Source organism: Hyalella azteca, unplaced genomic scaffold (assembly GCF_000764305.2).
Source record: "Hyalella azteca isolate HAZT.00-mixed unplaced genomic scaffold, Hazt_2.0.2 contig2337, whole genome shotgun sequence".
Taxonomy (NCBI): Eukaryota; Metazoa; Arthropoda; class Malacostraca; order Amphipoda; family Hyalellidae; genus Hyalella; species Hyalella azteca.
This window is the reverse complement of record NW_025932616.1, coordinates 51,714-123,802: the sequence shown is the minus strand read 5'-3', so window position 1 is coordinate 123,802 and position 72,089 is coordinate 51,714. Positions and strand designations below refer to the sequence as shown.

Genomic DNA, 72,089 nt, shown 5'->3' with positions numbered 1-72,089 from the left:
GTTCCCCTTATCTATATTGAACGAAGCAGATTTTTAAAAACAACTGGAGTTTACGTATTCGCGTTTATGTAGCCATAAACTTTTAGGTAAAGTCTTCGCCATAGTTGAGCATCTGCTCCTCGTTCATGTAAATTCTGTTAAGAAAATTAGCACGAAATTTATTCAGCAGAACTTGGAACCCAAAGCGGTGAGAAAACCGTCAAATTCCGAATAAATAATATTTCACGTACCGTAAGTAACCATAGTTAACCATTTTCCATGAACATGCTGCAAAATCCCATCAATGTCAACAATCACGGCAAATACAAGCAGCCCTTGCACCCTAAATAACTATTTTTCGTTACACAGACAATCCCTTATCAGCAACAGTGTAATACCCTTTAAAGTTTCGCCATCATCTTCATAAAACCGACCATTTTCATGCAGATTGAACCAAGAACTTCAAACATAAATCTTTATCCTTTTCACAAGCAATAACTTGAAGGAAATCCCGCCAGTTTCTGAGCAACAACAATCATTTCCGACCCCTGACACAATCATTGCCCGACACCGTGGCAATCATTGCTCCGTATTCCAGAGATCGCGCGCCCCAGATTGGAATTGCTGGGAATGCTCCTGGAATCAGAATATGAACCAGCTTGGAATGCTTCTACTGGACGATGATAGTGAAGAATAATGGTAGCTGGTTATTGTTAAGTAGGATAATGGCGAGATCATAAGATCATAGATCATATCTATGATCTCATCGGCGAGATCATAGATCATGTTAAGTCGGATAACGGCGTTAAGTATAACGGCGAGATCATTTAAGAAACAAATTATATAAATGTTGTATTTCTTTCAAATCAGTAGCGTCTAGTTTGTAAGAATGCTTTGCTTAATAATTAATGCTTTCATCAAATAAGATATCTCCTCACTGATGATAAACTATACACGAGATCATCTTATTGAAATAGTGTTAAATTATCTTCTCAAAATGGAAATACTCTTGGTGACTCTTGGTGCTGAAGAAAAGTGTACTGTAAATATTTCAGTAATATATATTAAATTGTTCGTTTTATTAACAGGTAAACCTGATCTGTTTGTGTTCTCTTATACGATTATCTATCCCCATGAATATAATTAAATTATGTCTATTTTATGCTCTTTTTAATTTTACACCAAATCAAATGAATAAACCTCTGGTTTTATTTCAGAATAATAAATTAGAGATTTGCATGTAGTAACTTAGGCTCGTGCCATTTTCGTATTAAATTTACTTATTGCACTACAATTTATTTATCGCACTACAATTTATTTATTGCAATACAATTATTTTATTGATGTACAATTTATTTACTGCAGTAAAATTTATTTATTGCCTTACAATTTATTTATTGCGGTAAAAAAAACGCAGACATAATCCTAGCGCTGTATCAAGTATGGAAGGTGAAAACACGAAAAACTGCAAATCGATTGAAGGTTTTTAGATTCTTTTCTTCAGAGGTATATTTTTCTGAAGACAGAGGAGGCATTCAATACGAGAAGCTCTCAGACACAAGTGAAAAGAATCTCATTTAAAAGAACCAGTTTTACTAAAGAATATCTTAGCAATATCTTTTCATTTTAATCTTTCCCGGCGGTGAATGTTACTATAATAATAATTATTTCAATAGGTATACTTGGCAATAATTTTTAGAAGGAAGGAACTTTTTTTCAAGACATGAGCCTCCAAAAAAGACGCTTCCTCAGGCCTAATGAGTTGTTTGCAAGACAAACATCGCGAGTGGCAAAATCGATTAGCTTTCCTGGGTCTTGCAGACACAAGTGCGGCAAGTAAAGGGTCTTACAGCAGCTGGGCGTGTGGTCTGCTGGTGAGAGTGTGTGGTCTGCTGGTGAGAGTGTGTGGTCTGCTGGTGAGGGCGTGAGGTCTGCTGGAGGACTTTGATTCTTTATGGTAAAACTTTAGATTCTTCTTTTTAGAAAATTCTGATTTCAGAGAAAATGAACAGAATAATATAGCCAAACATTAACAAAACGAGGTACCTACTATCTATCTTCAAGAAAATTTTTAATGTACTCAATTGAAATTTTAATGATGATTCCTGTGAATACATTTTAATTTAAAAATAAATTAATAATAAATAATAATAATTTATCCTGTTTTTCAGCAAAAAACACAAGACTAATCTCCAAATGTATATTTAGCGATCATAATTGGAGAAACGCAAGCGATGAAACACCCGCTGTAAAGAAGCGAGTTCGGGGTAGAATGCGAGAGGAAGAGGCAGTTTTGGGGTCAAAAACTAAGCCCTATTTTTGCGCACTCAAATCGTGCAAACGTAGACAATCAGGGCGTGTAAACAAGAGCAGCGAGAGAAACAACAGCCAAACAACGGCCGCTCTTATGAGCGAGGGAAGAGTCTGGCATGCCCGAGGCTGTTATTCACTTCACCTAATTACCAACTGCTGTTATTCACTGCATCTAATTACCAACTGCTGATATTCACCTTACCCAATTACTCTCTGCTATTATTCACCTTACCCAATTACTCTCTGCTGTTATTTACTTCACCAAATTACCAACTCCTGTTATTTATTTCACCTAATTAACAACTGCTGTTATTCATTCCACCCAATTAGGAACTGCTGTTTTTCATTTCACTCAATTAAGAACTGCTGTTATTCATTTCACTCAATTACCTACTGCTGTTATTTACTTCACCCAATTATTCTCTGCTGTTATTCACTTCACCCAATTAACAACTGCTGTTATTCATTTCACTTAATTACCAATTGCTGTTATTCGTTTCACCCAATTAACAACTGCTGTTATTCACTTCAACAATAACGAACTGCTGTTATTCTCTTTACCCAATTACCAACTGCTGTTATTTACTTCACCTAGTTACCCATAGCTGTTATTAACTTCACCCACTATTTAGGTACGAAATATTACGGATCTCCGTCTTTCAGCGAAAAAAATGAAGAAGTGGACGACTGAATAAATGTTTTGCGAACTTAAAGGCAGAAAAATGCTCAGAAATCAATCTTAATATTCCGTCTTTGCAAACTAATTTTTGAAGAGTATAATGTAAAGAATGTTTTATTTATTTTTAAATAATTTGTATAATTCAGAATTTTAGTTGCCGTGCTTCGTTTTCCCGCGATGTTTGCATGGATTCTATAAATAATTAAATTAATTAAATTAAAAATTGTTATTAATTGTTAAATTAATATTCTATAATTATTTTAAAAAATCTGCTGGTAGCGTTACCGGCGTTCCATTGGGAAATAATCTGTATTTAATAAGTTTCAAATTAGCTATTTCAAGCACTAGGACTGAATATCGTCACTGAAAGTTGAATTGCCCGTGGCTGTCCTGCGGAATTTTCGGTCCAAATGAGCAATTCCCTGGAACTTTCCTAACCGCGCGAGGCGTGTGATGAGATTCCTGCGCCTCACCCTGCGCCTCACCCTTCACCTCACCCTGCGCCTCACCCTGCGCCTTACCCTGTGCCTCACCCTGTGCCTCACCCTGTGCCTCANCCACCCACCATAACCCACCACCCACCATAACCCACCACCCACCATAACCCACCACCCACCATAACCCACCTCCCACCATAACCCACCCACCATAACCCACCACCTGTAGAAATGTAATAAGCGCCCGTAATTTACCAACCTGTTCTTATGATCCGACCTTCTTGAACGACAAACTTATTCTACGTTGTAACGTACCTTTTGAATAAATTCACTCTGAATCTGTCCACTGCCCAGTGAGCACCTGGTATCATTTCCTTCCAACCTCATGAGGTCGCAGTCGCCCCAGCACGCTTAGACTAGCATTCAATTATACATGAAATATTTAAGGCCGATAATGTCCGCCCATACATGAAATATTTAACGCCGAATATGTCCGTCTATACATTAAATATTGTCGGCTGACAATGTCCGTTCATACACTGAATATTTTAGGCCTGCAATGTCCGCCCATACATTAAATATTTTAGGCTGACAATGTCCGTTCATACACGGAATATTTTAGGCCGGCAATGTCCGTTCATACATGAAATATTTTAGGCCAGCATTGCAGAAACAACTTAAGCATCGACGGCTTATTAAAATATTTACTAGCAATGTATCGTTGTTTCAACGTAAACTTTACGTAAACATGCTTGCCCACTTAATTGCACCTGAAAGTAAATCGTACTAATTACGCATGACGCAGATAAGCATCAATCCTGTAAGAACAGCAGACCGATATACCATCAATGATATAAATAATGCATAGTAGAATAATAAAAGTAGAGTGTGATGTGTGTCCGTAATTATTGCCGTGCAACACCTCATAATATTGTGGCATGTGGCAAGCAGGAGGCAAGAGGCAGGCAGGAGGCAGGCAGGAGGCAGGCAGGAGGCATTAAAGAGGTCGTGCCTGGAGTCGCCTTCAGGTGCTGTGCTTCACGAAATACGGAAGCACCAGAAGCGGCAGCCTCAGAATTTCTGAGCGGCCACATAAGTCCGATGGTGATCGTAAGTCCTGCGGTGATCTTAAGTCCTATATATGGTGATCGTAAGTCCTGCGAAGATTGCAAGTCCTGCGGTGATCGTAAGTCCTGCGGAGATTGTAAGTCCTGCGGTGATCGTAAGTCCTGCGGTGATCGTAAGTCTTGGGGCGATCGTAGTAAGTCCTGCAATGATTGTGAGTAATGCGGTGATCATAAGTCCTGCGGAGATCGTAAGTCCTGCGGTGATTGTAAGTCCTGTGGTGATCGTATGTCCTGCAAGGATTGTAAGTCCTGCGGTGATTGTAAGTCCTGCGGTGACCGTAAGTCCTGCGGTGGTCGTAAGTCCTGCGGTGATTATAAGTCCTGTTGTGATCGTAAGTCCTGCGGTGATAGTAAGTCCTGTGGTGATTGTAAGTCCTGTGATGATCGTAAGTCCTACAATGATCGTAAGTCCTGCGGTGATTGTAAGTCCTGCGGAGATCGTAAGTCCTGCGGTGATTGTAAATCCTGCGGTGATCGTAAGTCCTGCGGAGATCGTAAGTCCTGCGGTGATCGTAAGTCCTGCGGAGATTGTAAGTCCTGCGGTGATCGTATGTCCTGCGGAGATTGTAAGTCCTGCGGTGATTGTAAATATTGCGATTAAGGCTTCACAGCATCGCGACTAAAGTTCGTGGGAAGCTCCAAAGACTGTATAATTCGAAGAAAAATTATCGACCATATTTTTGCGTAATATATTTCAAATATCAAGAACATAAAAGCAGCAGGCTTCAGAGCAGGACTAGACGAGCGAGATAAACTAATATAATAATAATATTTTAATGAATCGATTAGTTTACAAACTGAGCTTTAAAAAGTGTGTACTTAATAAATGTATTACGCTAATTAAATAATTTTATGCAAATAAAATATCAAATATGTATTTCATTAATGCATACTCGTAGAATTGACTGATTAGTTCAATTTGGGATTCATAAAATAACATGCACGTAATGAATGTATAGCATTGTATACGTTTAATGATTATCGTTCTGTGGATTGCCAATTGAGTGAAATTTTTAAGAAGTTATAGCACAAGAGTTTCGGCAGAAATTCCTACACGGGAACGAATTTTTGAATTCTTCAAAGTGTATCAGTATCAACCCCGGGAAAATTCGCTAAATTCGACGGGTCTTAGCTGAGTAAATGATTGACGAGCTCCGATCGAGAGCCGTGCAGCTTTTTCAAAAGAAAAGAATATTTGCAATGGAAAAGAAAAATCCTTCTCCTCCTCCTGGTACAGAAGTTCGTTAGGAAAAGTTTCTTGTTGAGAGGCCGCACTCAAGTTGGCCGAGAGAGCTTTCAGGCTCCCAGCGCAACCCAGTGCATGGGACGATAGCTGGTCGAGGGATGAAGAGAGGGATGAAAAATGGGATAAATGGGTGACCAGATGGGACCGAAGGATGAAGATATGGAAACACGGAAGGAAGAGATGGGACTGAAGGATGAAGAGATGAGACCGAAGAATGGAAAGATGGGACTGAAGGATGAAGAGATGGAAGCAAGGGATGAAGAGATGGAGAAATGGAAGCAAGGGATGAAGAGATGGGACCGAAGGATATAGAGATGGGAACAACGGTTGAAAAGACCGAAAAAAAAATGTGAAGAGATCGTCTTGATTTATGGAATATAGACCAGAACATCGGAAGAGACGCAAGGTGATCAACAGTAACGTATGTCAGAAGGGAAGCATGACTTCAATAAATGAATTGTGATCAAGTTGCGGCATCAGGCAACAAGCGATCGCTCAACGCTTACAAATTTACTTTAAATGCCAAAAAATCAGAATATGACATCAAACACACGACGTACGGCACTAAACACGACATCAAACACACAACGTACGGCACTAAACACGACATCAAACACACGACGTACGGCACTAAACACGACATCAAACACACGACGTACGGCACCAAACAAACACGACATCCATCACACGACGTACAGCACTAAACACGACATCAAACACACGACGTACGGCACTAAACACATCAAACACTACGTACGTCACCTAACACGACATCAAACACACGTTGCACGTCACCTAACACGACATCAAACACACGACGAACGGCATCAAGAAAAGGCATCAAACAATACGTCTGCCTCGAACATGACACAACACTAGAAACCCCGGAATATCAAAAATTATCAACGACATCATTTTTCTTTTGTGTGACGAAACGGGACATCAAAAGCGAAGCAAAAAAGTGAAAAATAAAAGCGACCTATAGAACGAAACAAGACATTGAGAAGAGAAGCCGTTCATCTGATGAAATATAATGTAGAAGACGAGAAGTGACAGCAATAACAAATAACAAATACATAATTTTGCGACATATCTCAGAAATAATGAATTGAGTGCAGTCTCGACATTGGAAATAAAACATGTCAGATGAAATACGTACGTCCAGAATAAATAGTTGTCAGATGATTTATTAGGACGCTGAAATACCTGGATGCTGACATCTACAAATGCTGACGTCTGCGGATGCTGAAATATGCGTATGCTGACATCCGCTGATGCTGAAATATGCGTATGCTAACATCCGCTTATGCTGAAATATGCGCATGCTGACGTCCACGGACGCTGAAATATGCGTATGCTGACGTCCGCGGACGCTCAAATATGCGTATGCTGACATCCGCTGATGCTGAAATATGCGTATGCTGACATCCGCTTATGCTGAAATATGCGCATGCTGACGTCCACGGACGCTGAAATATGCGTATGCTGACATCCGCTGATGCTGAAATATGCGCATGCTGACATCCGCTGATGCTGAAATATGCGTATGCTGACGTCCACGGACGCTGAAATATGCGTATGCTGACATCCGCTGATGCTGAAATATGCGTATGCTGACATCCGCGGATAAATATGCGTATGCTGACATCCGCTGATGCTGATATATGCGTATGCTGACATCCGCTGATGCTGAAATATGCGTATGCTGACATAGGCAACGAATATGAGGCGACAGCCAGGCCGTCGATCAGTATCACCGCATCTAAAGAGACTTAATATTAAAGATGAGCGCCGAATACCGACTCAACATTCAACTGCTCAAACAATGCTAACATTTCTCTCTATCTAACGGACGCTCTTTTTCATCTCACCGTAGTACGGTTAATTGAGATTAAGTACTATGATTTGTTGCTTATTTTGATGAATTGGTCGAACCAGAGTCGGGCTAATAATGGTTGAATAAGGCCGCTTCAGAAATTTTGCCAGAAAATAGGTCTTTTCCTTAATATTCAAAGTTGTACTGCAGCCAAAAGCTACAGGAACATGCCTAGAAAATTGGAATGGTTCACTGAAAGATAATCAAAACGCTGCTAGAAATCCTTTTATTTAGGGTATGTAGTTTTTTGCAGAAACTACATGCATTTGGCATTCATGATTTACTGTCACCAAAAAATATTCGGATTTCCATTTAGGACCGAGGATTTCTACAGAGAAATTGTAAATATCGTCAATGGTATGGAGTAGCTGCTACATGTCGAAATCAACTGAGTCAACTGAATAATTGAAGAAATTAAATTCAACAAGATTATCATGCGGTAGAAAGTTATATCATTTTCGCTTTAGAGTAGAACGCGTATCACTTATTCACATACTTATTTTTAATTTGAAAAAGTCATCTTGGCACGAGGCTTACATAATAATTATTGATATCTCTTGAAATGTAGATCAGTATTTATTGAACAAAAGCGTATTTAGCAAAAAAAATTATTTAAACAGAACTAGCGGATAAAATCCGGCCGTTAATATGTTTCTAGGGATTTTAGACCAGTTTTAAATGAGATAAAGAGTTGACACTGGAGGGAAGATGAAGAGGTCTTTAACGCTCATCACACTGGTGCAAATGCCAGATAATTATTGTGATAAAATTAACGAACGAGAACTATGTTATAACATTGTGATTAACTCAAAAATGAGGAACCAGGGGCTATACTTTCAAAACTCGCTAAGTAAACGTAAGTACTTACGCTCTTTTTTTTTGGTCTATGATTGGTGGATTTGGCTTGAAAGGCCGTCAATGATTGGCTGATGTACTTAGGATCTCTTAACTTTTTTTGAAACTATAGGCCCAGGGCCATACTTTCAAAATTCGCTAAGTGAACGTAGGTACTTACGCTCTATTTTCTTGTCTATGATTGGTGGATACTTTCAAAGCTCGCTATGTGAACGTAAGTACTTACGCTCTATTTTCTTGTCTATGATTGGTGGATTTTGCTCGAAAGGCCGTCAATGATTGGCTGATGTACTTACGACCTCTTAACTTTTTTTGAAACTATTGGCGGTATATTCAGTGTTCTGGGTGACTTGTGAGTGAAGTGACTAGTGGTAGTCTTGATGGGTGACTTGTGAGTGAAGTGACTAGTGGTAGTCTTGATGGTGACTTGTGAGTGAAGTGACTAGTGGTAGTCTTGACGGGTGACTTGTGAGTGAAGTGACTAGTGGTAGTCATGATGGGTGACTTGTGAGTGAAATGAGTAGTCGTAGTATTGCTAGGTGACTAGTGAGTTAAGTGACTAGTGGTAGTTGCTGGGTGACCTGTGAGTGAAGTGACTAGTGTGAGTCTTGCTGGGTGACTTGCGAGTGACGTAAATGTTGTTTAATCCGGCTGAAGTTTTAATGAAATTACTGAATATTCTTCGGAGTTTAAAAATTCAATATTTCTTTTACATCAAGCTATATGATGTGAAGAAAAGCGAAATTTTTATTTACGAGTGTAGGTATACGCTGTATTCATCCCCAGGTTTTTAAAGTCACTTCGATGCATTCTAATCCTGTATTCATGTGCAGTATTTACATGTGTCCAAGATAATCCATTACGGGATTCATTAGTGTCTACGATGTATCCATCCTCTGGATTTATGTGTATACAATTTATTCACACCCATGATTTATTAGTGTCTACGATGTATCCATCCTCTGGATTTATATGTGTATACAATTTATTCACACCCATGATTTATTAGTGTCTATGATGTATTCATCTCCTGGATTTACAAGTGTCTACGTTTTATTCATCCCTCGGATTTATAAGTGCCTTCTATTTATTCAACCCCTGGATTTAGAAGTGTCTAAGATTCATTCATGCTCACGATATTACAGAAATGCCAAACTTTTGCACAGATTGACGGACGGAAAAATGTCCTTAGCCCGAAGTTTTTCCTCGACTGCAACCGAGGTTCCCTGCAGCGAAGACAATTTTTCTCAACTGCCCATTCTTAAAGGTGCCATCTTGATCTCTAATTTGTTTTCAAACTACTCTGAACAAATTGTCAAATGTCAAGCAAGATATAAAAGAACCTCAGGAAATCCCGAGAAGGAGATTTCTGAGCGACGGCTCCAAGTTCTGATTGAATTCTTTTGAGCTGCCGACTTCACTGGCATCGAATTTGGGTTCGTTGAATGAGCAAGGAGAGGACAGTCGGCAATATTGACTCTTACGTTGCTTCTACACACGAAAGAATTTACGTTGATGGCGTAGGTCATTAAATTTAAAAATAACCCGCTGCACAAGTCTGTCTTTTTATAGGAGGCAATTTTGTCGTGTTTTTTTTTTTTGTAGGGAAATGTTCGAATGAAGTTTAAGTAGTTAGGCTAAAATACGCTTCAATGAACCCTAAATTGTATCTCGTTTTGAGAACTTCAAATATAATCTAGTCACCGTCGAATTTATATCATTCATTGATTCCAAATCTTGAACAGTTTGTTTATACAAGTTCTTCATTGCTAACATTCGAAAGTAAGAAGAAAATTTAATAGCCATTACCTACAAAATTCTTTCCAAATGTAACAGCGACTCAAGTGAATGTGTTGTACATGAGCCGGTATGTGTACTTTAAGCCGGTACGTGTACGTAGGTCGGTACATGAAAGCCCGAACGTGTATTTATACCACTGCGTGCACTTAGGCCGCTATGTGTACTTAGGTCGGTACGTGTACATAGGCCGCTACGCTACGTGTACTTAAGCGAGTTTTGCTAAATGCCAGCAGGGCCCATACTTTCAAAAAAAGTTAAGAGATCGTAAGTTCATCAGCCAATCATTGACGGCCTTTCAAGCCAAATCTACCAATCATAGACAAGAAAATAGAGCGTAAGTACTTACGTTCACTTAGCGAGTTTTGAAAGTATGGCCTGGCAGGTCGTCAAGGATCAACGGCTTAGTGACGGTTGCGGCTCACCCAGGGGGCCTTGGTGAAGGGCGCTGCTGCCACCTAAGTTTGCAGCTCAGCAAGAGATGCATTAAAGCTCTACATAAACATCACTTGGGTCGTGGAAGAGCAAGAATGATGTGCAGGCAAAAGTTTTCTTTAATGGAACTCATGATGGCTAAATTACGCAAAAAAGTCCTCTAGCAGTGATGCAAATTTTAGAAAGTTTGGAGAAAAATTAAGCGATAGTTAGTACTGACTGAATAGGATGAAAGCCCAGGAACGCAGACTATAAACCTAATTAGGTTGAATACCTAAACACGCTGAAATTGTATTGTGGTTGAAAAAAAACTTTCGTCTGCTAGTAAATTATGACCAGAAATTTAATTGAATTCTAAAATGCTGCCAAGAAATTCGAAGCATCCTTGATATAAAAAAATTTCATACAGTGGCAGCTGGAGCGAATATACGGGCTAACTACATGATAATAAAATTTGATACACATAGAGATCATCAGACATGATGAAATAATTTTTAACAGTTTGTTACCTTCAATATGATATGAATCTGAAGGTAACAAAATTATCATGTACAATGAACTGCCACGGAGAACATCCCTGTAACGTTAACGGGAGATATGATTGCTTGGATTAAAGTTGAGGTATAGAGTCAAAATGTAATAAAAAAGTTATATAAATCGTGATAGACATAAATGATCCTGATTGAATTATACAATTCTGTACAAAAATTGTGCAAAAAATTAGAACTAAGTAGTAACCAATATGAGAGTGCATTCAAGAATGTTGAAGCTGCTTAATCATTCAAATATATTGACATATGCGAAATAAAGATCATGTATTAATAGTATTCTTATGACAAATTTATGATGATTAACATATGAGAAGGTTTAGATTTTGATGACATAGTATATTAGACTTCAGATCACAAATCGCAATTTTCTCGCAAATGTCGTGTCGAAAGGATCGCAAATTTGTCGACACGACGATAAACTTCAAACTTTAAGCCCTAAACTTGACAATCTTTTCATTAAAAAACGAAAAGCGGAATGTGAGAGGCACCGAAAACTTCGTCTTGCGTGGGAGTCCCTACAGCTGAAATCGAATCAAGCTTTTCAATGTGAAAATTGGAGCAGACATGGGCTGGCCAACCATCTGACGCCTTTCAACCCAACTGTTATTGTTAAACAAGATTTAAGTGCGGACCTTTGGGATAGAGCCCGTCTTGAAATTCTGCTATCTGCCCACCGCCAGAGGTATCCTCTATCCTGGAGGATTAACTGTTTTGGGCGTCCCACTTCCTGAAAAAATACACTTCGTTCCTGTGCTCCTAGAAGTGTGTTCCTGTGTTCCTGTGCTCCCGGCCAAAGCGAGAATAAAAAACTAAACTTTCAGTTCTTGCACAGATTGATAAAGAACGTCATGAAAAGTGAAAGTAAAAATGATTGTTGCAAACTAAAAATTTTTTGAGAGACGGTGGAATTTAAACTACTCGATCCTTTGCAGATCTAGGCATTCTCAACTTTAATTTTTAGAAATTATAGAGAAGCAGTTAATTCTCCACTAAATCCACTGTGTTTCTTCATTAAATCCACTAAATACAAAAGTAGGAGCAGTTGGCTTTACAATAAACCCAGCTTTTGAAATAAGGACCATCGAAATGTGGATCATTCACTGAATGTTTTCACTGAATTCAGTCCATAGGATAAATGCAGCAGCAAGCGAGTGCAGCTGCAAGCTCTGTATCAGCTAGCCAGCTTGAGTTAGCCCAGAGCACGTAGCTCTGCTATGGCCTGACCTTCCTTTATTAGATGGCAATTTGATTCACTCGGCCCGCTACTCCAGGGAATCAAAGAGCAGTTCCCACTTTTGTTTCTTGCTGTTCTGTCCAAACCTTCTGGCAGCTTCCCCGCTCCGCTCCTGGAAACTCGTCTTTATTTTTCTTAAGGAATTCTACCCTAAAATTTCATTAATGGATGTTATAAGTCGGGGCACCGTGACTGCAAACACACTCAAGTTTCATTAGGTTAGGCAGCAGAAGCTGTCCTAACAAGAGTTCGTTGGGAAGGCTTCTAGAAGGTCTTGTTCTAATAGGCCTTAGGAGGCCTAAACGTTAGGCCTCACGAATATCTCTAAGATTTTTAATAGCATACCAGCAGCTTGGCTGCTTCTAGGCCTGTTTGGTGCCATTTGAAGTTGGTTGCCTACTGGATAGAAATGAGTTTCTAAGTGAGTTTTTAAGTGCTTTTAGGTGCACATGAGTGCCATGATGAATTGGAGCTCTCATCGGCTCTCTCATCTGAGAAAATTTTATTATATCTTCAGCGAACACAAAGATCTTGAGATCCTCCATTCAATAATATTGTTAACGATACAGAGCGAATTTAAGTGCCTTTAAAAGATTTTATGCGAGCTTAAATTTTTAGTCGGTAACAGATAGCGCCTATTGCCGGATAAAATTAATGTGCTTACAAATAAGTCTTCTAATTTTATTAACTATTTTAAAAAAATTATAAATAGCTGTTAATCCACTTAATTTCTACAATTTAATTCTTAAAATTGATAAAAAAAACTATTCCCGGTCACTGTTGACAACATGCCAAATCCTTTACTATTCACGCCCAGGCATCCACGATCACACTTCCATATCACGACGGCGATCCAGCAACAAAAATTAGGTGTGTTTTGCGGCGCGTTATTTTTTGGAAACTTCACCTGCGAGATTGTATCTCGGAGAATTTTGAGAAGCCTCCTCCAGTGCTCGTGAGATGACGATAAGAGCCTCATTAGCGAGACTTTTTTGTCCCATCCAAGTCCACTAATTGCGTTACAGATGACGTCCATCGGGACGGCTGTACTCTCAAAACTCTACGCAATCTTGCTCGCCCCGAATCGCGACGTTTAAAGAGCTATTGTTCTCGCTTATGGTCGATTGGTTTTGAATTTGTACTTGTTTATTTGGGGTAATTGTATTTACATGTAATGAAATATTTTTGTAAGCAGCTTTATTAGATAAATCGATCAATTTTGAATGGTTTTTGGTAACATTATTAGAATAAATTGTCGTTGTTTGATAAGTTTTCTTAGAACAAATTTTTAAATTTACGGGGAAATTTCTACATTAATAGTTGTACTTGCTATTTAGTGCCACATCTGCTTCTATCTTTATTTATTTATTGAAGAAAAGTGGTTACCCCGATGGCTCGAGGAAAAGCTCCACATTGAATTAAAATCTCAAGCCAGACTGACATGTTATTCATTGAACGTTTTGACATAATTGATAAAATCCCAGCATATTCTGCTAATCCCTCGCCTTGCTCTCAAATTATAACCAAACTTATCTTTTTGCCATAAATTTCTTACACGTGTTTAAATTACGGTAATCCTATGCCCTCACATTAGACTGGCGTGCCGTTGTATTGGACCGTGTAAATTAACCTCGACAATAACATATGTTACAACATAATTACTCAACATAACGCATTAAATATATAATAAATTTTAGGTGTATATGCTCATGAATTATTCATTAAATTTGACTCAAATATCAATGCACCTTTGTGCTTCTTTGGCTCATTCTGACTCACTTTGACTCATAATAAAAAAGTAAATCAGTGCTAAGTCTGCTCTCTGCTGGTGCTGTTGGTGAGCAAGTGTGTTTTACAACATTTAATTTTACAATATTTAATAACTTTACATAAGTTTACTCAGCTAGATCTTTACCTTATTGTATGGGTCATGTTTTCATTAACTTATCACTGTCAATATAACTTGTCATTGGTGACCAAATGCTATATTTTCGATAAAATGTAGTTACTTCTGCCCCTGCCATTGATTATTATCACGTTCAGTTACGTTTCCTGATCATCGTTCTCACATCATTCTTCCATCCAATACCAGTTCTTCGCCATTATCTCAATACCATTCAATAACATTCAACATTCCATTCACTAACACTCCACCCCTCGCCTGCCATCACTCACTCCATTCAATAACACTCCATTCAATAACACTCCATTCAATAACACACCATTCAATAACACTCCATTCAATAACACTCCATTCAATAACACTCCATTCAATAACACTCCATTCAATAACACTCCAATCAATAACACTCCATTCAATAACACTCCATTCAGTAACACTCCATTCAGTAACACTCCATTCAATAACACTCCATTCAATAACACTCCATTCAATAACACTCCATTCAATAACACTCCACTCAATAACACTCCATTCAATAACACTCCACTCAATAACTCTCCATTCAATAACACTCCATTCAATAACACTCCACTCAATAACTCTCCATTCAATAACACTCCATTCAATAACACTCCAATAACACTCCACTATACCGTCTCAGGTGGTATTGATTACAGGCAAAAGAAGTTCGGTAGCATGGCTGCCCTGGTAAAGGTGTGCAGTCTTGCCCTTTGTGCGCGTGACAATACATTTCCGAAGCAGCAACTTTAATTTCTGCGAGGGACAGAAGCACAATCCTTTGTCATTTACAAAAGCCGATGCCTCTCTTCCTCTGCGCCAAAACAGAGTCTTTATTTTACTACAATCATTGTATATGTTTTAGTAATATTAGACTTGCAGGGACATACATTCACACGCTTTCGTGTCACTCGAAAGTGGCGATGACAAAGGAAAACAATATTTCTGATCTGCCTGAATTGTTTTCATGATTTTCGAGGCCATGGCCTGTCTATACGACTCATTGAATAATATTAATTTAATATTATATTTTAGTAAAATGAATCTCGCTCGAAAAAGTCCCTTCCAGTTGTAAACATAAAATAACCTGAATAGTTTTGGAACGGTTGTAAGGTCGAATTCAGTTTTCATTTCGATATTTTTATTTGAGTTTGATATTTGTTACTTCGCTTAAAGTTTTGAATGCCAGATGATCGAAAAGTCATGAAAAAACCAATCCCTCACCAATTCTTATTCGGATCACAAAAAGTCATCCGAATTAGAAGTAATCCCTTTCCAAGTTTCGAAGAAAATTCCTGTTCTCCTCTTCGCTAACTGAATGAAAGTCAAATACAAAATTAAAACTTGCACATTTCTGTAGAGGAAATAAAAGTCTCCAGAAGATAAAATTCAATACAAATCAAATCAAGAGATCTTTGATTGCGAATTCAGGAGCTTTGGAAATATTGGATACGATTTTTCTTAGTGCATTTTTGTCTTTTCGAGAAGAAGCAATCATTCAATCTCGAGAGCGATGAGCCCAAAATTTTGTTTCGGTGGTGGAAGTTTTTTCTCTCCGTGTCTCCCCTGGCGGTGGGAACGGAGTTATTGGAAATGCTTTGGACTTGAGGAAATTTGTTCAATTAATTGTAAAAATAGGGTCACTAGATTTCATTTGCGATGCTTCTAAATTGTAAAGTTTTCAGTTTGAAGCCTCACATTAAATTAGAATAATGCACAGGAATAACGTTTGTCGCGGCTTTCAAATTAACTGATCTGTTTAGTTCGAAACAATTTATTAATTATAATCACATAAATTATGATTTAAAAAAACGTGAACACGCAGTATGAGATAATTTACAATTACATTACGAGTTTAGAGATAGATTTCTTAATTCAGTCAAACTCGGCGGAATTGAGCTTGATCAAAACGAATATGCACGGCAGAAAGCTAATTATTGGTCTCCACCAGTCTAGAAAATAACCTGAATAGTTTTTGAACGGTGGTAAGGTCGAATTCAGTTTTCATTTCGATATTTTTATTCAAATTTAATATATGTTACTTCGCTTAAAGTTTTGAATGCCAGATGATCAAAAGGTCATGAAAAAACAATCCCTCAATGATTGACAGCTGGATAGTGATTAGCTGAGACAATGACTCATGTGAGGTTAATGCTTTAAGTGATATAAATAATGTTAGAAATTGTTAAGTGATATAAATAATGTTATAATGCGTTAAGTGGTATAAATAATGATGCATCAAGTGATATAAATAATGTTAGAATGTGCCGGTGATTGCCCTTCAGTGTGTCTAATTTTTGTATAAAAAAATTGTCTAGCATAAATTAAGCGAGGGATCAAAAATTACCACAAAATAACGACACAATTTAAGAATAAAACGATAGGATAAAAAATAAAAATGATCACACAAAACCAAAGTGATTAAACTATACGAGCAATTTGCACTCTCTGTATAAATTAGAATTAAAACTGAGTGAAATACCATCACATATTTGAAAAACTGGCAATATATCGTTGAAAATGTTAAGTAGTTGCACCCCAATCAATCTTTGCCAAATGAAATAAGATTTCAATACGCTAAATGATATCATTTGTTAAATAATATTTTGATAATAAAATATCAACAAATGAAACTATCTTACTCAGTTAAAATCATTCACACTAGAAACGATGATAACTTTTAGTTTATAATAAAGCGGGAAGCAGGAAGATTTAAATATTCCGTAAATAAACAAACAATAGTCATCAATAAAGTATGGAATCCTATACACAAATAAATGTTTGTTTCAATATTAGTCAACTGAATTACCAAAAATTACCTTTGAAATCGGAGTGGTGAACATATTTTACCAAAGTACGCTAAAAGAAATTGTCGTGTTCTCGCTTTCTGAGGCCATCACATGAAAAACATTGACCTGCACAACTGAGCTTACTTTGATTTATGAGGGACAAAATGTATATTAATGCAAATTTTTTACAAAATTGCCGATTAAAATCCTAAATTTTGTGGCTGCGGGAGAGGCAGATCGAAAAAATGGCAAATTAGTCGGCTTAGCGGCAATGGAAACCCAGGTGAGCTAACACAGGCTGCTCTTGATGCTGTTAACACAGGCTGCTCTTGATGCTTTTCATGTTTATAAAGATTTAGATTCTCTTTATGCTCTTAAATATCAATTGTGCTTTTTGTTTTAATAATATTCTTTCTGATATTTCTGCTTTCGAGTCTCTTGTTGCATTAAATCATGCACTTCATGCCTATAGAGATCTCTTGGTATTATTAAGAGTGATGGTTCTTAAAGAGTAACAATCGATGATAACCAGAGCGATAACTCTTTTTAAAGAAGAAGAGCACCGGCATTACAAAAGCCTCTTCTCGAGTCCGGCAGAAAATTTTCACTCATAAATATGAAATATTTCAACTAGCTTTGCTGCGACTGTTAATTCACGATAAGTGTACGAATAATGTTTAGAGTTGTGAGTATATGGGTACAGACGGTTGAGTAACGGGAGTAGGCGGGTGAGTAAAGAGCCTAGACGAGTGAGTAACGAGCCTACACGGTTGAGTAACGAGCCTAGCCGGGTGAGTAAAGAGCCTAGACAGGTGAGTAACGAGTCTAGACGGGTGAGTAACGAGTCTAGACGGGCGATTAGCGAGTCTAGACGGGTGAGTAACGAGCCTAGACAGGTGAGTAACGAGTCTAGACGGGTGAGTAACGAGCCTAGACGGATGAGTAGTGAGCATAGACGGGAGAGTAACGAGCGTAGACGGGTGAGTAGTGAGCATAGACGGGCGAGTAGCGAGCCTAGACGGGTGAGTAACGAGTCTAGACGGGTGAGTAACGAGTCTAGACGGGTGAGTAACGAGTCTAGACGGGTGAGTAACGAGCCTGGACGGGTGAGTGACGAGCCTAGACGGGTGAGTAACGAGCCTAGACGGGTGAGTGACGAGCCTAGACGGGTGAGTAACGAGCCTAGACGGGCGAGTAACGAGCCTGGACGGGTGAGCAGCGATACTATTAAAAACAATAATCTAATACTAATAAAAAAATACTCTAACACTAAATAATACTATTAAAAATAAATCAATTACACGGTAATAGACAACGGGTAATGCAGTTGTCTAGTACGGGTAACACAGTTGCTTAGTACGGGTAACACAGTTGCTTAGTACGGGTAATACAGTTGCTTAGTACAGGTAATACAGTTGCCCAGTACGGGTAATACAGTTACCTAGTACGGGTAAATCAGTGACTTAATACTACAAAGAAAAATAAAAAAGTCTATTACACCTCGGTTGGGACTACAATGCAAAATTCCATTTAAAAATTTTCAATAAACAAGTCCCAACTCTCCAGGATGTTCGCTGCTAAAAGCACCGACGAACTTTATAATTACTTCAGGCTTTCTCGCTAATTGCGAGGAATAAAGGAAACACGAGAAGGCTTTGCATGCTGAATTACAGGAAGCAAACGGAACTGTGCTCATAACTCAGTAAAAATTATGACTGAAACACCTGGTACTGTGCTCATAACTCAGTAAAAACTATGACTGAAACACCTTGGGCTGTGCTTAGGACCTGTCTCTTATACACATCTAGATGTGTATAAGAGACACACCTGGTACTGTGCTCACGACTCAGTAAAAACCATGACTGGAACACCTGGAACTGTGCTCACGACTCAGTAAAAACCCTGACTGAAACACCTGGTACTATGCTCACGACTCAGTAAAAACCAAGACTGAAACACCTGGTACTGTGCTCACGACTCAGTAAAAACCATGACTGGAACACCTGTAACTGTTCTTGCACTTGGGTAAAAGCCATGGGTAAAGTAATTCATTTGATGTATTTCACTAAGACGCAACGGAATCATGAAACAGCACATTAGAGAAGTTTTTGCGATCTGCAACCTTGCAGAAGTAGCACATCCAATCGTTTCTACACTTTACAAGATCGCCTACTAGAAGAGCCTTTCCTTTATTAATTCAGTGCGGTAATAACGTAAGATAAAATTTCCGCAGCGTTACACCGCACCACAAGCACAGTCCACCATAGGCATTTTTTTCTTCAGTGTAAAGCGCAACGCACAGCCGGGCATTAAAGGCGGTTCTTCACTGCAACATATAAAACTCAACAGTGATCTAAACGAACTTATTCGGGGCAAAATAAAACATTCAACATTGTGTTTCAAACAGTATAAAACGCATTGTAAAGAAATGCAGTAATGGTGTTTTTCCAACTTAAAACACACCAAGGAGCGGTAAATTGAGATTCGTTCTTCAATGCGAATACAACATTCTGAGGTGCATAGAAAACATATCTTCAGAGCGTTTCATCAATAAAAAACCAAACATGCACCTGTTCATTAAAGGTGTGTCATCAATACGAGTGTAAAGCATAGCAAGCATGAACCATCAGAACACAAAATCGAAGGATACAAGGAAGTTCTTTTCCTCCGAATATTTTACAGAATATTTTAGTACTATTTACCCTGTAGCTGCTGAATAACAGTCTAAGGTCGTTACGTATCATTCTAACACTGATCTTCACGTTGAACTGACTGCTGTGTGTTCAACGTGGAGTAGCCAATGAAACAGTATTCACACAAGTTAAATGAGATATGGATGTAATGGGAATGAGATGGAAATAATTATCAATAATGAGATGGAAATGATGAGCGGGTGATAGAGAGATACCAGTGAGAAAGAGATAATGCTCGAGTGATAGAGAGATGAAACAGTAAAAGGAACAGTAAAATTTTTTAGTATCAATCTGTACGACTGCAACAAACACAGACTATTGCTGGCTACGATGGTTGACTTTATTTTACATTAGTCTGGCAGAGATAGTGGTGCATAATTACACGGTAATATTTAACAGTACTAACTACGTTAAACAATTAAATTCACTCCACACAGCAATGGCCGGCGTTGAGACCAAGAATATCACGTCCCAGCAGCGTGTTTTTGAACTAGTTAACTTGTTCAAAGTTTTTTTGAATTAGCTAACTTGGTAACAAAAGCTACGCGCTATGCGCTGAAGCTGCCGTTAAAACCCATTCCAGAAGAATGGGATTGATAAGGGAAGTAATGTTGATCATGTCTCATGACATGATGATCATTATCTCATTGTGTCTCATGATTCTTGAATAGCAAGGAATACAAATTGATTTTGGTGTGAATAGATTGAAATTCAATTCTATTATGAGAAATCCAAGAGAAAGTCGTCATCACTATGAAACTGGTATCCCTGTCATAATCTCGCTCATACTTATCAACTAATTCCATTTTAATATGTTAAAAATGTCTGCGAACCACGATTGTATAATTTTTAGACTCACAACATATTGAAACATTTCGATTTATTTCCGTAGATTATGTTGTTAAACAAGGTTGCATGTCAGCTTCGGATTTATGCTATCTGCTTTTAGGCTTCAGCTAATACAAGTAAACGTTTGATATTTTCAATTCTATTACATATAATTAATCCACAATTTTGTCACAATGATGTTTAGTAGGTACGCAAAGTTTTTCACGCGACAAAGACATTTAAATAATTTTTAAAATGAAAACTAAATATAAAAATAAAATAAATATCTTAGCCTACATGGACACGTAAGCAATTTTCTGACTGCCAGATGATATGATTATGCTATGATATCTTGCCGGTTGTGCTAGAGTGTCTCATTTGCGAGTGCAAAAAGTCATTGCTGATGTAGCTTTGCTAATACCAGAGCGAGGAAAAAATACGACTGTGTGCACGCAGCGCGGCGTTGCTGGATATTGCATTGCCTGTGTTAGCTCGTAACGAGCAAATCCGCTGTAATGGGCACCAAATTTGTGAGGCAGTGTAGAGAATTGCCCTAAAGCATGGGGCAGTATTACCTAGGGCAGTATGGCCATATTACCCTAGGGCAGTGTGACCATATTACCCTAGGGCAGTGTGACCATATTACCCTAGGGCAGTATTACCCTAGAGAATAGCGTAATATTACCCTAGAGCCTAGAGGAGCATTACCTTTGAGCATGGCCAAGTATTACCATGAATGTTGACCGTTTGGCCACAGAACAAACTCATAGTGAGCAAAGCTTGCTTACTTCGGGATTGACCAATTTTGGACTATGCATAAAAGTGTCTCGGATCAAGCAAAAAAATCGGAATTTAAATCTTCAAGTACTATCGCTTGCATGAGTTGACTCATAGGAAGCAACAAACAAACTGCCTATAAATGGATATATTTTCAATTAAAATTAAATATAAATATCTGAGCCTAATTAAGTGATCTGTGGAGATCCGTAGTGTTTCATTCTAATTGAAAATGGCTGCTTAACGAAAATTTGTTACAACAGTTCAAAGTAATTACATTCATTAACCATGATTTTTCTTGATTTAATGCGAGGTATTTAATTTCAATACAAATGCGTAGGGTTTTTTTCGAAAAATCAGACGAACTACCGCAAAGGTGCATCCAGAACTTTCAATAAAGCTGTCAAATACCGGACACAAGAGAAATAATTGCTGACATACGTCCGACAATTCTTGTGAACGAAACTTCTCATGAGTTGGTTATGTCTGTTAAATTTACTACCTGCTCGTTTTCCAATCTCTAAAATAGACGAAATGAAACTAATTTTCTTATTATATAAAAAAGAAACTTTTATAATGACCCAGATTTTGAAATCAGTTAACCAAATTTAAAAATATAAGAAAATTTTCAGACAGTGATTTAAACGCGATCAAATGCGTAATTGAATACATTTTTCAACAACGAATTTTTGTTTAAAATCACCGTTACATATTCATATCATCTTATTAATGATGGAAGGGTTGGTTACGCCAAAACTTTTAGTGTAACTCGATTTTTAAAAATCCAAATAATGTAATAAACCGATAAGAGCTTCTATATGAGTGATAAGAGCGAGACTGATAATGCTCGAGTGATAGAGAGATACGAGTGAGACGGAGATAATGCTCGAGTGATAGAGAGATACGAGTGAGACAGAGATAATGCTCGAGTGATAGAGAGATACGAGTGAGAGTAGAGAAGAGCGAGTGCAGCAGACCTCGCAGGCCGCGACGCATTCAGTAGCTTATGGGAGCCTGAGGCGCGAGCAGCAGGACGCGGCCGGTGCTCGGGCGGCCTAGTCTGGGGCGCCGTGGGCGACCGACGAAATTGTGTCAATTTGATGAGTGCCGTGCGGGTAAATGCCACTGAATAGCACGTGCAAGCCGACGCAATAACGTGGATAGTACGGGTGTCTTGGCGCAACATGCTAAGTATGGGTGTTCAGGTGCACCATTCGACGGCACAACATGCAAAGTATGAGTGTTGGGGTGCACCATTCGACGGCACAACATGCAAAGTTTGAGTGTTGGGGTGCACCATTCGACGGCACAACATGCAAAGTATGAGTGTTGGGGTGCATTATTCGACGGCACAACATGCAAAGTATGAGTGTTCAGGTACACCATTCGAAGGCACAACATGCAAAGTATGAGTGCCTGGCACACAATTCAACGGACTTTTTTTCTAAATGTATTTATGTAATTTAGCTTTAAATGGAGAAAACGTCTAACGATTTATTCTTACTTTGGTGCAAAAATTTCAGAATATAGCAATTTTTCCGTAATTTTGTTTAGTGTGTTAGTGATGGAGAGTTTGATGCTGTGTCAATTGTTACTCAATATAAGCGGACCGTGAGTTGGGAAATAGTTCATATAGAGTTTCAAATTTGAGTTTATTTTATTCGTATCGCGAGACATTGACATATAGATTTTTAGATGTGCGGAAAACAGCTAATTTCTTAACCAAACTATGTATTGATTATCCTTAATTTATTCCACATGTTTGATGAATTTTTCAATAGTATAATTGAGTCCACGATTTTTTTCCATATACGTACGTATGATTGAAACTGATTTTACCTTGCAATCAACATATTAAAATTTTTATTTTTACATCTTAAAATTGAATAAATCATTAATTACTTATTTGAATTTAGTAATTCAGTTATGTTTCTTCCTAGAAATTGGTCTTCTGAAAATTTTTAATGTGCCTAAACTTCAAACTTTCAACTAAAACTTTTAGCTGGCTGGGCGTTAGAAATGCCGAACGTTTGGATCACCATCTGGTGTCTGTTTCGCCGAATTTTTCAAACGTGCATTTAAGGACTAACTTTGCCAATATTTGTTAAATAGTCGATTCTATACAATTTCTTTCAAAAGACACAATTATTTCAAATGGCAAGAAACGGAAAACATTACGTTCAATCCTCATATAATAATTATTTATATTCGATTTCCAAAAGAATATCAAAAAGCGTTCAGTGTCTTGCACAATTCAATTATCAGCAGACGGATGAGAATCCATTATTTTAAATGGTTAGTTATATTAGTTCCCAACAAATATACGTACATATGCCCTCATTTCTAGCCGTGGAGTTAGCCTATTATATTTTAACATTGGCACGAGTTTATATAGTTTATATAATTCAATCAAAAAATGAACTATTTCATCATATTTTCATCGTAAAATTTAGCAAACTTTTAAGTGTGGCTACTTTTTTTTGGAACAAAACTCTACTCAAAATTACATTTTCCGGGTAATGTGAATGAAACATAAATTTGAAACAGACATCAATGTAGCTGCAATCACCCAAAATCAATTGCGAAAACGTAATTGATTCTTCACGAGTTAAAAAGTCCGGCTCAAAAATGATGCTCAAGTCTGACAAATAGCCCACAAAGTTCCGAAACACGGATCATAAACTTACAAAAATTATAATATTGATTGATAAAGGAAAATATATTTTAAGATTGCAAATGAGTGCAGTCCGCAGCTCTGCAATTTCGTGCGCGTTATAGTTTGGAGTCGAGCTGGAATCGACAGCCCAGAGATGAAGTCATCGCATTATGCAAATCTTCAGCGGCCCGACGACTCTAGTTGGTTCTGTGTCAGTAATTTGCTTAATTTCCGCCATCAAGAACAGCGCTGAATCGACAGTTAGAATCTGCCTCATGAAATGGATAGGCCGGAGAGATTTTCACTCTAGATAAAGGAGATCGATAGTTTGTCCTTCCTCGACTTCAATATTACTAAATCTAATGGCCGTTTTCAAACATCTGTTCTCCGAAAATCAACTTTCAACGGCCTTAGCACTTAGCACAAGCTTTTTTAGCTTTTGTTCTTTTAGATTCAGGTTAGACGGGCTTCAAACACTATTACACCGCGGCTTTCGTATTTGCTCGACTTTCCATGCCACGCATTCTGAATTTGAATTTTTGCGCAATATCTTCTCGCTTAATGGATTTCCTTCTGGCATGGTGTTAACCCAAATTAAGAAATGCATGTCTGAGCGATACAGTGAAGGTGTTCCAGAGCCTGATGATACAAACGTTGTTTACTGTTCTCTTCCACACTTCGGCCATGCGTCCGAAGTTAAGTCAAGAGAATTAAAAGATTTGTTTATGAAATACTTTCCGGACATTAATCTTTGTATCTTACTGGCGAAAACTTTTAAAATAGGTTCATTTTTTAGGTACAAAGATATCCTCCCTTCTCACATGAGATCGTTCCTGGTTTATAAATTTAATTGTGCACGATGTGCATCTGCGTACGTTAGAATGACGTCACGCAACCTTTACACAAGGGTAGCTAAGCATAGAGGGAGGAGTTATAGGACTGGGCAGTTACTATCGCGTCCTCCTCATTCGGCTGTGAGCACTCACGCCGAACAGTGCAACGTTCCAGTCTCCGATACTGACTTTAAGGTTTTAGCTTCTAATTCTGGTGCATCCTAAATGCGTATGTTGAAATCCTCGTATATTGTTAAAGAGAAGCCTAGTTTATATGCAGCCTTTAGATCTTATCTTTTAGAAATTGTGAATAGATAGGTATTTACTTTATTACTCTGCACTTTGCTTGTAAATTTAGGTTTTTAACTTCTGTATTTTTCTTTTGAATACAAACTTTATCAATTTCTGATTGTATTTGTGTTTTAGATCGAACTGACGATGGAGCTGGTCTCCGAAACGTTTTCAATAGAGATATGCCAAATTTTGTGGAGTTTTCTTCGCTTTTAAATTTTTAGTGAACGCAGTCTCATGACATTAATACTTGAATGAATTGTGTTGTGATATCTATGAGTTAACATTGCGGCTCATGCAATATTATTGCTAAAATAATATGTCCCTAAAATAAGTGGAGAACCGACGGAATTTAATAGAGTGGGTTTTGGTAGGCCATGCATAATAACTAATATACAAATATTAATAATATTAGTAGCTGCGTCGATGGTCTCTCGGCGCTATTAGAAAATAGGAACAATTTATCCAATAAATAATACTATCTATTATTCAAATAAATAATTATGTGTTGAGTGATAGCATTAATCAAACATGAATGTTTTCCAGAAAAAAAGTGATTAACTTATTTTTTAAATAATGGGAAAGCAAAAAGAAAATTATTGGAAAATGAATGGATACTAATAAATCATTAAATATATTTATTATTCTAGTAACGCATTCGGTGAAAACTATACATCCCAGTTAAACTTTTTGATGAAGTGGTCCTGCCCGAAGATGATATACTTGCCGGAAACTAATACTATTGAAACAGAATATATTGAAATGATATTTGTTGAAGCAATATTTAGTGGACTGATATATAATGAAGCGGTATTTATTTAAACGTTTTGTAACTCCTGTCACTGAATGAGCTAAATTGACCGGGTGGCACAAACCTTCCAGTCTAGAGATCCTAAGATGGGAAACTAAAGCTAGTCGAAAAAAATTTGTAAATGATATGAGTAAAACGTACGTCTTTAGCAATGAAAATGATTCAAGAATGATCGGAAGAAAATACAATCGTAATTATATTAAGTGAATCGGCAGAGCCAATTTTGTGTTCGAATTGATCTATGAGAAAGATATTTGGTAAAACCGGGCTGCCTGTCAACCCATGTCTGTCATGAAAACCTGACATGTTTCAATAACCGTAAATCAAATATGATAAAATAATTTAATCATAAAGATAAAATTAGTGATAAGTGTCCTATTCGAGCGACTTTTTCCTGGAAGATGAAAGTCATGACGTGTATAGAAGCAACCTGGAGCAATACACCAAAATAGGAAGATTTATAGATATTTTTTTAATCACGAGAAAAATTGGAAAACCTGACTCACACAAGCACCAAACACTTGTCAAATATTTTAAATTCACGAATTTTTGATTCTATTCGGCGAAAACTATACATCCCAGTTAGACTTTTTGATGAAGCGGTCCTGCCGGAAGATGATTATACTTGCCGGAAATATGTTGAAACTAATAATATTGAAACAATATATTGAAATGATATTTGTTGAAGCAATATATAGTGGACCGATATATAATGAAGCGATATTTATTTAAACGCTTTGAAACTCCTGTCATTGAATGAGCTAATAAGACCGGGTGGCACAAACTTTCCAGTCTAGAGATCCTAAGATGGGAAACTAAAGCGAGTCGAAAAAATTTGCAAATGATATGAGTAAAACGTACGTCTTTAGCAATGAAAATGATTCAAGAATGATCGGAAGAAGATACAATCGTAATTATATTAGGTGAATCGGCAGAGCCAATTTTGTGTTCGAATTGATCTATGAGAAAGATATTTGGTAAAACCGGGCTGCCCGTCAACCCATGGCTGTCATGGAAACCTGACATGTTTCAATAACCGGAAATCAAATGTGATCAAATAATTTAAACATAAAGATAAAATAAGTGATAAGTGTCCTATTCGAGTGACTTTTTCCTGGAAGATATAAGTCATGACGTGTATAGAAGCAACCTGGAGCAATACAACAGAAAAGGAAGATTTATCGATATTTTTTTAATCACGAGAAAAATTGGAAAACCTGACTCACACAAGCACCCAACACGTGTCAGATATTTTAAATTCACGAATTTTTGATTCAATAAAATTGGTGAATAAGTAAATATTTTAACCTCAAAATTATAACAGTGATTAGATAAATTATTGGAAACTGTAAATAATTAGCAACAAATATCAAATGCATTACTGAAAATTTCAAATAAATCACGAGCATCGTTTTTCCTAAAATCCATAATTTAATCAAAAGGCATAGTAATCGTCTAACTCTTGCAGCCCAAACTGCATGCCAAAAGCAGAAGATATTGTACAACACGAAAAACAAATCAGAAAAATAAAAATGGTTCAAAGTTGCTTCATCTTCAACTCTAGTTACGAAGTTTGTCGTCTGATGGAGTCACTGTTCAAGACTCGTCGTCAATTCAAGGAAACGCTTTAATCGACGAAGCTCTCGTCCTTAATTACATAGAGTGACTCCGTGTAAACAGGATGGCCTCCATGACTCGCGCTCCAAATACGAAAATATTTTACCAAAGTCCACCAAATTATTTAGAGAGCTCGTCGGGAACCAAATATTTGTGTGTGTCCGAGGAGAAACTTCGTGACTTGGGTACCGCAGCGTCAACATGAAAAATCTTGGCCCCAGAAATGGTGAGGCCGGTGGAGGCAAATCTAAGTATTTTTGCCCAACGCTGCACAAAAAATCAGAGAAAACAAAGCGTGACGCACCGCTCCTCCGGAAGCTTCCTTTTAGGGATAAGACTACCAGAAGAAATCATGATTTTTCATCAACTTTGGAGCGCGTTTTCAGAAATCGCAGCCCAGGGGAAACTCTCGAGAGTATACTTAGTTCATTTTATCTATTATCCAAACGAATTGATCTCAGGGAAAGCCCCGTGTATATACCAAAATTAAAGAATTATGGAGAAAAACCTACAGCCCGAAGCAACTTATGCGATGGTGTTGATATCAGAAACTGTTCTAGGGGTAACTGTGATACTCAAAATAATAATTACATGTTAGACAACTACATTAACATAAGTGGCATAAATAACGAACAACTTACGACAGTTATGATGGAACATTCTGACGACTGTGAAGCTCATATAAGTAACGAACCCATCCTCCAGTCGCGCGATTCCTGCGAGTCCTTCGATGACGTGTTCAGGAGTTCCAAATTATACTCGAGTCATTCTCTCGGAATGAAGAAATCGAACAAACGACGGAAAATCTTCTTCCCACTGAGCTTTTCGAGCATTTTATTGTTGTTATTTGTGGTCTCTTCAATTGTACACTTGGCATCGGCTGGAAAAAGTGAAAACAAAGAATTGATTAAGTCGAAGGAGCTGAAGGAATCGAAGCAACCAAAGGAAGTAAAAGATGAAAAGGAAAAAGAATCAGGTAAGAAGATCAAAATACCTGGGGACGTGATATTTGGAGGACTCTTCCCCATGCACGAAAGGGGAAACGAAGGGGAGTCATGTGGCGATATAAAGGAGGAAAAGGGCATTCAGAGGCTAGAAGCCATGCTCTACGCCCTGGACCTGATCAACGAGGACGAGGAACTGCTGCCGAACATAACGCTAGGTGCACTTATCTTGGATACGTGCACGTCTGATACCTACGCCCTGGAACAGTCAGTGGAGTTCTTCAGGTCATCTCTCAGCTCCGTGAGTACGCTACAAAATTAAGTTGTGTATTGAATTTATATTTTAAAACCTACATTGAAATTTATATGAAATTTTATGGAAAATTCATTTCACAAACGATGGATGCAAATGAATTTTCTTTAATTAATCTTGTAATTCACGATAGAATGAATAATTGTATGAAGCATTATTATTGAAAATTACACAAGTACTTTATAATTGCTTAACCAGGGAATAAATAAAATAATAAGGAATGATTTCAAAAGCACCTGACGTTGCTCCCACTGACATACCAAGTCGATTTTGTACTTCTGTATTAAGTACGATGTTTTTCGCACGCAACTGCTTGACCAGTCTGAAAAAGTCTGAATAGTAAGTAATTTAATTAAAAATATATTAAAAAGTAAATTCACTATTTTTACTTTAGTTGGCGCTTTATTTATTTTTAAATTTTCGATAAACTTGCGATATAAGTACAGAGACGACTTTCATTGTCGGAAATCCTCCAGCACTTGCAGACTCTTTGGTAATCTCTGCAGCGCTTGATCGGTAGCTGTGATACAGCACAACTGCTTTCACGGCACGTCCATGACGGACGGAAAGATGCATGGCTTTATCATGAAAATCTTTACAGAAATTCACTCGGAAATTGTGCCTTGCAATAAGCTAGGAATGTGCCATTGTCCTCCTAGTGTTCAATTTTTGACCCTTTGACTGAGAGCCCATGGTTGCCTTTGTAGTAGCTTTGAAATAGCATTTAGACGATAAATTCCCTCATGCTAAAGCCGTTTTCTGAACAAATGTCACTTACAGGTTATAAATTATTGAATATGATCATTATATCATGATAGACTTGATATAATGCTGCTACATCCTATGGTACTTATACTGAATGTAATGATAATATGCCAAAATTAATTCCTCAAGTTTATCAAGTGGAAACAGATCAATCAAAGTCTGCGGAAAAAGCCACCCGCATTTAGATATCTTTGAGGAGCATTTCTCCTATAATTAACATTACATTTAGATTAAAAATCACAATAGAAAAATAAGCGGTGCAAAGAACAAATTGAGTGGGATGCCTGCCTTTATTTGAGGAAATATTAAATATATTCCATACGTATCCAGAACTATATCCCTAACTAAATTCGGAATATGCTTCAGCATCTGTCCCAGAGTTGCTATGTTCGCGTAAGAGTTATTCTGGGTCAGTTGGCCAACTGATCGCAATTAGCGACTAGTCAGAACCTCTTTGTTGACTTTATAGTCTCCTGAGAGTAGGACAAGAGTTGGCAGAATAAGTACCAGGTGCTTGTAGCTGTCTGATTCGGGGACCGGAATGTAGACCGATAAGCGGACATAGGGAAGCTGGTGGTCTATGCTTCCCGAGTCCTGGGCGTTACTTACTCCAGAGTCGCCCTCGGCTCTAAATTTTGTTATGGTTGCAGTTCTAATTAGCGTCATGGTTTTTCAGCGATGAGGTTCACAACAAACGAGCTTGGTAGCAGGAGGCTGTCCCGCGCAAAGTATTTTTATTGAGTTGGTGAGCTTGGCGGGTCATCGCCCGCTATATCGGCCTGGCCGACAATATCCATTAAATGGGACATTAATAATCCGTCGCTGATTCTTATGTGGCAATATCCGTAATAATGATATTAATAATCTGTTGCCAACGCTTATCTTTCAATATTCGTTAATAAGGATAATAATAATCCATTGCAGATTCTTTTAAGGCAATATCCGTTAAGAGAGATAATAATTAGCCATTGCGTATTCTTATCCAGCGATGTCCGTTAACAAGGATATTAATAACCCGTTGCTGATTTTTCACCGTCATTATCCGGTAACAGGAATATTAATGATCATTAACCTATGCTTGTAATCAGTTGCTTGTTGTAATCACTTGTGTCAGTAACTAGGGCATTAATCATCCTTTGCACAAGCATTAAAACAAAGGCAACTGAAAATATTTGACAAGATAGAGCTTCAGCTTTATAATCATTACGAAATTGAAGTTAATTTTTAATTAATATGCAGTCAATATGCACAAGGAAATTAAATCGATCGTATTCAGTATTTATTGCAGCTAGAAATATTTGAGCATCGTCTTCAATTTTTTAATGATGGTACTTTTGTTTTATGAATTTACCGCAATTCGCGATGACGACATTCGTGTGGCAGCGCAGATGTTGAGAACAATGCTTGAAATAAAACAAAAATTCTCTTTAAATGGATTTTATCGCGAATACATTTCGATTTATCTAATATAGGCCGCAGATTTATTCGTAACAACTGTTACCATATGAAAATTAGTGAGTCAGTTTCAGTTAACAGCTTCATTACGATTTGATTATTCCTGAATTGACCCAGCAATTTACACAAAAAAATTAAAACGCAGATGTTTCTCAAATTATTGAATAAAGGATACAAATCTTTTTCATTCATTTCACATTTTTCATTCATTTCAGCAAACTATAGTAAATTCTTAATTTAACAGCAACTCAACTCGGCAAGATTGAAACAACGCGCTGGGTTTCATTGAGGATTTACCCTAAGTTGCACCCCAGTTTTGGACAGGACTATTGGACGTCGAACAGAGGATTTACCCTAAGTTGTACCCCAGTTTTGGACAGGACTATTGGACGTCGAACAGAGGATTTACCCTAAGTTGTACCCCAGTTTGGGACAGCTCCTGGACTATTGGACGTCGAACAGATCCTCATTCAATTAAACTGTCTGTAATTGAGACGATCTATCTAGATGGCAGCTGAATTAACCCTCGCGAGGATCATTCTTAAGTTCAATAGCAATTTATAGACAGGCCCTGAATCCTTGGTCTAGAGATCTTGGTCTGGGGATCTAATTTAGATCTCCTTGCCGGCATGGATCAGCTCAATGACCGTTGCTTGGAGACATCGCTAGACGAATTTAGGTTTCTGAATTCAGGAAACGTGTTGATGGAGTCCAGTTCTATGAAAGACTAATTTCATTAATACTTTTAATCTTTTCTGCATTAATTTCTCTGAATGCGAAAAAAATCCATTAACGATGTCAAATAGTTTAATACGAAATGTGGCGTTGAAACCTCAATTTTTTGTGACGGCATTCGCACTTCGACATTTCCTGAGCTCTAAGAAGTTATTTACCGAGAATAATAAACAGCAGACACTGAGAAAAATGTGGCTAAATTTCCGTACGCGTGAAAAAATTCCTTGTGTCTGGGATTGATAATCTGCCATATTAATGTCATAGGCAAAGCAGGCACCTCAAGGCTTATTCCATAGACAAGTAGCAGATAAACTAAAGTAATTACTGGCAAGACCAGGAAAAAAAATAATCGCCGGCATAAGCAGAACTTATATCGCGTTAGCAAAGGCTAATCTTGGTTGCTCACGGCACGCGCTCATCGTCTTGACGATTGCCACAAAGTGATCATCAGTGGCGGAATGACTGAGTTGCTGTGGCCACTCGTAATGTGGTGAGATGAGGTTGTTTACGACCCGCAGTGAGCACTAGAGACCTGCCGTGAGCCCCAGGGACCTGCATAGAGCAACAGTGACCCGCAGTGAGCATTAGAGACCTGCCGTGAGCCCCAGGGACCTGCATAGAGCAACAGGGACCTGCAGTGAGCGCCATGCAGAGACCTTCCGTGAGCACAAGGACCTGTCATGAGCACTAGAAACCTGCAGATAGCCCTAGGGACCTGCAGATAAGCAAGTTGAGCAACTTGCGGCTCTATATGCTGACTTGCGGCTAGCTGAATGACTTGAAAATGAGATAACTTGCTGCACGTGAATGACAGCGTCAAAAACTTTGACGCGACTGAGGAGCATTAACACTAAAAATGTTTAAATGCGAGAATGTCTAACCTAATTTTGGTTTGACTACAATTTTAAATTTCAATGGAGATCACGGTTTTTGCGTGAATGTTTTATGAAGTAGAATAGATATAATGCAGAGGCGGTTTTCTTCTGGCGCTTGAATTCCTAACGAAAAATGCTCGTATGAAAAATTTCGAAATTGTCACCGCAGCTTGTATACGCAGGAAAAGCGTAGTACGAAACGTCGCTTTTAGTCGCTTGCCTTGAAAGTCGAGTTGCTATTCAACAAATGTTGAAAGTAAATACACAACGAGAGAAATATTCCGACCAGGGACGATTATGAAAACCTTCAAAGTTGCTTCCGGTATACGAGGCTTTCTTTAGGTTATTTCCACAAGTTAAAGATTCAAGTTTCATTGTTAAGATGTCGATCAAATCTTGAAATTGCTTCCAATTCAATAACAAACGATCGATCAATTTATTTAATTCGGCAACGATACGAGGCTGTTGAAAAGTGCACCAGATGGAATGTAACATTATTGCATTAATAGAGTGGGTAAAGTACTTTGTATATATTAAACTGTTCGTACAATTCTGACTTTCCTAAATGTAAATTAGCTGTGAGACAAATCAGAGATTGCCTGACATGAATTCTAATAATTAATGTAATGAATTCTAATAATTTTCATTAACTCTTTCCTGAGAATTCTATGTGAATAAGAAATGTTAAACCTGTGGCAGTCATGTTGTTCAAAAACTTATATTTATTCGCGGATAAATAAAGACGTTGTTAGCAAATCTGTCCTGAGTCTGCAGAAGCGGAATGAAAAAGTTGAGACTCTCACATCGAGTCCACAAGAAGAGCCTTAAGGGGGAGCTTTGATATTTTATTCCTTGAATGCATATTCTGTTGAAAATTTACGCTCGTATTCCAGTTTACCCTTGGCGAATTAATGCGTGTTTAATGCTCGTAAGTTAGAGAATCTCAGAGCACCGATTAGAAATGCTCGTTAAATATCAACTTGAAGCGTTGCAAAACTTTTAGGGCGCTTGATAATAAATAATATTAGTTCAAAACGTCTCAGAAATAGAGTATAAAATGTCCCTGGGAACTTACTTTACAACTTCCAAATCAAACTGAAAATCATATTAAGAAAATTGGAAGAAAAATATTATAAAATCTGTTAATGAAATAGTCCATGGGTTTGAAATAAAACCTACATTGAGATTAAAATACATGGGTTTATATTCCATATTTATATGCCACACAATGGTGCGTTATAAGGTGCGCAGCGCAACACATTGGTGAAGATTTTTATAATTAAAATTCTGTTTGGATAATTGACCTAGCTGGACCAAAGTTCTCACGATTGTGCAGTATGTGTTTTCCAGTCCTTATTTCTAATCTTCGTTCAATTTTTCAATGCAAATGGTAAATAAATCCAAAATTGAATTTTAAATGCTTGCTAGAACTGTCCATTGGGCATATTTCACACCCGCAATCACAGACTCAATCCATTTGTGTGGATTAGGTCCGATATTCCCAAGACGAGTCCGAACAAATCCTCCATCAATCTTTCACACCCTTCCTCCAGCCCTCACTCGGCTCACACCTCTCATCACATCCTTCCTCCAGCCCTCACTCGGCTCACACCTCTCATCACACCCTTCCTCAAGCCCTCACTCGGCTCGCACCTCTCAACACACCCTTCATGTAACCCTCATCCGGCTCACACCTCTCATCACACCCTTCCTCCAGCCCTCACTCGGCTAACACCTCTCATCACACCCTTCCTCCAGCCCTCACACCTCTCATCACACCCTTCACTCATCCTGCCTCGAATTAAGTAAGGCCCCGGAAGAAATCAGTACATTGAACAATGAATAATTCATGCAGGCGACAGGGGCTGAGTTTTTGGAGGCGGCTGTACCGCAGCCCGCAGCATCGATCAGTCACGGCGGCAAATAAACAGCGATGCTCGAACTGGCAGCAGTTTGTCATGGAGGCAGCGCTAGCAGGGGGCGGGTGTGGCGTGCGTTAATGAATGTAACTTGTTGGTACATGGTCCTAACTGGCATTATGGATGTAATTTGAGTGTAATATATGTAGCTCAGGACAAAGTGATGTTATTGGCTCAGTAAATGTAACTGGCGGTAAAAAATGTAGCAGAGTGATCAAAGGATATTGATGAGTAGATATATGTAACTTGGGATTAAACGTACCTGACTGTTTCAGAGATTTAATTTTCACAGCGAATATTTCGAGGTAATATATTTTACAGCATTCCCCATATTTGGAGGACAAATACTTATAAACGCAAATTAAATTTTTACGATGTCTTTCAGTGATAGAAAAGGACCAATCAAATTACATCAAAGTGATAAATGTACCATTGCTTCCTAGAAATGTAACTGGGGTAAATATTCGTGACTGCTCGTTGCTATAATGTCACACGGATAATAAATGCCACTGGGGCTGAATCAAGATTGAAATAATAAGCAATAAATACTGTTATATAATTAATTAAGCTATTACAGATGTTTCTGTGACCACCAAATGAACCACATACTAAAAATGTAACTTTGTTACCGAGGTATAACTGGGGTAAAAAATTATGACACAGAAGGCAAGGGTAAATGAACAATAGTAATTGTGAGGAACTACATGGTAACTTTATTAAGAAAAATATACGCCTCAGGCTACTCTTATCTCAATACTTACCAAGTTATTTGTGAGGGATAAAAAAGACCAAAGATTGAAGAAGCAATCGATTATCAATAAATTATTCACGAAGGCTGGGAATAAATCATACCGGGAGGTTAGTAATCAGATTCAAGAATTATTGGTGGTCAAGCGATGGCCTTTCAGAGCCCTGTAATTTGCCTACAAAGCTCCTCGCAACTCCCCAATTTAGACCTCATGATCGGGGGGCTACGAGTCAGAGGCTNAGCCTTCCCGTTGTAACCGAGGTGTATATTCCAGACCTGGGCGGGAATAGAACCTGTCTCTTATACACATCTAGATGTGTATAAGAGACAGATTCAGAGGCTACGATTCAGAGGCTACGAGTCAGAGGCTACGATTCAGAGGCTACGATTCAGAGCTACGATTCAGAGGCTACGATTCAGAGGCTACGATTCAGAGGCTACGATTCAGAGGCTACGAGTCAGAGGCTACGATTCTGAGGCTACGAGTCAGAGGCTACGATTCAGAGGCTACGAGTCAGAGGCTACGATTCAGAGGCTACTATTCACGGAGCCCTGGCAGAAATATCGATACAAGCCCTGCATCGCAAGCATGCAGTCGACATGATTCATTCAGAGCCAAGCCCTGCATCACCAGCATGCAGCCGACATGATTCATTCAGAGCAAAAGAAATTGATTAATATTGCTCCAGAATTTACTGTCAGAAACTGAGTACAATCTCAAATCAAAGTTTCCAGGAAGCAACATAGATTGTTTTCACATTCCAGTAGTTCAGGAATATACAGGTATTAAATGACATTTAATATTAATGCGAATTTCAGACGAGTTTGGATGGAATTTACTATTACTTATATTAAGTTGGCGCGTGGAAGTAGTTTGTCACATAAAGGCAATGGGGAAGATAACAAGTCATGACCATGAGGACGTGTTGAGGAAGATAACAAGTCATGACCATGAGGACGTGTTGGGGAAGATAACAAGTCATGACCATGAAGACGTGTTGCGGAAGATAACAAGTCATGACTATGAGGACGTGTTAGGGAAGATAACAAGCCATGACTATGAGGACGTGTTAGGGAAGATAACAAGTCATGACCATGAGGACGTGCTGGGGAAGATAACAAGTCATGTTGGGGAAGAGGAACGCCTTGCGTTGCCGGCCAAATAATTCACGTTTGACGGTCCATGGCAGAGCCTGTCTTGTTAGCAGCTCCCACCGGCGAGCAGCCGTCACTACGGCCACAGCACCGACACGTCGTTTAAGCGCCCGCCACTCACCAAACAAAATTCGGGACCGTCTAGGATTTATCCGGATAGTCGCTACACTCGGCCTAAAGTTATTTTCGGTCTCCCTGGCCACCCCATCTTTTTCTGGCATGAATTAATCGCCTTTCTGACTTCATAGTCGCCTGGGAGTATGAAAACTTGAAAAGGGTTGGCCGAGCCGAATGATGCTGATCTTACAAGCTGCTCAGAAGCTGCCATTCAAACTGAGAGCCGAAGCGGACATGAGCGGCTGATTTACATGCTCCTCGAATCCTAGGCGACACCTATTACAGAGTCGGGTCCGCATCTAAGATTGTCAATTAGGGTGCGGTCACGGCACCGACACGTCATTCAGACGCTACAGTCACCTCACCGACACGTCGTTTAGGCGCCCGTCACTACCACCATCACATCGACACGTCGTTTAGGCGCTCGTCAATGACAACCAACGGGCGCGCTAAGCCTCAGATGACGATATCGAGACGATGCTGGGCTTAGTGCTGCAGCCTCGCATGGCTCGGATATTTGCGGATATTTGTCCGCAAATATCCGCATGGCTCGCATGGCTCGGATATTTGTCTACTTGAATTCGTGGTCTGGGTTTGTGCGTGGTCTGTGTCGTCACTACCACCATCACATCGACACGTCGTTTAGACGCTCGTCACTACCACCATCACATCGACACGTCGTTTAGATGACCGTCACTACCACCATCACATCGACACGTCGTTTAGGCGTCCGTCACTATCACCATCACATCGACACGTCGTTTAGGCGCCCCTCACTACCACCATCACATCGACACGTCGTTTAGGCGCCCGTCAATGACAACCAACGGGCGCGCTAAGCCTCAGATGACGATATCGAGACGATGCTGGGCTTAGTGCTGCAGCCTCGCAGGGCTCGAGATATTTGCGTGCGTTTGTATACTTGAATTCGTGGTCTGGGTTTGTGCGTGGTCTGTGCTTGCGCTCATAAAGTTAGTAAATATATTTAAATTTACATTAAAAAATTAGAAGGGTGAATTCAAATGTACAAGGAGCTCGTGATACCGGAATGGTACGGACGAGTGCTCCCAGTTGGTATAGACAATTAAGTGAAATCAATATGACTTTTGTTTCAGGAACCACAGAGCATTGTCGATGGTTTGGAACGAGCTCTTTCAAGCAAACGGCAATTAACCCAAGGCATTAGTTATAAAGATACTTGTTGATGAGAATTTTATTAAATCATTGCTTTGATACAATATTATAAGTTACGCTTCCAATTAATTAACAAAATAAAATACTTTGATCTAAATCGCTCGCTAGTTCACTACGGCACTATTTCCAGTGGGATAATTTAGACGGTTCAAAGCTTAGTGTGACCAGCATCGTTTTCGAAACAACTCCAACGCAAATTTAAAACTTAGTTCCACAATGTCGCATCGACCAAATAGCCTGAACATAGCGCATCAGGACTCGGGTGCCACTGAATTTTTCAGGCGCGATATCGAGAAACGTGCGGAACTGCAGTGGCATTTCTTTGTGTCATGAATGCGGCGGCAACCAAGTAAAAAGTTCGCTTTCAACACAAATTTAAGCTGCTTTGCGACTGGTTGCAATGCGCTCTTTCATCCCATTTAAATAGGGAATTAAGCTACGCGCAAATAAATGTTTTGTCCTGTGCAAATTCAATTACATGAAGAGGTTCATAGAATTCGTATACATTCTTGAATCATGTAGCGTAATGCACAGACCCAATTGTCATAATGTGGCGTCAAGGACCAAAGAACATTCCGTGCAGTTCGTTTACATTTCAGAAGCGGGTGCGAGCATTGCTGAAGTTGTCGTGTGTGCTTGAACTCAGTTTATGTCACTCATCACATACATGAAAAATATACGAATTAAAAATGTTTTTATCGTTGGAATTCTTTCTATGCGAGAATGAAATGTTTTCCTGCATGCATTTAAAGCAAACCTGGGCATAATGCATAAAAAACAATATAAGCACTGAAAAATTTATTCCTGTATGAAAGAATGCATATTTCACAGAAGAATCTATAAAAATATTAATAGAAAGCAGTCAGTATATACATACGTAAAGAAACATTCAAATCTCCGATCATCCATTCGTTCAACAATTCATGCCTTGCAATAACAGAGAATTTGGTTTTCTGTTTGTACATTTGACATAATTATTCGAGTCATAAAACGCTTAAAACTATCGATTCCCTGTCATTACCACAAAATGTGGACTCGTTCCTGAGACCAACAATGAATTCAGTCTCAGAGATTACCATTCTTTCCCGTCAGCCTTCCCGTTGTAACCGAGGTGTATATTCCAGACCTGGGCGGGAATAGAACATTCCTGGAAAGCTGCCAGTTGCCAGGAATTGGAATTGATGTGTCCTCCAGTTACTCTCTGCTAATGGAATCATCCTGCTTATGGATGCTGATGTACAGATGCAATGTGTTGGGTAAATTCAATAGACGTCAATGGTTCATTGGAGGAATTGAACGACGTGAAGTGAAGTGAGAAGACTGGTCACCATATCAATTATTAATGATTGTTTACGTGATAAATAAATACGATCGATTAGTAAAACAAAGCAGGCTCGGGAAAAATATTAGACAGATTAGATAGATGAGATTTGACTGAACACCGATTGTTAATTTCCGAATCTTTCTTAAACAAAGGTATGACGATGACGACATTACAGTAAAAGGACACCCAAGCATTCTTGAGTAAACCTAAGAAAGAGTTCCTAGTGTTTACTGTGTAATGATGAGGAAGCGAAGGACATATTTTTTTGTTAGTCCTTTTAATGCTCTCACCGAGGATGATGAATATGTACTTTGACGATGAATAGCTATTTTGAATAATATAACGAGTGAATTTAGCAGCTCCTACGGAAAGTCACGAGTAATTTATAAATAATTAATAACTTTTGATGATGACGAGGAGAAAGCGATTTTTATTGAGGTCTTAGGTGTTATCCACTGAATGAAAGGAAATTAATACAAATAGAACGCCATGATTTTGCGCACGCCTTTAACATTACAGTCATAAAATGTCTTTGACAAGCTTCTGTCACATGGCCTCAATAAATTCGATTACGTGCCCCTGACAAGGCTGCCATCGCGTGCTCTTGACAAGGCTGCCATTGCGTGCTCTTGACAAGGCTGTCATCACGTGCTCTTGACAAGGCTGTCATCACGTGCTCTTGACAAGGCTGTCATCACGTGCTCTTGACAAGGCTGTCATCACGTGCTCTTGACAAGGCTGTCATCACGTGCTCTTGACAAGGCTGTCATCACGTGCTCTTGACAAGGCTGTCATCANTCATCATTTATACGCATGACGTTACTCATCATTTATACGCATGACGTCATTCATCATTTATACGCATGACGTCACTCCTCATTTATACGCATGACGTCAGTCATCATTTATACGCATGACGTCACTCATCATTTATACGCATGACGTTACTCATCATTTATACACATGACGTCACTCATCATTTATAGGCATGACGTCACTCATTATGGTAATTAGATTAGCCTTACCTAAGCTGCATTAGGCCAGCCTGAGCTGATTGAGTAAGCACCACAAGCGCGCACCTAAATGCGAGGCAGACGCTGCCCTTGCATTTATACGCATGACGTTACTCATCATTTATACACATGACGTCACTCATCATTTATAGGCATGACGTCATTCATTATGGTAATTAGATTAGCCTTACCTAAGCTGCATTAGGCCAGCCCGGCCTGATTGAGTAAGCACCACAAGCGCGCACCTAAATGCGAGGCAGACGCTGCCCTTGCATTTAGCGCTGGTGCGATGTAAATGCATTGCATAAAATTATTAAATCTTCACAATGTGTGTTGACCGCATAATACAGTGAAAAACGCAAGTAATGTAACTTACTAATAGTTAATTTACCTAAAAACTAATTCAATCATTATGTAATTACTTTTTAGCAACCAACGGTTTGTCTAGATTGGTTGTTAACTTTCATCGTTTCGAACTGATTTGACTTCACACGACCGTATCTCCCGGTCATACAGGAGCTTCAGTTCTCATTATTGTACAAATGGCAGCCGGACACAAAATTTGAGCCTCCAACTGCAACAAATTTTTGATTGCGAATCCGGCTTTGATTTTGAATTGAAATTTATGGTAGCAGAGAGGGAAGAAACTTTAGTATTATTTTGCTGGATATTCTAGTGAGCGACATAACCCGCATTTAGAACGCTGAATTCCATCTTTAAATGTCGTTGATCTACAATTTCTGGCATAATAAACCTGACTTTCATTATTATTACACATCGCGATTCTGTCGTTACTTGCCCCGTACTGAGTCCTGGATATTCTGAATACAATCAGTGATATCTTACCCCGCAGGATAAGCCGTAGTATTTTACCCCGCAGGATAAGTAGCAGAATTTACCCCCCGCAGGATAAGTCGCAGTATATTACCCCCGCAGGATAAGTCGCAGTATTTTACCCCCGCAGGATAAGTCGCAGTATTTTACCCCCGCAGGTTAAGTCGCAGCATTTTACCTGTCTCTTATACACATCTAGATGTGTATAAGAGACAGCTGCTGCTGTGAGCAGTAACTGCTGCTGTGAGCAGTAACTGCTGCTGTGAGCAGTAACTGCAGCTGTGAGCAGTAACTGCAGCTGTGAGCAGTAACTGCTGCTAAGCAATAGCAGCAGTTATCAATAAGTGTCGTGGCAGGAACGGCCTGTGGTCACGCAGCCTCAGCGCATGTCTGCTCGGCGTGATGCAGACACGACAGCTCGGTCTCGCCATCACGAACCTCTCTCATTATAGCATTAAATTAATTCTATCAATTATCTACTGTGTGATGAAGTCGTTTTGAAATAAGCTAAAAGCTTACTTATTTACTCACTAGTTACTGGTTTCCCATAATACATTTAAATCATGGCCATGAAATCGTTTTGTGAATTATTAAATTAATTTATCTTATACTAGATTGATATTTTGAAATCTTATACTAGACTGATATTTAGAAAAATTCCATGAAGTTAACAACTGCATTAAGTGAACAAGATGCACATTTTTTTTCATTTGAGGTTTATGTAAATCTTTAAATGACCTTGAATTGTAAGTGTTTTTGAATTAATTTTGTCAGGTAATGAATTAAAACTGTGTTAATAATGCACGATAAATAATTTGATAATTTGTAATGTGAAGCTTAACGTCTCATCTGACAGCTCCCAAAGATAGCTTTCACAGAACTCGTGTCGATTTGCAGCGATAGAATCCATATTTTCCTTTCAATATGGACGATAAAATCAAGTTCATTCACCTTACCTCAAGATTTAAAGGTCCCGTTAACTTAAAATAGAAAAATTACTCCTACTTCTCGAAAAATAAAATAAAGGAAGGACGTAATTTTCTTCAAAGTTTAGTATGTCTTCTAAGGGTTAGAGCAGACAAAATTATAGAAAGTTGTTTCCTTTTAGCACATTTTCTCATTGATGGAAAAATGCACTATTGTGCTCGCCAAGTCCGTCTGTCTGTCCGTCCGTCCGTCTGTCCGTGACCTCAAGTTTTTGTCGACGAGAAAATGCGCTCTCTGTCACTCACTGCAGTGAGTACTGAGTTATATTTTTTCTATGACAGATCCCGCAGATCAGTTACGCGTCGACGTCTACAGAGCTGTCCGACAAAACCAGGTTCGAGTTCTTCAGTCGCGTCGTCCCTCCCGATAACTTCCAGGCTATGGCGATGGTCGAGATCGTCGGTGCTCTGGGCTGGGAATACGTGTCAACTCTGTCGGTCGAAGGTGGATACGGTGAAAAGGTAAACAAACCCCCCGTAGACTTTCTGTAACTGAAAATGTTATGTACCGATGCCGTGGAAATTTTGTCCACATACCCGTGGACTTTCGGCAGCTGGAATTGTTTCCCCGCGGTGTGGTAAATAGGTTTATACCAGTTTATTTTTTCACACAGAAGACGATAAATATAACAATGAGATTTATGAAAATTGATTCATTCCTAACGGAAACCTTTTCATCGACGAGACGGTTGAAAGCAGGCATGGTAAATTCCATTGCTCATAACGGATTGGCCAGAATCTTCATTTGTATTTCAAATGTAATTTTAACTCCAGCTAGAATTTCGTAGATTTTTCTCTGCCAACTTTAATTTGGAATAATTCTTGTTAAATTTCAAAGTTAATTTGTACATGTTTTTTAGGAACGCAATCTGATAGTTGAAAAACAATGTCTTAATGCAATAAGTTTTTGAAAATTTTTTTTTACAGAAAATAATAAATTTTCTGTCGAAACGTGTGCATGCAAACAATAGAGCTTAAAGAAGTACTTTGAAAAAAAATCAATGTGTTCACAGAAAATACGTTCAAGTAAGTTTGTTTACTTAGTGAACAGTGCCTGTAATAGGAAGGCAACCAATTAACGTAATTCATTAGGGGCCATACTTTCAAAACTCGCTAAGTGAACGTAAGTACTTACACTCTATTTTCTTGTCTATGATTGGTGGATTTTGCTTGAAAGGCCGTCAATGATTGGCTGATGAACTTACGATCTCTTAACTTTTTTTAAAGTATGGGCCCAGAGCTTAAGGGTGGATCCACGTGTTGAACTTAGCTTCAGCAAATAGTGTTTCACTGTTCTGAGTTCGTGCAAATGGTAGAGCTTAACTTCAACAAATCTTATACGACTGTGTTAGCTTGATACAAATAGTAAAGCTTAGTGCCAATAAATCTTATACGACTGTCTTAAGCTCACACAAATGGTAAGGCTTAGCACCGCAGTTTGGGGCAACGAGGAAGAGCCGTCGTGTCGACAGAAACTCTTACGCTAAAATCTAACAAACTTAAATACATTTTGAGATAAATTTTTATAAAAATGGTTTCGTTATTGCTGCAGAACTTTTCGTCAATATTGTGGACGCGATGGTGATATGGAGTAACTTATCAGAAACTAGAGGTACAAAGCTTTATTGGGATCTTCAAAAAATATCAAACCTAGCTTGTCAAGAGCACCATTACCCCCTACAGATAAGACATGCTACTAGGCAACAAGCCCTTCTTACCAACCCTTACCAACAAGCCCTTCATACCGGACACTTCTAAATTATAATACAAAAACGCACGAATTGTGGAACCATTAGACGAATTCAAAAGTAACCATTTGCGTTGAGAAGCCTAATACCGCAGTCGAAAAATTGAGTTACAGGTCTATTCGCGGCAAGTTGGAACTCCCAGATTACACGAACTAAGTTTCCTCCTCATGTGAAGTTTATTTGTGCCAAATCTTCCATTAGAGAGGGAATTTCAACGAGCTTTACTCGAAGTGCTCTGAACCTCAAGGTAGAAGATGAATTTGGTGCCCACGTCCACCTGGAATAACCATTATATACACAAAATAGGTTTAATATTCTAATCAAGCTAAGCTTAGCAACAAAATTACGATTGGGGGATGTATGCCAGTATTTATCTTATGCATTTTACATGTTGGAAATGGCTCTAATCAACAGAATAGAATTTTTAACTAAGGGCATCGTCAGGTCATGTCCACAAGATCCAAAGGCTTACCCGCCACCCAAAAAGATCATGAAAGTCACCGCTTCGGAGATCTAATAACCATAGGAACGATATCCAGCAATACATATTAATAAAATTACTGCCCCATTTCACGAAATTCAAGCGACAAAAGATTGCAGTCACTCCCATCGCTGATCATTAAAAAAAGACAGTGCGAATGCAACGCATCCTACTCGTTACCAGCGTGAACCTCGACAACAAAAGACAGGAAGGAGTTTAGCGCAGCTACATCGCTACCAGTGAGAAAGAGCTGTGAATTAAATTCGAGTTCAAGGAATATTTGAAAGCCTTGGCATGGATTTTCAAAATTTATGCGGTAGCTCAGCTTATTGTTCAAAAAGCCACGCAGTTCATCTTTAAATGAACATTTATTCAGTATCGTTGTACGAATATTTGAAACTCTGAATTCTTTGCGGATGTTCAGGGGATCGCGTCGTTCATCAGCCTGGCGGAGAAGGCCGGGATTTGCGTGGCTGTCTCGGAGACCATCTTAAGGACCATGTCCAGGCCTGAGGAGTTCGATGCGCTCATCCAGCGACTCCTGATGAAGCCAGAGGCGCGAGCCGTAGTTATGTTCGTCGATGAAGACAACATCAGGTGATACATAAAAAAAGTACTAATGCGAGTACAATTTATTTTAACGAATTTTCCATGTATTCTATGAAGTTTTTTTAACTGATGATGGAACTAATCTTCGAAACTTTTCATTGTATATAAATGATGACTTTGCTTGTCGGTTTCTTCGTTTTTAAATTATTTGTGAACTTATAATTTAAGCAGGCTGATAATAAATATACATTTTCATTAATTAATCACAGTGAACAGAAGAATACGGTTAAAGTGAAAGATCCAAAAAGCCTAATATATTGTCGGCGCTGAAAAAAGGCGCACAAACTGAACCTATTTATTATTATATCGATTTCTCTCACAGGAAAGTCATTGCAGCAGTTACCAAGGCCGGAAAAATTGGCCACTTTCTTTGGATAGGCAGCGACTCTTGGGGGGCCAAGAGCTACCCTGTTAAAGAGCAAGAGGTCGCTGCTGAGGGAGCCATCACCATCCTGCCCAAGAGGACCGCCCTCAAGGGTGAGCAGTGCATTTAATTCTAAATTTTTACTTTGATTCTGGCCAGGTAAAATGACAATGACTGTCACAGTTTGCCTTAATTTCAAGAGATTCTAATGTCTCTAACATTTTGCTCTATATTCTATGAGATGCAACGACCTCCGTCATTTTTTTTCAAGAGATACGAATGTCGAACGACCTACGACATTTTGCTCTTTATTTCAATAGATGGTAATGCATCCGACAATTTGCTCTCTATATGAAGAGATGGAACTGCCATCGAGGTGGTTCAACGGCTTTAAGACGATTTTGATTCAGAACGACATTGCGCCCTTGGAATTATGGAATGACTTATTATTCATGTTGCGAATAAAATGACGCCTTCACTTATATGGTTAAATCTGCCCCTTGAAAAGGAGGTTTTGTTTTCTTGTATTACAAATTAGACAATTTGCGAGGCAGTTTTTCATGTAAAACAAGCTAGCAGTCATTAATTTAAAAAAATTAGCTATTTGCCGCACGAAAGTAATCGTTTAAATATCACATTCTCTTCGGACTTTCCCCCCTTTCAACCGAGCTTTTCGTCCACTGGCTTAATCTCGAAAGTAATACTGCAGTTTTAGTCTATTTCCTATGCGTTCTCTATTTTATATCTGTGTCCGATCTCACCGATTCCCAGGTTTCGACGAATATCTGCAGAATTTAAAACCAAGGTTTAAGAAGAAAAAATGCGAAGAGGTTGTGGACGGAGTTCTTATCAAAAGAAATTGCCGTAATGTTTGGTTCAAAGAATACTGGACGAAACATTTCAACTGCACCTTCAACAGAAACGTGAGCAATCCGCTTGACACCAGAAACGATTGCACTGGAGATGAGGTCATCATGACAGAGCAAGAGGGGCTCGTTCCTTTTGTGGGTGAGTGGAAATATAGTGAGCCTTTAGAAATACTGAGCGATACTGAGTCCTTATAATTAACGTGTGGCACTGAGCACATAGAAATAACGTGTGACACTGAGTCCTTATAATTAACATGTAGGACTGAGCACATAGAAATATCGTGTGGCACTGAGCCCATAGAAATAACGTTTGGTACTGAGACCTTAGAAATAACATTTGGCACTGATCCGATAGAAATAACGTGTGGTACTGATCCCATAGAAATTACGTGTGGCACTGAGCCCATAGAAATAACGTGTGGCACCGTGAGACCTTAGAATTACTTATTGTAACCCTTAAAAACATTGAATGGTACATTATTCGTCACAAAGCACTGCTAATATAAACGAACATTATTCCATTCTTAAAATAGTTAACTTTTCCAACTTTAGGTAATTTTTGGAACCGACTCGACAAAATATCCACGAAAAGTCATTTACGACTTTACTGTAACATATTACGCGAACTTTCACACGGCAAATGGCACTGTTAACCTCATTATTACTTATCATTTCACGTGTTTCAAAATTTGTTGGCCCTTACCATTCACCAAGTGATGGATTAACTTATTAATTCGGGAATTTCCTGTAAGTTAAACAGCTGCCGACACAGCTAGCACCATCACTACCTTTTTTAATAAATAATAAGTTTCACTTTACTATGTTTCGAAATATGAGCTGGAAAATTTGTTGAAAGTTGAAAGCTGAAAATTTTTAACGAAAATATTAGTTGAAAAATATGTTGCAAAATATCAGTTTAAAATATACATAGAAAATATATCAGCTAAAAATATATTACAAAATATCATCTGAAAATTATATTGCAAAACAGCAGATAAAAATATTATTCAAAAATCAGCATAAAAATATCTGCAAAATAAAATATCAGTTAAAATTTTTTTGTAAAATGTCATCTGATGCAATAATCAGTTAAAAATTTTTTGTAAATGTCATCTGATGCAATAAAAGATGAGACAAAAGTAAGATGATAAAAGTAAGTTGTTCTGTACACGACAGTGGACGCAGTGTTCGCCATGGCAACGGCCTACCACGCTATGCTCGAGGACAAGTGCGGTAACATCACCCTGTGTCCTGAGGTTGAGTCGCCGCCTCCAGGTCCCGAGTTCCTATCCTACATCCGCAACGTATCCTTCATTGGTACGTGATATTCATGTGAAAAAATTAAGAATTCTTTTAAATATATAAGCTATGTTTATCCTTAAATAATCCATAATTTCGAATTTTAGATACGTCGAATCAAATACATCATTAAACAATCAAAATGTGATTGCTACACGAAAATTTTCGAGTTTTTGTGTCAGCTTCAATTTAAATGTTTTGGTATCAAGTTTTGGTATCAAGTTAACTGGGCTATTTTTGTTATTAAGTTTACATGGACATTTTTTGCTTTTAAGTTTACCGGAGCAATAAGTTTACCTGGGCATTTTTTATGCCGTGTATTGGTTATTTATTTTCAATAGCTTGCTTATGTACGTTCGTGAAGTTCTTGCAATATTATCAATTCCCGAAAATTAATAATTAATTAGTTAATGAGTGGCATTAATGTTTTTCCTAGATATGCAATACGGAAATCAAATAAAAATAAGTCAATCATTTAACTTATATCCGGAAAAAGTACTGCATCTATATAGTAATCAATTCTTTAACTTAATTTTCCACAACTCCGGCAGATATAACCGTATCGCCCGAATTCTGAACCTTTTTCTCAAACTCCTTGCATTTTCACACCGCTACAGGCAAGCAGGGCAGCAGAGTGAAGTTTAACGCGGACGGCGACGCGCCAGGGAGTTACTTCATATTTCAGTATCAGAAAACTTCTGACAAAAACTATGAGTATGTGCGCATCGGCAACTGGACTGAGAGGTGAGGAACTGTTATCGTATCTTTGATACGATCATTTACTTCAAACGAGGGATCGCATTCCTGTTGGTGGAAAGATTGCATCGCGAATACCCGTCATATATTTCAAGTTGCAGGCTCTATCTGCCCGTAGTTAACATGGAATACGATTTTTTTATCCTGAATACGACTGATTTACCATGAATGCAGTTACTCTACTCTGAGTACGATTATATAAGCCATTTATTCATTATTATAAATAAAATTCGATTATTTAAGGCATAATTTTACTAATTAAGTCATTATTCCATTATATGAGCTAGAACTCATTTGATAAACCCGTAATTCGATTACTTGATACAGAACATGAGTACTTGACCCTGAATAAGATCAATTTACTATAACTATGATTAATTAACCCCGAATAAGATTAATTCTCTCTGAATATAACTCTCTTGCCCTAGCTGGCTCCGAGTCACTGTAAACATTGTACGAAATTTCAGTGTGAGTTAGCAACCGCACGGGATTTTATGATTTTCATAGTGAATTTCAACAAATAAAAATCATGAACGGTAAAATCATGATCATGGTGCAAAAATGCATCGTTTTCTTAAAGTTAAACAATTGTAATGGATGATAATTGTAATGGATGATAATTGTAATGGATGTTGAATGGTTTGTCCAGCGATACTGGAGGCCACCATCTCAGACATGCCGCTAAGAAGCATTCTCACTCGAGACACTCCAGGTAAAAGTAACTTGAATTGATTTTGATCTTAACAGCACCTGCAGCAACTCACCCTTACACACTCGCTCTCACTTTTTATTAGTTTCTATAGAGAAAAATCAGAATGAGTTTAAAAAAATAACTCATTAGGTTCAAGTTTGATAAGCGTTTTACAATCTGAACGTTGATACTTTCATGCAATGGCACTGTAAACTTCGAGGCAAACCTAAATACTCGTTCTTTTAAAAGCACAGCAAATATATATTCGTGTTGCTTTAATTTTGATGAGCTTATGTCAAACAATATGCATTGCTCATTCACCCTTCTTTGATTTGAAGGCTTTACCAACACCCGCTTGATTCAAAGCGAGTGTTGGAATTCGGAATTAAAATTTAACTGTAATTCTAACAGCAAATTACTGCAGGTCAGTAAACATGGGGAAACTGAATTGACCGGTTCAATTTTCTCCAAACTTTTTGAGAGTAAACGATTGTTAACCATAAAGCATTACACTGTAACGCACCCAAAAGAATCTCAATTTACAGCAAATGTTGCTTTAAAATGTTAACAATAAAATTACCATGCACACTTTATAGCAGGAACGTCGTTAGAAAATATTCAAGCCGTTGAGCACGGTAGTATTGGCCCAACAAAGGTCCTAGTTTCAAATCCCTTTTTAATGCTCAAATTTGAAATCACAAATAAGATAACTGAAATTTACATTATTCTGTTCCTATTCCAAGCACCAGTAGCAGCACTTCCATGTTCTTAGACCTTCTACCTACTCCATCTCATTTGTTTGAGTAGATACCCGAACCTCACTGCTTAGTCTTTTTATTTTTCAATTGTACTTCAAAATTAAAAAAAATCTAAAAGTAACTTTACGCAGAATGATTTTTATATTTTCGATTTAGTACAACCAACCATTACCATTGAGTTATCTTAATAGCAAATTCATTAATTTCTTCGTCAAGTGGATTTTTGAAATAAAATTAAAATAAACGATGCTACTAAACCGCTGATTTGTTATACTTTTAAACCACAGTCAATATCAATCAAGTAGACCAAACCTTCCACTATTTTGAGCGCACTGACACAATTATTTTAGCTATCCTTAGTAGGTACCTGCCTAAGTTTCACATCCAAGAAAAGTTTATATTTATCTAGAACTTTACTTACTATCAATAAAACATCACTTCTCACATGTATAATTTATAATAAATCTTTTCCACGTAATTGTCATCATCACGTTTCGACGCCCATCATTGAGTACGCACGCATAAAAAATGCTTCTCAGTTGTACTTCTCTAGAATTTTTAGATTTCACCTAAACATGAACTAGATTTTTAGGCACAACCCGCTATAAAAATAAAACCAATCTCTATAATTATTTTGCGCAACAAACTATACCTTCATACTTCCCTGATGTAACCATCATGACATAAACCTAAAAAATTACTGCGGCATTGACATCGATGAGCTAATCACTACACTAACAAAATTTTGAGGTGGGCGCAACTCTGTATTAGGGTCCGCCCAAGACTCGGGGAGAACGTAAATCAGCTTCTCTATATCCGCCTCAGGTCAGGGTTTAAATGGCAGACTCTGGCAGCTTGCTAGCTCGGTATGACTCGGCTCGGCCAACCTTCTTTATAATAATCCTAGTTGAGCCAATCACATTCAATAAAAAAAAGGAAATAGTAACTAAGTATTCTTTGCGAAATATCGCGAGTTCAGTTGAAGAAATATGACGAAGGAAAGATCCTGTAATATAGCAAGCGAGATTATCTAATTAAAATGATCTATCGTAAGTCTCTATCCTGCTCCATTTTCAAACAGGAATTTTTGAATCCGCGGTTCACGGATTCTATGCCATTTGATCGTGTGCGAGCCCCATCTCTTATTCTAGCTAATTCAGGCCATAAATGTTTCTATTATAAAAAGCACGCAAATTGTTAAATTCCATTCTTTTACAATCGTTTATTAAAATCAACATTACCTTTATATATTCAAAGAAATTAAACATTTACTCGCTTTTAATTGTAACAATTTAAGCAAGGTTGACATTGAACTGTACAAATCCTCTCATTTAAATCTTAGACGTACATTTTTCGACCAACTTTAACCTTTTCATTTTAACTGATGTTCTGCACAAAAAATCGAAACTCAGTATTTAGTACCTAAGCCTGTAGTGTTGTAGCTCTGTACATAGCCTCACCTTACCCTACATATTGTGCCATCGCATCCTGTACAGTAATATTACACGAACTTTATTACATACTTAAAAGTTTTGATTTTTATACTGCAAAAAATTCTACAACGAATTCGCAGCGTTTTGGCCATAAATCGAAAATAATTTCTATATAACCTCACCTTCTTCCCTGCACTGAGCGCGCTACATGAGCCCCCCAGGACAGGCAATTAACCGCCGCTCGTATTGCCAGTCTGGCTTGTATATGACGAAGCACCGACTGAATTTTCTAACAATATCGGTAATGGTATTTGCATTTGTTAATATTAATAAGTGATCATCTTTTAAGGAGATAGTAAAATCAGCAATGTTGTGATGCGATGAAAAATTAAGCTTAAATACATTGAGTTAAATTGAAGCCGCAAATGTATCGCCAATCAGTCAAGCGAGATAATTATATTAGTCAATATTTTGATACTATATTGTGCTGAACGCTACATAATTGTCATCAATTAAATTTTTTAGAAGTTTATAAGAGCCGTGTTCGTGCTACCTTTGCCATCAAGTACTTTTAAAATGCACGAAAACTTAGGTATAGCTTTCCTTCTTCAAAGTAACGGCAACAATAAATCGGTATGTTTTAAACCCCATTGTTATATTTCATGATTAAATGAATGTAAAGATGTCGTTTGTGTTGTGATCATTTGCTAGGTGCCAACACCATGACCTCGAATCAAAATGTACGCGACGTAATGATACTTGATTGATTTAAGTTTAAATATCATAAAATTTATTATGCTTGCTTTACAACGATATTGCACATACATAAACGCCTTCAGTTAATTCCTACGTTATAATTCCTTTGAGGCGCAAACAGCGTTTAATTAAAGATGCTTCATCTAATATTTTAAATATAATTTTCTATAAGTGGAGAATCAGAATTGAGAAAACTTTTGGAAATAGAAAATTTCTAATCAGAATGAATGATTTAAATCTTAAAATTTGATTGTTAATATTGCCTTGTAACTATAAGAAACCAGCAACTTTGACATCAATCAGGAGTTAAAAACTATTATGTATCCTGTTATGCAGTAAATTTTAAGATTATTTTCTCGTTTCTCGGAAGTTAAATTATTGTCCTGTTATTCTAAAGCTTTAAACTATTTTCCTATTGCTCAGAAACTTACAAATCCCATTTCTCAAGATTCAAAAACTCTTTTTCTGTTACTAAAAATGGGGATTAGTAAAAACCTGCAAGATTAAAGATGTTAACATGAAAATACTATAACTGAACTTACCCCAGACCTGAACCTGGGAGAGGAAATGATGAAAAAAATCACAGAATGTTCACACTTCCATGCAAAATAATAACTATTGTCTCCAAATAAAAGTTATTACTCATTCGTGTTATTTTATTCACTGACGATGAAATTTGAATTTCGAAATGCCTCTATGGATTTTCGTGAGACGTTCAACAGTAAATTTTTTTTCATTGCAAACAAGATACTTTTTTCACAGAATAAAAAGAAAAGAAAAAATATAACTCAGTATATACTCACTGCAGTCAGTGACAGAGAGCGCATTTTCTCGTCGACGAAAACGTGAAGTCACGGACAGACGGACAGACGAACAGACGGACATGACGAGCACAATAGCGCATTTTTTCCATCAATGATAAAATGCGCTAAAAAGAGAAAAATCATCAGAAATTCAATACCAACATCCAATACGTATTTATAGATGTAACAAATACCTAGAAATCGGATGGTTCAATAATCAATTGAATTTTAATTGAAAATAATCTCATTTGATAGAATATTCGTACGTTGTCTGCAATGTAACACGTAACTGAAATTTAAGTTACACATGCAATGTGAAGTGGCGTCGTTTGCGTATCAGGGCGTATTATCGTATTATAACGTACCTAATACGTTTGCGTACTAGGTTATCATGTCGCAATCATTGATTGCCATTACTACAACAATCGTGAAGAAGAGTTACGACCGAGTGATCGTATCGCTATCGTTAATGGATATCAATACGACTCGGTTGAAATAGCAGGAAGAAATCATATTTCCAAAATCAGAACATAGATTTAATTAAGATGATTGATGAAACCGCTCTCAAGTTATTATAATAATATTAAGTTCAGTTAAACCTGAGAGATTCAAAACTTCACAAAAATCAATGAAGCAGAATAAATTTTCATCTCTAATACAAAATTGGCGTGCAGACGTTTGAATTCAGAAAGATCAATTTTAAAGTTAGTAAAACATTTATTTATCGCTCGTTGCAGATATCCGTTCAATAACAAAATAACGTCAAGACCACAAACTGGGTTCGAACACCATAATTATATGGTGTATATTTACACCATATAATTAACATAACATAATTGTTATGTTAATACATAATTATTATAATAAACATATTATAATAAACGACATAAATTATTGTATACTTTTATTATTATTATTGTTGTATTGTAATATTATTTCCTTTTAAATTTTTTTCCATCAGTCTGGAGCTGAACAGATCGAAGTTGCAGTGGACAAGAAGGCAGCTCAAGAATGAATCTTCGGAGAACCCGGAATCAATTTGTTCCAGACCTTTCAGTCTGGAGCTGAACAGATCGAAGTTGCAGTGGACAAGAAGGCAGCTCAAGAATGAATCTTCGGAGAACCCGGAATCCATTTGTTCCAGACCTTGCCCTCTAGGATTCATCAGGAATTTCCAGGTATTCATTTAATTTCATTACCATTTTGATTAGAATTACCTCAATCGATATATTTTTGCTGCAAATGCTTTTAACATGCAAATTAAATTTCATCACAGTCCCTGGTTTTCAATGGCGTCGGCTATTTCTTAGATTAATTCAGTACAGTAATTTCTGTGTTCCACGTTCAGACTAAAATTACGTGCCAGAAGATATTTTATGATGCGTGAATTCCCTTAGATTTGGTGAATAGAAATCTCATGAGACAAATACGTACATCCAGAGAGTATATTTCCAGCTGGAGGCCGCGTGTCTCTAGCTGTATAAATGTTTCATATAATAAAATAAATACTTCAAAAAATCTGTAATTTAAATTATCGATATTAGACTGCGAGTCGGTGACGTTTTAATCGATTAATCTTCGTTCCATTCAATCTGGTTTCCTTTCCAACAACAATTTTTACACGATTTCAAGAACCCAATACCTCTGTTACATAGCGATATCACTGATGGCAGGCCAAGTATTGCTGGAGATTCGAATAAATTTAGTTTAAAGTGACCCCGGTTACTGTCCGGTGTCCGGCAATAATGTAAACAAGACTTTATTCACCAAATATGGCAGCTACTGAGCGATATTATTGACGGTAGACTGCGTGTGGCTGGAGCTTTTAAGAATTGGGTGTAATATAATTATAAATGAACAAGGCGACACCAAGGGCTTATGGGTAGAATATAAGTGAGCAATGTTGCACTAAAGGCTTAGAGTTTGTGGGTGTAATATAATTATAAATGAACAAGGCGACACCAAGGGCTTATGGGTAGAATATAAGTGAACAATGTTGCACTAAGGGCTTAGAGTTTATTGGTGGAATATAAGTGAACAATGCTGCACTGAGGGCTTATGGGTGGAATATAAGGGAACAATGCTGCACTGAGGGCTTTGAGTTTATGGGTGGAATATAAGGGAACAAAGTTGGACTAAGGGCTTTGCGTTTATGGATGGAATATAAGTGAACAAGGCTGCACTAAAGGCTTAGAGTTTATGGGTGGAATATAAGTGAACAAAGTCGGACTAAGGGCGTTGCGTTTATGGATGGAATATAAGTGAACAAGGCGGCACTGAAGGCTTAGAGTTTATGGGTGGAATATAAGTGAACAAGGCGGCACTAAAGGCTTAGAGTTAATTGGTAATTTTTTATTTTAAATTCCACGATGACCTTGAGTGACGAGAAAAACCGGTTAGAATGCTCTTTTTTTTTTAGCTATGTGACCAACCTGCGAGATAGAAAATAATTGTTTATATAATAACGACATTGTCATATAGTGATATTTTACTGATAAAAGGCCTCATGTGTCGCATTGAAAATTAGACGTATTTAACTCGTATCCAATAAAGTTCAGAACAAAAAAGGATCCATAACGCTTCAATTCTTTCTCATATTCGTCAATCTTACGTGAGCTTTCACAAAAAAATAAATTCACATTTTAATTACAGCTATTCACTTTTTCCACGAGTTTAATTAGCATAAAGTGCTTCTTATAAAAGTAAAAAAAATATTTGATAACATGAATCATGAATTAAATCGATCATTTCTATGGCAGCAACATTGCAGAAAAAATATAACTCAGTACTCACTGCAGTGAGTGACAGAGAGCGCATTTTCTCGTCGACGAAAACTTGAGGTCACGGACAGACGGACAGACAGACGGACATGGCGAGCACAATAGTGCATTTTTTCCATAAATGAGAAAATGCGCTAAAAACGCCAAAGAAAGCATTTCCATCATTTAAATTTATTCGCGCAGCTCGATCGGTCTAATGTGCACCCTAATGACGGCCATCATCTTCATGCGCTACAACACCACCCCCATCATCATGGCGTCGGGCAGGGAATTGTGCTACGTACTTCTTTTCGGCATAGCACTTTGCTATGTCATGACCTTCGTCATCCTCGCCCCTCCCTCCACCCCAATCTGCGGGGTACTCAGAGTAGGCTTAGGCTTAGGCCTATGCATTTGTTACTCGGCCATCTTCACCAAGACCAATAGGATCTCGCGCATCTTCAACAGGGGAGTCAAGTCTATCAAGCGTCCGTCCTACACCTCGCCCAGGTCTCAAATACTCATATGCTTTGGTGAGTCGACAAAATATTTGCTATTACCAAAATTGCAGAAAAAACTTGTTTTACCGCATCTTCAGAAGTTGATGTGCGAAATCGTTTGGTTGACTATAACGAACAATTTTTGTAGGGCCTTTATAGCTATTACCGAAAGACAGAATAGACTCTTTTTGCCGCATCTTCAGAAGTTGAGGTGCGAAATCGTTTGGTTGACTATAACGAAATATTTTGCAGGGCCTTTATGAATTGGAGATAACAGTAAATAAATGATCAAAAAAGGCAAGTAGAATTTACGTTTGTTTGTTCAGTTCTTCAAACTAACGGCTATTAGCATAAGCCACTTGAATAATTCAAGAAGAAACTTATTTATGTCCAGTCTGATCTGTGATTTATTTAGATCGGCAAATAGTTCAGTACATGGTGCGACATTGTATATAAATCTATCTTGTACAACAGTGCGGGTTCAGCGAACATAAAATGTCTTTATGCTTACTTCTTATATATGATTCGGAATATACTTCGAATATACTGCCAAGAATGGTGAGATGCTTGATGCAAAAAAATGTATTTTTCGTCTGAAATGCATTAATCTTTAATAAGCCCTATTAGCGATGTGTCAGTATGATTAAGATGCTGAATATGAAAAATGAACATTTTTTATCACTATTTATTCTATCAATTCATCCCCGTGTGTTTGTCTCCCACACCAGGTCTAGTGGGGTGCCAGCTTTTAGGTGTGGTTGCATGGCTGGTGGTTGAACCACCCACCACAAAAGAGCTCTACCCAGACCGCATGATGGCGGTGTTGTCATGTGGTACCTCCAGCATTACCCTCATCCTGAGTCTGGGCTACAACATGATTCTTATCCTGCTCTGCACCATCTATGCCTTCAAGACCAGGAAGATTCCTGAGAACTTCAACGAGGCAAAATATATTGGCTTCACCATGTACAGCACGTGCATCGTGTGGCTGGCATTCGTCCCCATATATTTTAGTACCACTAGAGATTATAAGGCAAGCACTAGTAATTAATTTAATGAAGTGGAACTGAATGACGAATTTATAAATGATAATGTTGTGTATGTAGCACGCAATATAATTACAATTCCAGTGAAAATTTCAAAATAAAGATTTTTCAATTGAAATGTTCCGACATGAGTAACTAGTGTAAATTCCAATTCTTCTAGTGTAATCGGCAAATTTTAGTTCTTCAGCCGCATCTTAACCATCCTATGTGATGGTCTTCACGTTTCCTGCCTATTTAATTCACACAAGGGCAAGGCCAATTAAACTTTGGTAACTGAACAGAGAAAAATGAATTCCAATAAACACAAAGAAGTGTTTGCTAACACAGGCCTCAAGCCACTGTCACAGTCATGGACCCTAAACCAGTCATAAGCCTAATGCAGTGGTTTGAAATTATTTTGCATCTAGGTCTGCAAAGGTTAAATATACCATTACGTATAGTAATAAATCCTATTACCACTTAAATTAGACAAGTTTGCTTAATGAAGTGACAATAAATATGTCCAGCGTCTCTACACCGTATCTTACTAAATAGCGTCGAGATCATAAGTGTCGCGTGGTGATAGCGACACTGAAAACTACTCAGATGAAAAAATGCTGCACGACATGCGTTGGAATTTTGGCTATAACTATAGTATGCATACTCGGACGCTTTTTATTTTACGACGATGAAGACAATATATACATTGATGGTCAAATTATTTTTCAAACCACGATTAACTTGTTCGAATGAGTAAGCAAATTACAAATTCACATTCCACAGTCAATCAGCACAGTCTTAAAAAAAATTCCTTCAATGCCCAGTTAGGCTGAACCATAACATTTACACTGGCTTTGACGCTATTACTACTTGACTATTTTTATAACTACTACGACTGCTACTACTACTCCTGACTATTACTTCTACTTTATTCTCAAAGTGGTTTCTATTTTCTCACGATCATATCCAACTGGTGATGTTATAACTACTACTACTCCTGGCTATTACTTCTCCTTTATTCTCAAAGGGGTTTCTACTTTTCCACCAACAGATCCAACTGCAGGGCGATGTTATAACTACTACTACTCCTGGCTATTATTCTACTTTATTCTCAAAGAAACTTTTTTCTCACGATCAGATCCAACTGGCGAGCATTTGCATGTGCGTGAACATCTCTGCGTCGGTGTCGCTAGGTTGTCTCTTCACACCCAAAGTCTACATCGTCGTCTTCCAGCCGTACAAAAATGTTCGTCAGGGCTCAGGTCAGGGCAAGGTGAGGTGTACGAGGTTGCTTGAGTGACGCATGCTTGCAGTAGAGGTCGCTGTCATATTATTCACCGTCAATACGAAATATTTCAAAAAATATATTACGTTTTGTCAGTCATATTATTCACCAACAATAGGGCATATTTCGAAAAATATATTACGTATTGTCATATTATTCACCATCAATATGATAATATGACATATTTTAAAAAATATATTTCGTTTTGTCATATTATTCACCATCAATAAGACATATTTAAAAAAATATATTAAATTTTGTCATATTATTCACCGTCAATACGACATATTTCAAAAATATATATATTACGCATTGTCATATTATTCACCATCAATATGACAATATGACATATTTCAAAAAAAATATGTTACGTATTGTCACAATATTCACCATCAGTATGACAATATGACACATATTTCAAAAAAATATATTGCGTATTGTCATTTTGAAACTGGTATTTTTGCAGCAAATGCATGAAAAATTAAATAACATGATAATCTCGAAAATGACAGCATGAGTGACTCATGGTACAGCGACCGCGAAATTTTGACGAATTTGATTTTTGCGAGAATTTGCTCAAATTTGTGGATAAATGGGTGATGTGAGGGCTACGTGGTGAATGTCATGATGTGGCTCATGATATTTTATTGTATTTTTTCCGTTAAAATCTTATCTACTTATATGCACATTTGAATATTCATGTATATATTTTGTATATATTAATATAATCATTTTACTTCGATAATTCCGAAAACATTCCTATGTTGGAATATATAAATCTTAGTGATACTGTGAGCATAATGATGAATTAAAAATGTATAATTTAGTTATATGAATCTCGGAGAAAATTTTTCGCTAATTACAAATGAATTCAAAAATATTCATTTTTTTCCCTGTTTGTCCTCGACTATATCGAAGTTATCACTATCACTCAATGTTAGCTTACTTCAATTTTAGCAATAATGAGAAATTTCGAAAGTAAACCGACTTCAAAAAGGAAATTTAGTTAGAATCTGTAATCAGCTCATCTAACATTTCATTCAATGTTTACAGTTTACTGTGATAGTACAGTGTGATGTACTGTGACAGTACATCTAACAGTTTACTATCCCGTAAAATTGGGTAATACCAGCGTTTGCACCAACAAAGTCCTCACACAATCAATGCTCCCAGCAGCACATTATATTATAAAAATATTATTATGTGGCATTAAACAAACATCAAAGAAAATATATCTTAATGGAACAAACGTTCACACCCGCAGGGGTCCAGCACAAACAAAAACTACGCCAGTATGAAATTTCAACCAAAATCGCCGACAGCTCAATCTGTTCTGTCCAGCAACCACTCGAGCAACCCCGCTACAAACGTGCTACTTCCCCTTCCCCCTACCCTCACCCTCACCCTACCCCCTCACCAGCCCCCGCCCACCGTCAGCCGCCAAGTAAGGGTAAGCCTAAATTGTCAATTTATATTTTTTATAGCAATGTAAATGTAACTATTGGTCAAAATGCGTTCACACTCAGGAGGTTTGGAATTGAAAAAAAAATCCTGTGTTTGAAATGAACAAAAATGTTGGCATTTCTTTCACAGATAAACGGGGAATCCCTGACGGCGGCTACAATAACAGTGAAGAGAACAGCAGCTTCATCAGGAGCTATTACATAGGGACGGCGAGAGGTGCTGCTTTAACTTCCACCGCTAATCAAAGTTGTTCTTCTGTAAAAACGCAGCGCACATCACCAATTTCATCCTCAGTCTCAGGTGTAGGGGTAGACGTAGTTAGGTTTTCCTCCAGTAACGACCACTCGGCTAGGTTACCGTCTAAAAAAGACACAGCAGAGTACGCATCATGTGAATCTATAGTCTCAGGCAAAGGACGAGTGTCAGTCTTGAAGAAGTCGTCGCAGAGTTCTTTAAACTCAATCCTGTCATCGAATTCTTGCCTCAAGAATTCTGCTATTGCTGAACCGCGATCTTCCATGTCCAGGAAAGAAAGACATGGCGTTTCGTTTGCTGTTCCCTATCGGGATGTTGAGATTCAGGCGTGGGAACCTAGTGGATCTGTTCAAAGTCAGCAAGATTCTCAACCGTGTCTTGAAGATCAACCAGTTGAAAGTGAATCAATTCCCAAAACATGTACAATTGGGACCTCTACCTATCTAGAGGATACCTCTTGTGACCATTTCAGTAACATGGACGAGTTTGGCATCATCGTAGGAGCTAGTAGTCATAGTAGCCTACTTAGTGGCACCTACAGTTATGACCCAGTCTTCAGCACTGACGATGATGCGAGTACTACCAAGAAAAGCAGTCCAATGCAACTACCAAAAAATCTCGAAGTAGACCCATGGAGAGTTGATAACTTGGGTTCCTTTCCGCTGGAACAGTCATCATCAAACATTTTGGTTCGGAAGGATACGCCTCCACCTAAGCCCGTTATTCCTCGCAATAACGAGAAAGATTTAAGAGAGTTCATCAGGAGACGTCATACTAGCAACCTGTCTATGTCTACACAAACTTTGAGAAAGTCAGGAGGAATCTCGAGCGAGAACCTTGTGTCCAAGTGGGACTCGAACGAAGCCAATCTAAGTTCCTTTGATCAAAATGTTCCTCTTTTGTACAACGATGACAAGGAGGTGAGATACGAGAACATTGCAACGATTTCAGCCTCGATTAGAGACAAAAGTAAAACCACTGACGATATGGTACTGAACCTCATCAAGAAGATCAAATCTCCTGATGAGTCGACGTACCTATAGTATAACACTTTTTCAAACTGTACAATCAGCCATTCACTTCCTGAATAAAGTACTGGTACTATACTATTGAACAATCAAACCGTAGTTAAAAGCTATTTTCATATCCCTAAGTTCTGGAGAGAAATATTGTAGTCTAGAATAGATAAGGGACTGAGGATGAATTGTGTAAGCCGCGTCTTACAGAAAGATATCGACTTGATTTTTGGTGGTAGTTAAGCTGCACCTCGTAACCCGAGTCCAAGCTTAAAAGTTGTTATCAACTCTGAACTCATAAAGTAGAATAGAAATAGTTAAGACAGGTTGTTACGGTCGACAGCTGGTCAACGACAAAACTTATCCTATCGCTGCTTACATTTTCGTCCCAAAGTTTAGAATTTCTTATTATTGACCCGGTTTAACTGTTTTTTCGTAAGTGCCGTGATTGTGAGTAGTTGCTTAACACATAAATTCCTGATAACTGTCCCTTTATTTCACAATCTCACAATTATTAATATTGAGCTTAATGATATTCCTCGAAATTTGCTCGTCCAAAAATCAATACTTACAGGAAATAAACAGTGCACGGATACTATCACTCAAAGTAATGCGCTGGTATTTACTTTTCTCAATTTAATTTAGTAGGAAAATTGAACACATGACAAGTTTTAATTTGCTTACTTTATACGTAGTATATATACTTCTGAGATTTTCCGCGAAATGGTGAATGGAAATTCACAGTCTTATCATTTTTTATACCTTTAGTAACCAAAAACGAGACGGCGATTACGGATATCAACTAGAATATTGGACATAATAGTTAGCATTGTACATTTATGAATTAAAAAATATATTAATGACTACTAAAGAATAAGGCGAGGCACGATATCAAAAAATTGAACCGTAAATCACAAGGAGAAAAAAATTATGGTTGATATGGCCATACATACATTTATACTATTTTTTATGATTTTATTATATTTATAGTTTCAGATTCGCTTTATTACTCAATTTAATCTCTTTTTTCCTCATTCGAATGGTAGTATTGTAAGAGGTAGAGCTTCCTGTCTACTTGAAAATATTTTTTTAGTCTGATAGTGTTGTTAACAACAACAACAAGTTCTACTTATATTTAGGATCATGAGGGACTAGCAAAAAATCCGTTTTTTTCATTAATATTCCAATTCTATTTCAAATATTACTATCACCAAGTAGTAGTAATTAACGCAGAGATATGTGAATTAGTCTATTGATTGGTTGTTGTGGAAGCCGGCCGAACCATTTATCCAATGCTCAACGCCATTATAATATCAATGTTACTTTTAAGCATGTCAAAGTGTGACAGTTTACAGTGTGTTCAAGTGTAGGTTAGAACTCAGTGTTAAATCTCAGCTTTTATCACTGGAATGTCGTTGGTTCCTGGCCACCGAAAACAGGCACAATACAAAAGTTCTCCACACTGTCATCCAGTGAGAATTAAATGAAAATCTATTTCCTATAACAACCCATCCAAAAATAAAACTAAGATGGTTATTCTGATAATAGCCAGCTAAAGACGCTACACGTTTCGAACTTGCCTTCTGTAAATGCTCCGATGTGTTTGAAAATGTTTTGCCTGTAACATTGCGGCTGAGAACTGCACTTACCTAACTGAATCAAATGAAGACCGAGGTTCAAAATTAGTATTTAGTAATTCACCCCGAGACTAGTGTGGCAAGTACCTCGTGCTTCACTAATTGCATCTCATGCTAAGTAGTTGAGTTCATAACCTTAGAGGGCTGGCTAGCCTGTCTTCGCGTGTAAATGGAAAATGGATTGTGCCTAATACACCGCGTGGCCCAAACCCAATAACTTGTTTGGCTTCGATTTATCATTAATAAATCAACTTTAAGATCTTCCAGTTATGCGTTTCATGTAAACTCGTCGCACTAATTGCTCGCTGGAATTTTCGCAATTAACGACTTTTTCAAGCTTCATTAGTTGAAAAATTAAAACAGTTAATTTATTATTATAATTATCATATAGCCCAGATTGAAGGTGCAAATCCCTCGTCGTATCTTTAAATAATTTAACTGTTTCGATCACACCTCACAAATCCGACTGTGTGTTCAAGGCCAGAGATTAAGGTTGGGCAATGTATAATCGTTTAAAATGCATATTTCTTGACAAACTTTTAAAAAAGAGGACGAAATCAATCATTCGTTTAATGAATGATAATAAATTATTTATTATTGATAACACTTCCCATGGAAAAAAATATATTATTCGAAATAAAGGGCAGATTTTCTATACATAAATAAAGTATCACTGGTGTTATTTTTCATAATTAACAGGCATTAACATCTTAAAATTATGTGGTCCACTGCCAGTTAAATTTGTATGTTACACCTAAAACATTCGCAATCAAAAAGAGTGATATAAGTTTTCTTTAAATAGCATTAAAATCATGTGATAATTGGTAAATAAAGTAAAATATTTACTTACATCTATGAATGCGCAAGAAAAGTTCAATTTATTCTCCAGATTCAGTGAAATTGATTTACCAGTAGTAAGTTTTCGCAATCGGTAAATTCATGCATGTCTGTATTCGAATCAAATAAGTAGTAAATTAGTAATTATATGTTCATTACAACAATGATCATCAAATGCTTTATTCGTCAATAATTCTAAAGTATAGTCAGTGTGCATCGTGATGCTGATAGTTATCGTTAGTTACATTAACTATGTGTAGGTGTAAATTTTCTCTGTATTTTATGACGATGCTAATAATGACACGTGTTCCTCGATAATTATGTTGATGTATTATCTGTGTATTTAAATACGATGGAAAGTAAGAAATGTTCTATAAAATAATTATGTTGATGTATTACGTGTGTATTTAAATACGATAGAGAGCAAAAAATGTTTTCTCACATAATTATGTTGATGTATTTTTATGCCAGATTATTCCACAATCAATGTTTAGGAAGGTTGCTATGGGAGAAAACTAGAACGACATACTGATTGTTTTCATGTAGCAAAACGAATGTTAATTTCCGCAATCGTTTCTTGAACTCTGAATGTATTATATAAACTTTATTTTATATTTCTTTACAGCTTAGCTGAATTTCATTCACATAACTCCCCTCCTTCCCCTTAAAATAATCCCATGAGCGAATAATTGATTCTTAATCAACATCTGAGTGCTGTGTGGAGAGGGCACCTGGCATACCCATGGTGGCAGGGGGGATCCGATTTAATTTTCTAATTACTTATGAATTTTATACCGTATTATGAGCTTCAACGTAATTGGCGGCATTCACTTTATTTCTACAAATATTAATTTATTAATATGCAAGGGTATTAACTATTGGTATTAATTTATTAATATTGGTATTAAATATTGGTATTAATTTATTAATATTGGTATTAATTATTATCAATATATATATTAATTAATTAGAATTCTATTACAGAGTTTCTGCGTTCAGAAAAATAAATGGGTAACATTGTCCATATTGTGACACACAGTCCGCATTTGGCCGCTGATACGCCTTTTTACCGGGTCAAATTTGGTTAGGAATGATTGGGCAGAACACATACTGTACAAGGGCTGAAAGTTAATCGCTAACTGAAAAAGCATAAATTTCGCAAGTGTGGTGCTCTAAGACCAATCTTTCTCCTTCTGCACTACCCTGCACCTAAGATATTCTTCAATGATTGGCTGATGAACTTACGATCGCTTAAATTTTCTTGAAAGTATGGGCCCTGGTAACTAAAGTTCTCGTGAGTAGACCAAAGGTTAATCGCTTGTCTACCCATACATTAACCGTCGTCAATACTATCAGTTCCTAAATGCCTAGTAACGGGAGCTACCTTTATTGGACAAAATATTAAGTAGACGTTTCTCTGAGATCTGAAGCTCTCACTTGAACGATTTAAAGTATGTTTAATCCTTCTTAAACAACGCCGAGACATTTAATTTTAATTTAGTAAAATTATTCATGGTGCGTACGCTGTACTTCACAAATTCAGGCGCGGGCTTTACTTTAAATATTTTAATACGTTCATGTTTGTGCATTCTTGTACAGTATACATTGCACATCATGTCTTCATGGTGGACCATCATAATTCAGTGTAATCAAGTGTAATCAATCTCCTCATGAGTGTCTATTGTATATGGTGAATTGTTATGTTGACCGGAAGGCGCTATATTCTTAAGAAAGTGTTCATATAGTGAAAAACTCAGGTGTAAGAATCGTTCTCGGTCTGAATAAATAAGTAAATAAATCCTAAGCTAAAGCTTTGTACAGAACTCAATGCAATATTATTGACAGTTCTGTTTCATGTACTACTAGATTTATCAGTACATTTAGGTAAAGATAACAATAATAATTTTACAGAGACAATACAAATAATAGAATAGTACAATAACTACGGCATACATGCAGTTTCATCGGTCCGCTGCGACCAGTTAGCACAAGAGGCAGATGGTGAGTAAACTAAAAATTAAATATTCTTAATAAGGTTCTTGATTATGAATAAATTGAATTGCTCAGAGAATAAAACAATTGGCAAGTAATGATCTTAAAATCAATCGCGTTCGTGATGCGGGCTGATCAAGCCGAGATGGTTTTAACCGGAAATTTCAACCAGCGACGAGTTCTCTTATCCCGACGCTAACATTTGGTAAAACATTCAGCAGATATGCTATCATAATCATAATATAATTGCTTGGAAATAATAGAGAAATCTATGACCAAAGTAGAAATAAAGTAAATTGCTGTGTTAAGCTGAAATATGATTCGTTAGTCTATTTAATGAGCTTCCCAACTAAAAATTTTTGTGCAAAAAGTTCCAATTATGAATCTAGAAATGCCCGGAAAAAGTTTCTCTGACAAGTCTCATGACATCCAATTTACTTGCCACACTTTCATGGCTACAGTGAATTGCTTTTCCTAATTATAAAGTCGATTTTAAGAATAATTAGGGAGAAAAGTATATTGATTGAAGAAACTAAATAAAGTCGCTGATTGAATTTGTCTGAGAACATTTCCTGAGCCCATCCATCTCGACTTGACACCGTCGGAACGTGACGTCTAGTTCATATTAAACATTAATTATTACTGTATATGGAATCCAATACATATATTCTAATCAAATAAACCATCGAAGAATTCATTTGTAATCTTATTTCAATTTCAGTGAGATGTGGTACATTGATACTGAAAGCTGCAACTCTATACATTGATTTGTGTCTATGAATGTTCTCAATGGCACGTTATTTTTGATGACTGTTTAACTTTTTCAAACTGACGATGTATATTGTTGCCCCTGCATAAAGTATTCTCACAATTATAAGCAGATAAAAAGCCAACCAGCCGCTCATTGGAGCAAAAATTAAGTCATGCAATGATAAGATGTAATACAGTGGGGGGAAATAAATATTCGTACACTTGAAAAATCGTATTTTAATGTATGTAAGTACACAAACTTAACAGGAAAAGTGATTTACCTTTAGCCATTTTTGAGACCTTCTTGTACTACGGGCAGTTGCAGAATGATCTGGTAGTTGCAAAATACGTTAACTATGATTACTGATTACATTACTGGAACGTGCGACATGTTTCTAGTACATTCTGGAATGTTCTGGTGTGAAATATTAGTCAAAAGTTGTTTTGTACGAATACTTTTTTGACCCGAAGAAGTTAACATGTTGCATTAATTTTTGTTGCATTGAGATTTAATTTCTGTTGATGCTATTTTTGAATACAATGCGCCTCTATACATAATATAAATCACTTCTCCTGTTCAGTTTGTGTACTTACATACATTAAAATACGATTTTTCAAGTGTACGAATATTTATTTCCCCCCCACTGTATAAACCAACTTTGAACTTCACTGCATATAGACATTCTCTCTATTGCACACTCTCTTCATCGTTTGCATCCTCGTATCTATGTTGGATAGAAGCATCAGCAGTGCATTCTACTTACGTGGAGCACCAACATAAGAAGCGCATCTTACTTATTGGTACCATCATCGTATTTATGTTGGACAGAAACATAAGTACCTCGTCCTATACTTACGTTGTTAACAACAAAAGTAGCACACATATATTCATGTTGATGGCACACCTTAGAATTTACCTCGTGCACAATGCTTTATTGGCGCCGACTGACGGTTTATTGAAAATAAATGTTTTATCTATTCAATTATGATGCCTTTAATTTATTTGGTGTACAATGGCACCAGAATTAATATTATCATATTATTATTATCACTGTTGCTGTTTTTACAATAATAGATGTACGACTAATTCGGTTAAATTGTGCTGTACTTTCTAAAGTACTAGATCTTCACTTCTTTGTAGTTGGTCGGCATATCGGTGTCCACGGTCGATATTTCGGCCATGGTTTTCATCGCGGTCGCTTTCATAGAGTGGTTGAATTTTTCATTAGGAATGAAGTGTTATCGTGCGCCGATAATTCGGCTTGGATTTTGTATGTAGGTTTTGTGGTGTGTCGAAAAAAATTTGAATAGAGCCTCAGTAGGCGAAAGCTGGCAAAAGAAAGTTAAGAGGATCTCTAAAGATTACTCGACTAAGATTATAATAAAATAGTTTATTTGTGTTGAGAGGGTGAGACTTTGTTACATGTAATAGGTGCTTCATTATGTGTAATAACGTTTTGTTACATGTAATCACGGCTCTGAATGAAGCTCAGGGTGGAATTCCACCAAATTAAACTGGTTTTCATTCTCCTATTCTCATCTTATGTAGAAAAAACTGACAATTAAAATTTGTTTCACAGCTTCAAGATGCGAGAAATTATTTTCAAACATCCGTCTGCAGATTAATAGTGTGTCGAACATCCGAACGCGGGACATTCGTATGTAAAACATCCGAGAGCGGAACATCCCAGAGCATAACGTACGGGAGCAGAACATCGATGAGTGGAACCTAGTTTCTACGTGTCGCGCTGGAAGAAGCACGTGTCCAGGTCCAAATTTTTACAATGCCGTTTTTTCATTGTTGCGCTTGCGCTGAAGTGAAATGAAATGCAGTGAATGGATCTTCACTGCATTTCATTTCAGTAAAATATTTCAAATGGATTGTACAAAATGAGGGATTTGTAAATAAGCTTGTGCGACTGAACCCACTAGCTAGTGAATGTGTCCACGTAATAGGCAATGAAAAAAGTATTTGCCAACTGACTTTGAGCTATTTTGCATGCAACGTGTTGTGCACTGCAAACCTCCACACTGCAGACCCCACTTCTTCCTCTAATGAGTAACTTTGCTAGGCATGTAAGAAATGGGGCCTCATACGTTTGCGAAAAATTTGTTAAGCAGGAAAAGTAGTTTGCAGAAAGAGCCGATCGGGTTCTATAGATAATGGAGAGCGACTAATATAAGGAAGCGCAGCCGTGAACAACCAATTTCTAACATAAATCCGCCCCGAATTCAACGTTTATAAATTTATTGCAATGTCATAATAAGAGCTTCACACCACCAATTTCGAGATCGAGCAGCCCAGAGTGTAATGGCTGTCCACCACTTGACATTACATCGCAACATCACTTCATGCCCTCACCATCACTCGAGTTGTACACAGCTTCGAACGCCCTGAGACCAATGGTTATAGCTCGTTTGAGAGGTGGCATTAAATCTGCCTGGCAACATCAAGATACTGCTTTTGGCTTCTGTGAAAACTGACCTACATTGGGGGGAGCAGGATTTTAGCGATGCATCTTATTAATACCGGGCGCATTCTAAGAAAAGCGCCTAAGTCGAATTTGTGAACTAGGGACAGGCCAGGTAAGCTAGGGCCGACGCAGCAGTTGCAACACAATGCACAACAACGTAGTGGTCTAGACCTAGAGTGTCACAATGAGGACTCGGATGTTGGACACGGTTATGATTTAAACCTGCGGTGGCCAGTAGGAGTGATTCGGTGACATCTGTAGGAGCTGTTGAGCCATTTCGGTTCGCTGAAATGACCTGCTAAGGTAAGTAGGACTGATTCAGCGACAGTTGAGCTGAAGATTTCTGGCAGAACAGTATCGCTGCCATGACCAGCTATGGACTGATTCAAAGAAACAATTTCAACAGCTGATGAGCTAGCGATTTCTATCGGAATGGTATCGCCGCAATGATTAACTGTGATAAGGGGGACTGATTAAATGACAGTTTAAACAACTGGTGAGCTAAGGATTTTTGAAAGATCGTTTGTTAAATTTATTAACCGTTAAATTTTTCTATGAATAATCTATATTTGTAAATAAATACTTCATTTCACAATATTTCGTAGGCAGCTGAGAATTTACAAACCTCGTTGAGACTTTGCAGGGTCTTTCACTGCCTCCAAAAGAATTGCAAATTGACGAAGCAGAAGCTCTATTGGGCTCAGACCTTGCACTATCCTAGGCCTTGAAAGGCCAGGCGCCATCGTATGTCTTGAAAGACCCGGCGTTAACGTAGGCTTAGAAGTCCCGTCGCTTTTATTGGTCTTGGAAGACCCGGGGTTATCGTAGGCTTAGAAGACAGTGCTCTATTGTGGGCCTTGGAAGACCCGCTGCTATCGTGAACCTTGGGAGACCAGGAGCTATTGTGGATTCTTGAAAGACTCGGCACTGTCTGTGAGCTTTGGAAGACCATGTACTATTCTAGGTCTCGGAATACCCTGTGCTGTCTTGAGCCTTATAGAGGACCAGGCGCTATTCTAAGCCTTGAAAGGCTTGGTGCTGTCTTGAGCCTTGGAAGATAGGTTGCTATCGACAAAAGCCGAAGATCTGAACGTGTACGGGTGCGTACGAATGTGGTCAGAAATCTAAAAATGTAGGGTTTGAAGAACTCAAAGAGAATGTCAGATTAGTGAACCAAAAGTGAATCTGGATTTAATAAAATCGAAAATAAAAATATTGGCTTTGTAAACCCTAAGAGAATATTAGCTTAGTTAATTCAGAGAGAATATGGACCAATCTGGACTTTATAAATCCCAACAAATAATAGTTTGGTAAACCCAGGTAGAATCCTGGATTGATTGAGCCATTGAAAGAGAAATTAGGGCAACGAAATAAGACTATTTAATCGCTGATATAAACCTGTCTTCTTGAACGAATTTTGTCTGAAGTTGTCATAAAAAATCATTTTTCTCTCTGGGAATATTCATGAAACTGAAAATTCAAATTTATAAGTCATTGAAGGCCAGACAGTCGCTTTCATGATTTCGTACAGAAATTTTACTGATAAAGATTGTCGACATGGACGTTGCCATCTGGTATTTTATGACATAAGGATAATATTCATTTATTTTTAGGTTCATGATACTGATTAAAATTTTCAAGTAAAATTAACTAAGTAAATGAATAACAACAAGTTACTATCTGGAAATACACTATAAGAAGCGCACGGTGGAATAACATGCATTGCCGACACCTCCTCGACAACTCTTACAAAAATCTTGAGAGTTTGTTACTCTTGAGGGAACTTCTTCACGAAGTTTGGAGTCCCATTGAAAACCTGCGACGAAAATCTCGAGCTATCAGTAGCTACTTAGAAAAGTTCGGAGTTTCGAATGAGAACTTGAAATTAGACTTGATTTCTTGTTGTATTTCTACACCTTTACTCGATGTCAAGATACGCATCGTTACGCAGCAGTGAATTACGCACATTAGCAGACCTATTTTTGTTGCACATGAACAGATTTGGTTGCTCCATTTCTCGGGGCAAAACTGTAAGGAAATACTAGTAGCTCTTGATAAGAAAGAATAATTTAGAAGCGGGATCACAATGCTGCAGCAATAAGAAAGCTTTAAATTTAATGAGACACAAAGAACAAAGAGCTAAATTAGTTTTTGAATGCCATATGCATATTTCGTACAATCTGTTCCTATAAAAATGCCTTAACAGACAAAACCACGAACATCGGCCTGTTCCCGAGATAATAATTGATAGGCTGTCTCTTATACACATCTAGATGTGTATAAGAGACAGGTGCGTACGCTGTACTTCACAAATTCAGGCGCGGGCTTTACTTTAAATATTTTAATACGTTNCTCGTATTCTCTATATGGTAACAGAGCGGCGTGCTCGTATTCTCTATATGGTAATGGAGAAGCTTAAAACGAGAATCTTTGTTTTTTTTTTCGTCCGCAGCGCCGCACCCGAAGTTCGATGCTTTCAGCTTCCCAGGACCAGTTGCACTCAGCAGCAGATCGAGGAGGCTTCCGCTACTTCTTTCCTGTATCAATTTTTTTATTGCAGTCAGACAGGCAATCTTTTCGTACGGGCAATCTTTTCGTACAAACAACAATCGTAAAGATGATAAAAACTAAATACCTTTACTCCGGAAAACATAATAGTTTCTGCTTTTTTCTACGAGAATTAATATTTCGACGTGTGATTAATATTATTCTCGTCGTCCATAGCGGATGGAAGCACAAAATTTTATGACCCCACACTGCAGACCCCCACACTGCAGACCCCCACACTGCAGACCCCCACACTGCAGACCCCACGCTGCAGACCCCACACTGCAGACCCCACACTGCAGACCCCACACTGCAGACCCCACACTGCAGACCCCACACTGCAGACCCCACACTGTGGCCTTGGAATAGCTCGGCCCAGAATAGAATATCCGAAATAGAGTATTTTATCTAAATAAATTTGAATGCTGTCAGTTCCTTGAATAGAAACTGATGAAGAAACGAGCGTATATATATTCAGGCGTGACAAAAAAATCTGAATTGGGATTTTTGCAAACATTTACAATGCCGCGAGCGTTATTTTTACATTTTATATAAAATATTCCCGTAACCAAACTTATGATCAACTATTTAAATTTACGCAAATCTTTTGAATTTTAAAATAGTAATGAATGGATTTGAAACAGCGATACGCATGCTCTCGTTGTCATTTCTTTGTAGTAAAAAATCAAGTTCCCAGGGAATTTTTTCTGTGTATTTATTTCTTCTATTTCTAAAGCCCATATAAACCCGTATGAGCTCTTATTATGAACCCTTATAAACCCTTAATATGAACCCGTAGTATGAAGCGATACAAATAATTCTTAGGCCACACGGAAACTATCAAGGGCCACATTCAATT

The 72,089-nt window shown here is 37.7% G+C and overlaps 3 protein-coding genes across 3 annotated transcripts; all 3 read left to right on the top strand.

Annotated features, from left to right (window-relative positions):
- The first annotated feature begins 28,273 nt into the window (after positions 1–28,273).
- Positions 28,274–34,508, top strand: LOC125179515. The gene is made up of 2 exons (XM_047885544.1): positions 28,274–28,990; positions 34,323–34,508. Exons 1-2 carry the CDS (start codon positions 28,337–28,339, stop codon positions 34,506–34,508), a joined length of 840 nt encoding a protein of 279 aa, XP_047741500.1. The 5' UTR covers positions 28,274–28,336.
- A 1,305-nt stretch (positions 34,509–35,813) lies between these two features.
- On the top strand, positions 35,814–59,672 carry LOC108680866 (metabotropic glutamate receptor 8; the record flags this gene model as incomplete). The annotated part of the gene is made up of 14 exons (XM_047885543.1): positions 35,814–35,984; positions 42,405–42,584; positions 44,776–44,948; positions 45,283–45,437; positions 46,096–46,332; positions 47,370–47,510; positions 48,110–48,236; positions 48,898–48,960; positions 53,651–53,867; positions 54,038–54,072; positions 55,653–55,981; positions 56,677–56,981; positions 58,112–58,246; positions 59,523–59,672. Coding segments are annotated over exons 1-14 (2,418 nt in total), but the record flags the coding sequence as incomplete, so codon positions are not given.
- A 3-nt stretch (positions 59,673–59,675) lies between these two features.
- On the top strand, positions 59,676–61,382 carry LOC125179514. The gene is made up of 2 exons (XM_047885542.1): positions 59,676–59,708; positions 59,852–61,382. The coding sequence occupies exon 2, from the start codon at positions 60,241–60,243 to the stop codon at positions 61,018–61,020; it is 780 nt and encodes a 259-aa protein (XP_047741498.1). The 5' UTR covers positions 59,676–59,708; positions 59,852–60,240; the 3' UTR covers positions 61,021–61,382.
- The last annotated feature ends 10,707 nt before the right edge of the window (positions 61,383–72,089 follow it).

Excerpts from the sequence above, each read along its gene's own strand:
- LOC125179514 (XM_047885542.1), top strand. The coding sequence starts at position 60,241 with ATGTCCAGGAAAGAAAGACATGGCGTTTCGTTTGCTGTTCCCTATCGG.
- LOC125179515 (XM_047885544.1), top strand. The coding sequence starts at position 28,337 with ATGTTAGACAACTACATTAACATAAGTGGCATAAATAACGAACAACTT. Across the intron at positions 28,991-34,322 it reads TCAGGTCATCTCTCAGCTCC|GTCCGATATTCCCAAGACGA; the intron begins GTGAGTACGCTA and ends TGTGTGGATTAG.